Here is a 72,089-nt window from a genome sequence, read left to right on the forward strand (position 1 = left end):
GTTCAGGTTCGGTGGGGCCCTCTGGTGTTGAGGTTGCAAGTACTGGATTCAGTGCTGACACGGGGTCTGGTGTTGGTTGTTCGGCTGGTTCCGGTTCTGGGACTGGTTCCGTCTGGGTCTCTGGGACTGGATCCACTACTGCTGTTGCAGACATTGGCCTGGGGTCCGGGTCCATCACCTCTGACTGGGTCCTGATAGAAGTTTCCGGAACAGAGCTAGGCCTCACGGCTTGTTTAGCCTGGCTGCGGGTGACCATTCCCACCCTCTTGGCCTGCTTCACATGATTGGCCAAGTCTTCCCCCAACAGCATGGGGATGGGATAATCATCATAGACTGCAAAAGTCCACATTCTGACCAGCCCTTGTACTGGACAGGCAACTTGGCTGTAGGCAAATTGAAAGAGTTGGACTTGAAGGGTTGAATCGTCACTTGGACCTCTGGGTTGATTAAATTGGGGTCCACTAAGGAAGCATGGATAGCTGACACTTGTGCTCCGGTGTCCCGCCACGCGGTGACCTTCTTCCCGCCCACACTCACAGTTTCCCTCCGCTCCAAGGGTATCTGGGAGGTATCTGGGCCTGTGGACCTCTGGTGTGATTCCGGTGCAATGAACTGTAATCTGTTGGGGTTCTTGGGGCAGTTGGCCTTTACATGCCCCAGCTCGTTACATTTAAAACATCGTCCAGCTGACGGGTCACTGGGGCGAGGAGGGTTGCTGGAGAACGGGGTGGCAGGAAGATAAGGGGTCTGGAGGGTTCTTTGGGAGGTAGGTGGGGCCTTGGGCGGCCCCTGGTAATAGGGTGTGGTCTGGGGTGGTCCCTTCTGGTCTCCGCTCCAACTGCGACCAGTTTTCTTCTTCTCTGCCACCTCCACCCATCTGGCTCCAATCTCTCCTGCCTCGATTACAGTTTTGGGTTTCCCATCTAGGATGTATCTTTCTATTTCCTCAGGAACACCCTCTAAGAATTGTTCCATTTGCATTAGGAAGGGCAAATTTACTGGAGATTCAACACTTGCTCCTGATATCCAGGCATCCCAATGTTTCACAATGTGGTAGGCATGTCGGGTAAATGACATGTCTGGTTTCCACCTTAGGGCTCTGAACCTCCGACGAGACTGCTCGGGTGTTATCCCCATTCTGACTCTCGCCTTGGATTTAAACAGTTCATACTTGTTCATGTGTTCTTTAGGCATTTCAGCTGCCACCTCAGCTAAGGGTCCACTGAGCTGCGGCCTCAGCTCTACCATGTATTGGTCAGTAGAGATGTTGTACCCAAGGCAGGCCCTTTCGAAGTTTTCTAAGAAGGCCTCAGTATCATCACCTGCCTTGTAGGTGGGGAACTTTCTGGGATGGGAAGTGGTACCTGGAGAAGGATTGCTAGGGTTTGTTGGTATATTCTGCTGGGCCTTTATCCTCTCCACCTCCTCCACATGCTTCCTCTCTTTTTCCTTCTCCTCCTCCACATGCTTCCTCTCTTTTTCCTTCTCCTCCTCCACGTGCTTCCTTGCCTCCATTTCCCTCTTGTGGGCAGCCTCCTGTACCTCCTTCTCCAGCCGCATGAGTTCTATCTGTCTTTCATGTTCCCTTTGTTTTTCCTCAGCCTGAAATTTGGCTAATTCCAGCTGTAGTCGAGCTGAGGATTTGGTCATTCTAACCTCTCTGTTTTTAACTAACTTTACACCCGAGGTTTAGAAATAAACAAACAAAACTTGGCTGTAAAATTTTGCTGTGCTGGAATAGAATACCTATTCTCTGATAGTGATTGTCAGCCTACAGAAAAAGACAATTCCCTTGTCTCTGCTCTGGGCCCAAATTAAAGCAAAAAACCTCCAACTACTTGGAAACCTGCTTACCCAGCCCAAAGAAAAAGCAAATGGGTAGAACACACACCCCCTATTTACTTTTAGGAAGAAAAGAAAAAAAAACCTCTGGGTTGGAAGACTGTGAATTTCCCTGCAGGAGTTAAGTACCCTGCCTCCAGGCAAAGAAAACCTGCAATTCACAAGATAATCCCCTTTTGTCTCGAAAGTAGCTTCATGAGCAAAGGTAGTCTGGCATTACTGGTAGTCTGGCTGCAGTGACAAGTGTTTTATGGACAGGGGGCGTATTTTCACATGTGATTTAATTGGGGTATGGACCTGAGACTAACTGAAGAGGGACCTTAAAAGATGTGCGATATTATGGGTTGTTTCTCCAGGACCAATGATAACTAATAATAGACCTTCAAGTGTATGGGCTGAAAAAAGACCATTCGACTCTCTGACACACTAAAGCAAATATACAGCTGAGAGCAGAAAAATTTAAAAGTTTATTAAACATTAAGAACAACAGACAAAAAAATTTGGGCTGAACAGCATACAGGATGCAATCCAATGCATGACATACATTTAATTTGATCTTATATGTTAAACTTGTATTTAAACAGATGCTGTCTTGTGGTGTTGCCCAAAATACAATGGTTGATCACCTGTAATTTTTAAATATTTTTTTCCAAGTTTTAAAAAACAAAAAATAAACCACCCTTCTCTCGCCAATAAACCACACACAGAAATCATTTTTAGAGTGACATTAATGACTGACAAACCCACAAAGGCAAGATGATCATTCAATCCTCACTCCATTTTGCAGAGACTTCAATCCAGTGCCTGTGATGTTATGTAGCATATTGACACTGCAATAGATAGGCACAGCAGAATGAGTTAAGTGTGAAATGTGAATGTTTTCCTTTAGCTCTGAATTCCTTGCTTTTGTGGATTTAAGTCAGCACTTTCATTCCATGATGCTGGTTATTTTAGTGCCAACAGCATCAGAAGACCCCCCTAATTCCTAAGGCAATAAAACCTATATGACTAGAATTGAAATTGAAAATGATTTATTTTTTAAACAGTGGGTTTTTTTTAAAAAAAGTTGAAATAATTGATTTAAGGGCTAGCGTAATGCAAACATTTCGCCAATGCTTATTGTTTACTTATTAGATTTCAGTGGATTATCGTGCAAATACATTGTCAGATCCTTTTTAAATGCCATATAATTTGACAGACCTAAGAACTCCTTTAGAGACAATAAGGCCCATCAGAATCTTGAGTATCCCTGATACAGTGCCCTTATAAGTTGAATACAAGGTAAAAAAAATGTTTTAAAAATTGTTATTCTTTTGGGGAAGTGTCCTAGGCTGAGAATTTATATTTCAAGGTTTATCCCAGATGTTTTTTTTTTCTTAAACAGTGAGGTACCCAAATCCCGCTGTAAGAGAGTGGAGTCCCTGACGCCTTTAGGTGCCTCAGACAATCCTAGCCTAAATGCCCTAGTTATAAACCCCTAAAAATGATGGTGTCAATGGTGGTTTTTATGGAAATGTTGACACAACTCTAGATAGCAGCGCTCCTGGGCGTTACTTTATTATTATTATTAGCTACTGGACTTCCACAGCCCTTCTTGATTATTCTGAGTCTCTCCAAGTCAAACAACATGGTTTCGTTTTGTTGTGCAGGATGCATTTGTCAAATGTTCATACCATGAAAACAGTATGCATGACCTATAGATATAAGGCACCTGAACAGACTCAGAAATGTTTGTGATGGTGGATGAGGTAGCTGCGAGAAACCTCTGCTGGCACACGGTGGAAAGCCTACCTTGTTCCTCCTCCCCAACCCACCCCCAATAAATAAGTCTGAGACAGCCACCCTACAAAAACAAGTATGTCTACCCACCCCTTTGCCCCACTAAAAAAATGACAAAAGTGCTCATTTATAAAGTTTCTCAGCTGCCTGTGTATGTTTGGATGAACGATTGTGACAACAATGCAAACTACCAATAATTTCTAGCTGATTTCACAACCACCATTTCTGTTCTTTCAGACTTCAGTTGCAGTATGTCACAAAAGATGGCATGCCAGCAGTGTTGCAAATTTGCCACTTTGCTGCTGTGTGCCCACATTACTGGCATCTTCTAGAACCCTGCCACTACCAAAAAGCTTTTTTTTTTTAAAAAAAAAAATCAGTTTGTTTTCTGGTCAGTGGCTATATTAACTTGTATCCAACACTTTCAGGCCAAATACATATTCCTCACAGCCCATCTGATTTAGACTGGCCAATAATTGACTTTCTATGCTCTGACCCTTCCTGAAGCTCACAGACATGCAATCCACAGAATTAATGATTCACAGGAAACTACTGAGTATTAAGGGACCCTGTGGATTTTGAGGGGAAAAAAATTGAAAAATCTCATTGATGAAAAGATGTGTTTGATGTAGAATAAATGTTTAGTCCTTTGTAACAACTTCCTTAAGCAAAAATATGATTTACTGGAATGAATAACCTTTTTATTTAAAATAAAAAGAAAAAAAAGTGACAAAACCCTAGAAAACTGTGAAAGCCAGATATGGAGCACCGTATTTTACTCACATGTAAATAAATGTATGCAATACATATACGTGTATAAATGGCCAAGGCTATTTATTAAGAATTTCAGATGGAAACAAATTCTAGCAGCAGCGGATTTGAAATGAGCGTGAGATTTTTTTTGTAGTCTACATTATTTTTCTGCCTCTACAAAATATTGCATTGTCTAATACATATTTGACTAAACTCCATGTTGTGCTTTGTCTGTGTCAAACAGATTCTTTATATGTTTCTGATGGAAAATTATAAAGCCTCTTAATATTTTAGTAATATGAAGCACCCTGTCAAGCCACATTACCTTCAGAAAATTTTAATTTAAAGCACAACACATGTTGATGTGTCCGTGGTAGGTTTAAAATATTAAAGATCTCAAAAAACCTAAAGCACTTCCTCTCTGTACAATATTGGTGAATATATATCTTTGCTATATATTTTAAACATGGAATAACTTTTTCTTTTTCTTTGCTATATATAATACGTCTTTCAAAATACACTGTCAGTATTTGTGTTTGAAAAATACTGTACAAAACACCCCATACTATAATTATTCTGTATAAACTTTATACATTTTATAATATCTATTCTTTTGGTCTATAGTAAACATATAAATTGATTGGATTAACCACAGTATATGACAACACCATTGCCTTCTGAAATTCACCAGTGTTTCTTACATTTGTTTTCAGAAGTCCACTTTGTAACAGAACATATGTTCAAAAGCAGATAGAGAAAAAACAGAATAAAGTTCAGATCAGTTCAAGACATGCTCAAAATAACATCACTAGGAAAAGTGGGATTTGCAAAACAGTGACTCTTCTAACTGAATAAAAATTATTTTAAAACAGCAAGATATAATCCTCAGAAAATATATTACAAAAAGTGGAAAAATGAATAGTTAATTAAATCACAAAATGGGACGCCGAGCAATGCAAAATTAAATGAAAACTAAAACAAAAACTCCTCTAATTTCAACATCAAATCTGATACTTTTAAATTTTGTTCTTGTATCAACTAATTGTCCTCTCTCTTTCATACACACATTCTGTTCCAGGGATGCTTTCAGCATGCTTATATCAATAGGTCTTTTATTTCTGAGACATTATTAGGTAGGGAAGTCATCCTACGTCCACTAGGAACACCCAGGCAGCATGCGCTAGTGTACAATAGGATTATTGATTTAGGTACAGACAGTGCAAAATACACACTCTGTATTCTATTAATAGTACTCCTATCTATCTGGCGTTTGTGGAAATAAAAGGAAACTTAGTAGATATAGGTAAGTCATATTGGGATCTATACCGAGCAGAGCTAACTCAGTCTAACAGCACTTTAAATCTGAAGACAGCGATCACCAAAACTTAAAATACAACAAAAGCCATCTATAAATTAATATTTCTGTAGTGTTGTACTGAATTATTGTTTGTGCACTTCATTAGCATGTTAACTTTTCAGATTAGACAAAATTAAACAATAGCTTGTTACTCTTGAAAACTGAGATCTACCTTTTTTTATTGTTATGGTTTATTTTTACTGGGATCTTTGCAAGTAAATGGTGAGGATGAAACTGTTTAGAACAACATAAAAATCCTAATCAGAAGCAGCATTGACCAAAAAAAAATGTAAAAGCTTACTATGGCAGTTCTTAATAGTCCAGGTAAAAATGTGTCACCCTTTGAAGAGGGTTTCATTAAAAAGGGAAGTGCTGAGCTGTGCACACACACGCATACACAAATGAAAAATAATGTAAGTCAGTTTTGTTTCTGCTTCTGGTAAAGTGCTGATGACAGACAGGTTGGTTTGGGTGTGGTACTATCAAAAAGGAAACACATTGTCCAGCTATTAAAATGCCAACCCACAACAAAAAAGAAGAGGGGGGGGGAATAGCCATTTACAGGGGCCCGTGACGAGCTTCATACTTCGCCAGCACGTTCTTGCATTTGCCCAGCTCTTTCCGTAAGTCAGCCACCTCTTGGCGGAGGGCTGAGTTCTCTTTCTCCAGGAAAGAGGCGCGGATGGCAATCTGGTTTTCCTTCAGCCTCCGGGCGTCTCTCGATCGCTTGGCAGCCATATTGTTCTTTCTACGTCTTGCCCAGTATTTGTCATCCTGCTCATTAAGTACATAAAGAAAGAGACAAGATGTTAGATTTCAGTAAACTAAGAACTCCTTAAGGCACAAGGTTTCACTGTTAACCACACTGCAGTCTCTCAGCTCCAAAGTGACTTTAACTTTGATATTTCACTGGCCGTTGCTGCTTTCATTTGCACATCCCACTGAACAGTGGCAATATCAGTAATTCTTGGGGCAAAAACTAAATCTATGCCTGACTATTTAGCTAAGTGTCTGCACGAAGCTCACCATCATGGTATCTTGGTTCTGAAGACGTCCAAAGAATAATTAACAAGCAGCTGGAGCCTCGCTGGCAGCAGGATACCACTCATCCTGATTACCCCAGTGAGGAGCACAAACAATCTGAAATGGGGATGGTGTATAGGAGTCATTGTCAAGTCAAGGGATTAAGGGCCCCAACTCACTTCCACTGAAGCAACTGGGGATTCCACTGGAGCTGAAACAGACCCCCTAAGGGACAAAACCTGATCCAATGAATGCAAAGACCAAATCTCCATTGACTTCAATGGAGGAAGATCAGGTCCTAAAACATATATAAATGTGTGAAGCACATGTCCTGGCTTGGAATGCCCCATCATGGCTGGGCGTGCTCTCCCCTGTGCTGATTGGCTGCCTGAGCCACAGTCTCTTCTACTCAGCCTCACTTCACTTGCTCTCCACCCTTCCCTCCCTACCCCTATCCACCTTGCCACTTCTCCCTTCCTTTGCCTTTTGTTTAGCTTATTACCCCCCTCCTTTAAAAAAAAAAAAAAAAGAAGTCCTGGAAACTTGGCACTCACATCCGGTTTGCCATCAAATTGTTTGCTCTGCTGGTATGATGCATCTCCTTCCCCTACCATTTGTCTACCTTGTCTATTCAGACTGTAAGCTCTATAGGGCAGTGACTATCTTTTACTCTGTATATACAGTGCCGAGCACAATGAGGCCCGGTTATCCGTCACTGGCACAAGGCACAATTAAAATACAAGTAATAATAATAGGCCCCTGGAACAGATGTCCTTGGAGAGGCCACTGTGCTGGGTTTGAGACGGGGGCGGGAAGGGGGGGGGAGAGAAATAGGGGTGGACTGCTTTTGCCTCACAGCTGCACATACGCTTTCAGTCAAGTGCCTATGTGGCGTGCCCACTGAGGTTTGTCCCAAAGTGCCTCAGTATGTTTCCTAGGTTAAGATGTACGAAAAGTATTAGTCATAAAACTCGTGTTGCCTTCCGGAGTTCAGCCTTGTTGGGCACCAAAGGAGACAAATGACCCATTCATTGTACCTGATTTTGCCCCTCACTTAAGAATTAAACAGACTTCAGTGAAATAAGCATTCAGTAGTTTCAGTGTTACTTTGATCTTCCCAAATTGGAAGCACACCTCTGGGTGACTGGCCACATGCTGACAGGGTCGTGCACGTTCCAAAAAGTGAACTTCATCCATCTGCAGCACAAGGTCTGTACACTAATTAAGCCCCACTCAGAATACGTCCTGGCATGAACAGTTTAGATCAAAATTCTCCCTCAGATTCATACAGCCCATCTCAGCTCCCATGTTCTGCCTCCCTTCTAAGGGTGGATTTCCCACTGCACACAAATTGGGAGCAGAATAGTGTATCAGTCCTGAGATTTACGCAGAGAGGAGAATTCTGTCCTTAGGCGGCATTGAACTTTTCAGGTACCCCTTATGAAACATTTTCTCCCAAATGCCAATGGTTGGAAACAGAGAAGGCAAATATTTTAAACACTGCAACTGCCCTCAGCCATCAGTCAGCACACTAGGCCCGCTGTACTGCTGTTTTGTTCCTTGCATCACATTTACAATAGAGCAAAGCAAGAGGAAAACACTTCCTGTTTTGCTTTGGTAACATTTTCTATCCCCATTGCATTCAATTTGCACTGGTGCAAGTGACTATACCCAGTGCAGGGCAAGGGTGAATTGGACCCAGTGTATCAAAATCTCCGTTCACTTGTTCTTAGATGGGACCCCCAAAAAGCCCCTTAAAAAAAAAAGCAAAAAGCCATGACCCTAAATCTTGGTTTACAATTTCCCATCTCATTCCTCTCCACAAAAAATCAGCTTTAAGCAATTTATTATTGTGCCATCTAGACCTCATGCATCTTTATTTTAACAAACTGCAATGGCAAATCCCTTAATCCAGCCTGAGAGAGACCAGACTGGCATTTCAGAATCACATGCAATCCAGAGACAGTTGATTGGACAAATCTGTTTACCCTTCCCTTCCCATCCCAACAGCCAATCCTCACACCAGGACAGAGAGTGCGTGGGTCAAGCACTCAGTTAACAGCCAAGGGCAACCAAATGTGATTATCTTAGACGGGAACCAGGACCCTGAGTCCCCATTCAATCACACACTGAAAACACAAAGCCTCCATGCATGAAGGATACTACGTTTTCAGTTGTTGATATGAAATACTCCAAGAGCATCCTGGCTGACAATTTTCTTTTCTTCCTCCATATACTGTAAATATAACCTAGCATATAACGATTCTTTGGAGAGAACACAATAATGATTGACACTCTGGGTCAAATTCCCACTTTCCTTACACCTGGTAACCCTTCTGATTTTGAGCACCTTTTACCTCAGCCCAAATATGAGTGATCTCAGTGGAGCTTTAAGGGTGTTACCACAAGCAGAATCTGGCAGAGTAATCATACGCTATCAGTACATATGTACAAAGGAAGGCTGGGGATAATATGGAGAAAGACAGTAACAAATCATTTGGTTACCACTTGACATGTGATTTATTTATTTTTTTACCCTTTAACTATGATAACGCCTGCTCCTGACAACACTTTCCTGAGGGATAAAAATAGCAAATGTTGACAGACTTGTTCTCCACTGCCATCAGCCTACTGTAAACACATACCAGTTCTCTCTCTACATGATCCAAAGCCCACTGCAATCATTGGAAAGATTCCCATTAACGTCAGTTGGCTAAGGATCTGTCTCTTGGGAAACAGCGGCAGATCAATGCCATGCAATACTACACGGCGCTATGTCCTTACAGAAGCTGCATTATACAAATAGCGTTTTCCATTATTTAAAAGACAGTGTGCCCAGGTCTTCAGTAAAGCATGTCACCTGATCATGCTACTGGGGTCCCTTCTTTCTGGTAATGTGTTTGTGGCTCAGAGATGGGAGGAAGGTGGTGGTGTATGTTTTTTTTCCAAAGTTATCTTTCTCTACATAGAACTACATTTAAAATTCACACTTTTGAAACACTGACAATACGGTTCGTTAATGTGATTATCCTCACCACAGATACTCAATCAGGTTGCATTGCACCATTCCAATCACACACACGAGACCGTTTTCTGTTTTTAAGAGAACTGTTGTCAAGTCCTTTTTAAAGTTAGTTTTTAATTTGCTCTGTGATAGTCTGAAACGCTTGAAAACGCTTTTTTCCCTGCTGATTTTGGCCTGTGACTTGTGGCAACGTTCACAAAAAAGAGATGAAATTATCATGCCTTGTCTGTGTGCTAGTGTCTTCATCACACGGACAATAAGTACACAAATACTATGTTAGTGTAGGTCCTACCTAAATAGCCAATTCTAAATAAAAAACCTCAAGCCCCTGAAGGGTATTATATATTTTAAACTATACATTTAAGTGTGTGTGTGTGTATAAAAATCTATATAGCAGCAACAGTGTCCTTAGGCACATTACAGACAACTTCAAGGAGGTCAAATTATGGGCCTGAACTATTTGATTTAGAATCACTGTACTACATTTTACTAGACTTAGTTTAGCCCCTTCCGCCTACATTTGTTTGTCCTTTGACTGTCGTAGACAGAATTAAGGTAGCCTCAAGACTGGTGCACAGCAGAGAGAGCTTCACTCATCATTTATCAGCCACAGCTGCTCAGTATTGATTCATTTAGGGTGAATTTCATCCAGGGGCAGGTAGCTTTATGCCTCACTTAAGGCATTAATGGGGAATATGTTGTGCCTCTGTCCTGGGATCAATTCCCCCTTATGGGAATAAAGAATAAAGGAGATCCCAACTGAGATCAGGGACCTCACTGGACTAGACACTGTACAGACTTATAGTAAGAGATGGTTTGTGCCTCAGAGCGTTTACAATCTCAGTAGACAAGACAGACAGACGGAGGGAGAAAGGAAATACCATTAGCTCATTTTATACATGGGAAAATGAGGCTTGGAGAGTGAAAGTGACTTGTCCAAGGCCACATAGGAAGTTTCTGGCAGATCTGCGGAAAGGTATCCTGATCTCCTAAATTTCAGCCTGGGGCCATAACCATAAAGACTTCCTTCCCCTCAGACCTGATCGGATCCCAATCTCACACCAATTTTTTCATTTGCATATTTCCACTGGCTTCAGAGGAGTCATTCCTGATTTACGTCAGTGTATGAGAATAGATTTAGACTCCAAATCTTGAGAAAATAGCTTCTACATTTTGTTCCCTAACCGCCTGGTCACCAGTTCCAATTTACCTTCAGATCTTCCGGAATGAAGACTTTACGGGCTTTCTTAATCATCGGCTGTGGTTTGAGCTCTTCCTCAGAGAACTTGCGTTTACGAGGGTCGAACATCTCCTGGCCAGGAATGCTGGAGAGAGCAAGATCTGCAGGGTCAGGTTCATAACCCACGGGAACTTGGATTGTCTCAGGGTCAATGGGACTTGGAGTGTTACGATTTGTTGGCAAGATCTGACCTATAGCAATAGAAGACGGGTTCAAGATGTGTTATAAAATAAGCAAATAGGCTCTTTGCATTTGGATTTTAGAGGGTCTCAAAATACATTACAAGCAATAATTCATTAAGCATCCAAACACACCTGAGAGGAACTCTGTCTATTAAGCATAAGAATATCCATTTTATATAGTGTTTATTGACACAGAGAGGCATCTCAAGTTGGGGACATAAAATGTCTGGACATTGAACATGTTGGCCTATATTACTTAGCCAAGGTCATAGAATTAGGAATAGATCCATAGGCTCTGACTCCCAGTCCCGTGCTCTATGCACTTGACTAAACAGTCTTCCCCTCTCGTCTCATAAACACATTTGTTTACGTGGAATCAAATCAGCATATCATGTTTCCAGCAGCACATACAATGGCTGGTGTAAAAGCTATTGAGCTTTGTTAAAATATCTCATCCATGAGCGTGAAATATGGCTGTACAATTCTACTTCCACCATGAAATTCTATTAGTGATATTCTGAAAGGCACTGCAAGTAACTAGAACTATGGCGACCACTTAAAAATAACCTGCAAAGGGGAAAGAACATGGGTGTATGCCCTTTTTACTGTTTTATAATGTATGAAAAGTGCCTGTTCCCAAAAGAGGTGTTAACTTCTTGTTTTTATCTTAGTAATAGTGACTCTCATCTTCCCTTTTTTTGATGGCTTCTGTGAGAACCAGATAACTGCTTCTTTGCAGAGGTGGGGGGAATGCCTGAATCTTTAACAGAAAGAGGGTTTTCCTTCCAAGTGTTTTTATGGCGTTTAATAGGTATAAAAAACATAGAGTTTTAAACAATCTGACTGAAAAACCTTTTCCCATTTCCACTGCTCAGGTTTCATTCTCTTCAGTCCTATTTACATTAGGGAAATTTGCAGCAGTGTAGCCTCACCCATGGAACTATACAGGTGTAAACTGCTAATGTGATGCATTTTCATAGAATTATAGAACTGGAAGGGACCTTGAGACTCGTGGCAGGACTACGCATTATCTAGACCATACCTGACAGCTGTTTGTCTAACCTGTTCTTAAAAATCTACAGTGATGGAGATTCCACAACCTCCCTAGGCAATTTATTCCAGTGCTTAACTACCCTGACAGTTAGGAATTTTTTCCTAATGTCCAACCTAAACCGCCCTTGCTGCAATTTAAGCCCATTGCTTCTTGTCCTATCCTCACAGGTTAACGAGAACAATTTTTCTCCCTTCTCCTTGTAACAACCTTTTATGTACTTGAAAGCTGTTATATCCCCTCTCAGTTTTCTCTTCTCCAGATTAAACAAACACAGTTTTTCAATCTTCCCTTATAGGTCATGTTTCCTAGACCTTTAATCATTTTTGTTGCTCTTCTCTGGACTTTCTCCAATTTGTCCACATCTTTTACTAATATGAAAACTATTACACATGCAAAAAGAAATGTTATGGACTTCCGTTCATCCTGGGCCAATCTTGCAGTCACCATCTGGGCAGTATTCCTGTTGAAATCTATTTTAGTAACATAAGCCAATGTTTCCAAAAATATTTAGGTGCTTAAGGGTAAGATTTTTCACAAGCATCTCAGTGACTTAGGAATGCAAGTCATATTGACTTCAGGCTTAGAGGCCTAACTTGAGGGGCGTCTATTTTTGAAAATGTTGGCCAGCATTATTACACTTACTATGTCAGTGAGGTCATTACGACTTTAGAGATAGATGGCTTTCATAATAACTTTACTAACATACTGTTACTTTTCATAACATCTTCATATTTCTATCCACAACTGTAATATTTACTGTGCAAATTAAATACCTAAAATCATCACTGTATTAAAGGTCGTTTGTAACAGCAACTCAAGGGAATTATCTGCAGCATCATTTTTTATTATTCTATATAAAGAACAACAACATTGCGGGAAAACTGCATTAGACAAGGTTTTGGTCTCAGAAATCATGGTTTCAGTAACAGCCATTTTAAAATAGCACCAATAACATCAGATTCTAGGAAAGGCTGGGACGGACACAGGAGAAGAAAAAGGTGGATCAAAGTAATTTTTCCCCCAGAAAAAGAAAGCGGAGACAATTCAGTTACTCGTGTTGTACCAACAATGGAGTGTTTCTTTCTCTCTCTCTAAGGATGTGGCACTCTGCTGCCAAGATCCCATTGTTAAAAATTGGACATTTCCTGTTGTGGTTCATTAACAAAACCAGAAAAAAAAATTATCCTAGCACGTAATCACATGGGGACAGCAACCCCGCTGACAAATCTACCGGTAATAACTGTAGCTACAGTGTGAAAATCATGAAAGGGCGCCCAGAGCATGCATGCTGCTATGGAGAAGTTACCTATTCTGTACTGAAGCAAAGTAGTTGACTTTCCACTGTGACACATGATTAGTAGATCTCTTTATCCTTTACGTAGCAATGAAAACTCAAGTCAGATGTATTTTAGCAAGTGAAGCGAAATGAAGTTGAAAGCTTAATGGAAGAAACATGGCACATTAGTTTTTTGTCTGCTTGAAAGAATTTCATGAAAAAAGATGGTCCGTTCCCCTGGATACACAGGACGTAGTTTGAAACAGCTTTGATTAAATCATTTTTGCCTAACACATTTTATGTCTTTTTTTAAAGTGTGTGTGTGTGGGGGGGGGGGGGGAATCCAGCTTATTAACTCAATAAACCAAAGGCACTTGTTTATAGTTTTATTGTAAATGGATGGCTAATCTCATTTCAGATATACGGGGTGGGGGCAGAAACAGGCCTATTTAAATGATTAAATGCAGGCACCTTCCTTTGATGTTAGTACATTTGTGTCTGTCAGAACAGAGCAGCCAGATATAGATCTTGCAAATTTTATATTAAGGGTAGAAACGAACCAAAACCATAGCTGTGAATATTTTTACATATTTATTTTTGGTGGGGAAGAGGGGTGTTCAAAGAACAGAGTGGATTTTGAAAATGGCCTCTCGCTTTCTAATGGATCTGAACCAAAAACCTGGTTCTAAATAATTCTGAACTCTGAAATGATCAATATCTGGATTAAAGATTGATATCTATCTATGGTGCTTGTATGGATTCCATTACCATAGCATCTAAGCATCTCCCAGTCTTAAACTCACAGCACTCCAATGCTATTTGTCCCCATTTTACACATATGGAACGGAGGCACAGAGATTAAATTACCTGACCAAGGTCACACAGGAATCTGTGGCAAAGCAGAGACCTGAAGCTGAATATCCAGAGTCCCAGGTTAGCATCTGAATCACTGGACCTTCCTTAAACAAATCCCTCAGATACAAAATGTGTTTTTCTATGTTTATAATGCATATATTTTGAAATAACACACAATTCTAGCAGAGATTTGTGTAAATAAAAAAATTAAATTCTTTAGGAGTTATTGTGACACACAAGTAATTGTTCCCATCAAAATTGTTTTTCAGCATGAATTTGCGGTTTTGACAACATGAAATATTTTGCAAAATAATGTCTGGGTTTCCCAGAAAAATTAGCTTTTTCATCAAAATATTGTGACCAAAAAGTTTGGTTTTCATTCAACGTTTTCAGGTGAAAACTTCATGGGATAAAAAACTTTTGGACCAGCTTGAGTTAAGCTACTGCCTCTCTGCCTACACACAAAGACACACACACAGTCACTTAAATTGATCCATAGGATCCAAACACCAAGGCCCTGATCCTGCAACTCCACACATGTGTTGATGCACAGCTCATTCATAAAGCTGTCAGATGCCCTGAGATGTGCATAAACCATCTAGGAGACCACGGGCCACTTGCTTTTGAGCTGTTTACCGCTACATAGGGCCCTGTTCTGCACTCCCTTACCTTTGGTGTAAATTAGTCAATGGAATTCACAGGAACGTGCAAGAGGGAGGAAAATCTATTCTTCTATGTCCAATATTAGGTCACTCCTGGCGCTCTGCATCTATGTATTTATTCTATCTGCTGTTGCCAATAACATTAGCCAGAAACCTGTCTTTGTTAGTTGCCTGGCTAATGGCCACTGCATCTACGCAGTGCTGGAACTTGTTGTAACTGAACACGACCGCGTGGGCTGCTTTGGATCCAGTGCAGATATTACTGTAAAATGTACAGTATATAGGCTCATATTACCTACTTTTCTCTGTTTGTACGGCACTTGGGACTCAGCTCCTTCTGCAGAGTTTGTGCAGGGTGTTATTTTTATGCACTAAATTCCTCCCAATCAGGGGCAGGTCAATAGAGAACAGCGATCGAAAGGTCATGTGCCTAGCAGCCGACTAATCCCCGCATCAGCGAGTGCTGCAGCTGTCACAACATCCAGTGAAAGAGTTGGTCAACTGACCAGAGAGAGGCTGTAGTGCACGAAGGAAGCCCAGGGTACCAGTTCCAAAGGCCAGGCAAATGTAAGGCATCTCATTGCTGGACATGAGGTGCCAGAGTCTTTTTTTAAGCACTCAGCACTGGCAACTGGGGCCAAATTTCCAAAAGAACACCAGCTTCCGTTTAGGCAGCTCAGTAAAGTGGCCAAGTTCTCAGACACGCCCAGCCTTTGCTGTCAGTGGGAGCTGATGGGCGGGGGGGAGGGGGAGACTGAGTGTTTTGGAAAATCAAGCAGCTTCATTTAGGTGTCTTAAATGGGAGCTGATGAGCACTGAATTCTTGGAAATCCAGCCCTAAAGGACTAGGTCTATGATGGAAGGAAGCTGGGTACAGGAAGCCCTTATGCAGCCCAAGCGATGTGCCTCAACCCAGACTTAAAAGGAAAAGAATTATGTCAACTTTCTTTGGAAAGCTTTCCCACTCGTACAGAGCCAGACTGAACGTGCTAGTGTAGACAGGTCTCTGGGTGGCTCCTTGCATTTTGCTCTCAAGCAAGTCCACACATGACGTGTACCTATAGTGGCCACCAATCCCTTGTCTTCATTAATGCTTCTGCTGTTGCTACTCCAGGCGTTAGCAATGGTAGGACATTTTTCAGGGTAGTATGCTTAGGAGCAGGTGAACAGATCAGCATTGATGAGCTGGTTGGCCCTTAGCCTCTCTGCTACGGTTGCCAATGGGAAAGCAAATGTGGTGGCAATGCGGATACTTGTACACTGAGAACTGGACTGAGGCCAGCAACTTATCTCACCTAGGTCACTAAACAGGTATTAGAAAGCAACAACTTTTGTCACTGCCACATTAATTAAGCTTCACAAACCCGTCAGAGAGGAGAGTATTTTTATACCTGCATTTTAGAGAGTGGGAAAATAAGGCCCAAAATGATCATGTGCAATGCTCATGGTCACAATGTGACTCAGTAGCAAGTGTCCTGAAACCCAGGCCCCTTGTCTAACCACTAGGAAACACTTACTACCAACATTATACACCAGAGGTACAAGTGAAAAGAACATTTTCAGAGGTGTCTTTTGGTGATGGGTTGGTTTTTTTTAAATTATTTGTATTGGAGTAGAGCCCCGAGGTCCCAAGCAGGACCAGGATGCTGAATTATGTTGGTACAGCTGGTCAGAAAATTTTATATCAAAAATAAATCCACTCGGTTTCCTGGAAATTCTCTCTCCCCAGCCCCATTTTTCACCCCGGTCTAAAGCTGATTGGAAAATGTATACAAATATGACAGGGAGGGGAGAGGAGAACATTGTCTTGAAATATTTGTTGTTGTTGATGATCTAGTAGTTTTTGCACATTTGTACACGGGGTTGGATGCAATTGTTAGGAGCCCAGCAGAAACAGATTACATACTTTCAGTTAATGGACTTTCTTATGCAAACTAAAATGTACTTTGGGTTTGTCAATTATAACACAGTCTGGACTGACTGACACACTTAAACTGACACAAAATCTTCTCCCAGAGTTGCCCTAGAGAACAACACTGCAGTGTCAATAAGTTTTCCACGTCTTTCCCTTTGGCAGCTGTCTAGCCATTGGGGGTAGTTCTCTGACCCCGAAACACAGACAGTCCCAGCCTAATCTGTGATCTACTTTTACATTAACTCTTTCATCCCATAGATAAGCACATCTGCACACAGATCTACAGCACAGCAGTCAGGACAGAGCTTGTAGACTGGCAGAATGTAGCGGGGGAGAGTGAAAGGAGCACTTAGGAGCTTGGTAATTATTTAAGGGCAATCTCCCACTAACGAATGTAACTGCTAGCTACAAACGTGATCATGTTAACAGAAACTAAACTTTATCTTCACATTTACATTATTAGCACTAATAGTGCTTTACTGAAATAGTGACAATTATATGGAGAATAAGAACATAGCCTATGCTTACACTAAATAGAATAAAAATACACAGTGTACGAGACATCAGCATTTATACTTCAGGACAATATCAAACACTAGCTGCCTGGGGTTAGGAAGAAACTTCACCCTTGGGTGTGTTATTGCAAATAATTATGATTGGGATTTTATAGTTTCCTCTGGAGTATCTGATGCTAGCAACTGTCAGTGACAGGAGACCAGTGTAGCGGGCGAGGGATAGCTCAGTGGTTTGAGCATTGGCCTGCTAAACGCAGGGTTGTGAGCTCAATCCTTGAGGGGGCCATTTAAGGATCTGGGCCAAAAATTGGGGACTGATCCTGCTTTGAGCAAGGGGTTGGACTAGATGACCTCCTGAGGTCCCTTCCAACTCTCATATTCTATGATTCTGTTTATCTGGACCATTAGCCTGATCCTGTGTGGCTGTTCCTATATTCCAGTCCTATACAAACTGGATTCTATAATATGCATTTGTGGGCTGACAAGTAAAATTTTCTGAAGGACGAATATCTTTGAATGACCAATGCAACCGCTCTGGCAGATTAATGGCTCCTAAAACATTATGATGAAAGTCTCGTGAGTTTTAAAAAAAACAACAACCAAAAAACCCCTTTAAGACAAAAGTGTTGTTTATAAATTGCATCGGAGTTCTAAAAGAATCACCATACAGTATGTTTCATCTCTAGGCATTGTGTGTATTCCTGCTTGGGACCTGTATGAAAATATTGTACAATAACGGATAAGCGCAAGGTTTTGGGGGGCTGAATTAAGGCTGCACAGTGTAACCTTCATTTGTGTGTTACCAATTAATAGTTGAAGTATAAGGAATAGACAAATTGAATTCTTTAAGGGTTGAGCCTCCAGAGCACTTACAGATCATGTAACTGAGGGGAGGACTGTAAATGACATGCATGATAGAATTAAAGACTATTTGAAATAAAACATAAAATAAAATATTAGTTAAAACAAACAGACATTATGCCACACACTGCATTTGTACTCACATTCCCAGATGAAATGGTGTATTCAGAGGTGATCACTTTCTGGATGAGAAGAATGGGTATATAATCCTCTCTCTAATGGTACCTTGATGGTGAGTGACACGCTTACCTAAAATTGGCATACTACCCTTTTTATAATCACTTATAATAATACCCTTAATTACTTAAATTTACCTTTTTCCATATCTGTATTTCTGCTACCATATCTAATCTTCTGGACCCCAAAACCCAAATATCTTTTATTGGCTATTAATATCAAACATTATTTTAATTATCATTTGCATCAATACAAATTCTGTGATTTTCCAATATTCCAAAACATCCAAAAGTTCCCCTACAATACCTGCTAACACCAGTGAAAACACAAACATCTTTAATATGTGACCCGAGATGATGCTTTGCTTCACTTCTATTAATACCTCATTCACTCATGCTAACAAACTTAGCTTTAGCTAATACAAAGCTTAAACATTAGGCCTAAAGGCCTACTCCCTACTTGCAGTTCAGCACATTTTCAATTAGCATAAGCAAACACTACTCTATAGGCTGCAACAGGCAACATAACTTTTGAGTGCTTGACTTTGTAACCTTAATAGTGTTGTTTTAACAGTTTGTGTGTAATAGATATACTGTGCCTATACTATACTCCACTGCTTTGCAAAAGAAAATCCCAGGCATATGCACAAGCCATCATTTCATATAGACTGTAAGCTTTTGGGGACTGAGACTAGCTAAAATTCTTGAAAATGCCAAGGTGACTTAGCAGCCTAAGCCCCACTGGCTTTCACTTAGACCAGGACTCCTAATTCGCTTTTGAAAAAGGGGATTAGGCACTTTTGAAAATCTTTCACTGTCTTTTTTATTATGTGCATATACGGTACTTGGCTGAATGAGGCCCTGTGCATTGACTGAGACCTCAATGTGTATGTTTACACTGCAAAGAAAAACCTGCAGTGAGGAGTTTCAGGGTATGTCTAAACTGCAGTTAGACACCCGTGGCTCGCCTGTGCCAGTTGATTCGAGCTCACGGGACCTGAGCTGCGGCCAGGGCTGTTTAATTGTGGTGTAGATCTTCCAGCTTGGGCTGCAGCCCCAGCTCTGGGACCCTCCAACCTCGCAGGGTTCTAGAACCCGGGCTCCAGCCCGAGCCTGAACGTCTACATGGCAATTAAACAGCCCCACAGCCCAAGCCCCAGGGGCCCAGGTCAGCTGGCACAAGCCAGCCACGGGTTTTTAATTGCCTGGGTCAGTTGACATGGACACAGAGATTTGGTGCCAAGAGTTTTTCTTTGCAGTACATACCTTTAGTGCTACCATAATAAATAATAATACGTTCTAAGGACCCAATCAGAAAATAAGCCAAACTTCTCTCTTCCAAAATAAGTGACTGGGAGCAAAAATGCAGCAAGATGCCTAAGCCTCGCTGTTCCATCTCGTATGTCTCCCCTGGTCTTTCACACGAACTAGCTGACTTATGCTGTGCCATCTGAAGAAACTGTGGGGTTTTCTCTGCTGTCTGGTGGACACTGCCCAGGGTTCTGCTCTTCTTTTAAAATGAGACTTAAACATTCTAACTCCCAGGTTTTTTCCCTGCTGCTTCTCTGGAGTAAAATGATTTCTCCATAGGTATCTGGGATCCACTCAGATTCTCCATGCAGCATCTGAACAGTGTTGGTCTGCTTAAGCCTCTTTGAGCCAATGACAATGCTGGCGTTCTTACTGCTTCCTTCAACGCACCCTATCATGAGCCTTGCTTGGGTTATCCTTAATCAGGAAATCTCCCACCATTGCACCACTCCACCATGGTGAAAAAGAACTACCTGTGCTCTGCCTGCACAAGTTGCTCCCTCTAGTAGGACTGCAATGGTTGGAGATTCCACAGAAAAGGCCCGTGTAGACACAGCTTGAGTGTGATCACACCTGATTTACGACTCAATAGGCCATTGAGGCTCATGGGCCAGTGCATTAAAAACAAAGCATGTGGGAGCTGATGGAATATTTAGCTGCATGCCAGATGAGCCAACAGTGATGTTCAGTGGAGGATAGGGCAGAAAGGGGGAGAGGATATATGGATGGTTTTGCATATAATTATTTCATTTTGGTTTACATTTGACTTGGGTGTTTCCCTTTGAGTCGTGGGATGTTCTCTGACCACTTGAACGCTGTACAGTTTGTTGTTGTTGTTGCAAATACTAGTATGCTAGGCAACCTTCAAGTGCAAAAGGGGCAATTTTTCTTTCCTCCCCTTAAGGGAAAGGGCTGGGGCAGCATATGTAGTTTCACTTTGGGGCATCAGAAAGGGTAAAATCCACTCTAAGGAAGTCCTAAAGTCTGCTTTCCATTCCTTCAGAAGCTCTCTCTCCAACTTTAATCAACATAACCCACAAACAACAGACTTTACCTGATCCTTTCTCCTATGATAACAACCTCATGAGGTATACGTAAGAATCCCTTAACAGGCACTATGAAATTGAAATCAAAGATACCACCAGGACTCATGTGGCATTCATGTTACTGACAAAGTGTCCTGTGCTTAGAACCAAGAGTGCTCTGAGACTCCAGCCTCTGTTCACGTTCCCCTAGTGTTGTTCCTTTTATTTAGTCTCCTCATGAACACTAGTGACTGGCATTAACATCCAGGACAGGTGTCTCGCACTGAGCAACACATCTCATGCAAAGCCAGCATAAGCTGCCCCTGCCTCATGTATCTATTCCTTAATTATGGTACCCAAGCCCATCTTGTCAACTCACTGGCTGCGTGTTCTCAAAAGTCTGCAGAGTAAGATGTCCAGTGGCATGGAAAAACCCTGCACTGTCACTATGGTAAACCCAACAAAATGAGTGCATTTTCCACCCCCTTCCCAGAGCCAGTAGTTAGTCGTAATTCTTTAAATCACTGACAGTTGCTAAGAGATGCTGTACAGGAGAGTCCTTTAGCAAGGGGGAACCACTGTAGAGAGAGTTACAGATCTCTGCAGACCTTTTCCTTCCCTTTCTGGATCTGCACATCTACCGATTAGAAACTCTTCTGGCTTTAGTTTAAGGATTGTTATTCATTAAAACATAGCGTGTTTGTTACAGTGCCAAAAACAAATAGATACTTTACACAGGATTATTTGTAAGAAATGATTATCAAATTACAAAAAGGAGTAAATAGTGGTGTTCACATATCTTCCAAATAATGAATAATTTGTGGCTCAGTAAATTTCGTTTCCTCCTATTTAAATTAAGGGCTGCTCATGCAAAGACAAAAAAAATTATATCTGTAATGGGCCAAATTCTGCCACCAATTACATCCCACGGGATACCTGGAGAAGCAGAATTTGTCCCTATATTCTTATTTTGCACTTTGTAAGCAAAGCATGAGAGAGTGTATATATCTAGTGTCTCTCTGTCTTTGCCCACAATTTACATAAGTGCATTGATAGCACAGTAGGCTGAGAGGGGTTGAGATTAGCTAGAACAACTTATAATGATGTTTAGGGCAAATTCCAAAAGAACAGACTGTTCCAGAAAGAAATTATTCCGCACATGGCTCGCCAATTACCCATCGGATGACGCTGCTTAATGTGGACCTTGATGGTACATCAAATGCAGAAGAAAATGGGCAACCATACACAGGAAGTCTAAGCAAAAGGAACTACTGTGTCACTGAATATTGGACAAGACATTTCCTCTTTCTCCCACTGGGAGAGCCATCTAGCATCAAAAGTGTGAAGAAATACCATGTTTTGGATTAACGGCTTTCAAGAAACAGTAACAAGGGCCAGTGATTTCTGCTGCACTTAAAAATCATGTTTAGCAGAGCAACAAAAATTCTAATTAAAATTTATAATGCAGATAAAGGCACTCATGTTGAAATGTTGTGTTCGTCTCAATTTGAGGCTGTCATAAATATAAAGGGAAGGGTAATCACCTTTAAAATCCCTCCTGGCCAGAGGAAAAATCCTTTCATCTGTAAAGGGTTAAGAAGCTAAAGGTAACCTCGCTGGCACCTGACCAAAATGACCAATGAGGAGACAAGATACTTTCAAAAGCAGGGAGGAGGGAGAAAAACAAAGGGTCTGTGTCTGTCTGTATGATGCTTTTGCCGGGGACAGAACAGGAATGGAGTCTTAGAACTTAGTAAGTAATCTAGCTAGGTATGTGTTAGATTATGATTTCTTTAAATGGCTGAGAAAATAGCTGTGCTGAATAGAATGAATATTCCTGTCTGTGTGTCTTTTTTTTGTAACTTAAGGTTTTGCCTAGAGGGATTCTCTATGTTTTGAATCTAATTACCCTGTAAGGTATTTACAATCCTGATCTAACAGAGGTGATTCTTTTTTACTTCTATTAAAAGTCTTCTTGTAAGAAAACTGAATGTTTTTTCATTGTTCTAAGATCCAAGAGTTTGGGTCTGTGGTCACCTATGCAAATTGGTGAGGATTTTTACCAAACCTTCCCCAGGAAGTGGGGTGCAAGGGTTGGGAGGATTCTGGGGGGAAAGACGTTTCCAAACAACGTTTTCTCAGGAACCCAGATAAAGTTTGACAGTGGCAGTGGAAGTCCAAGGGCAAAGGGTAAAATAGTTTGTACCTTGGGGAAGTTTTAACCTAAGCTGGTAAAAGTAAGCTTAGGAGGTTTTCATGCAGGTCCCCACATCTATACCCTAGCGTTCAGAGTGGGGAAGGAACCTTGACAGAGGCATCATTAAAAACGTAGAAAAATAGAAAAATCCACATGCTTGTGGAGTTATTTCTTGAGCAAATCCCACTATTCATGTTCATTCTCAACCTTTTCCACATTGCGACCTCATAATATACCACAAGAAAGTTGTGGGACCCTCTTTGTGTCTAACTGAAGAAAAGGAAGATAGTTCCAATTCTCTGAAACCTGTTCACAACCCCATGTTGAGAACCCATGTGTTATATTACACATCCATGTTATATAACATACATTATTGAATGTTGAGATTAAGACGTCTACTCAGTATGTAACTTGCCTTCTGTCTATTAGTAAAAGTTGGCTTATCATGATGCCCTCAGGAAGTGTCTCAGCAGATGGGAATTGCTTATGATTATCATTAAACCTTGCTTTCTTTAAAAAGTTTTTTTTTTTTAATGTAAAAGTAAGTGAGTGGAGGCTGCACAATTCATTATCAAGGACACCTCAAATCTTGCCCCCCTCCCTCCCTCCCTCCCACAGCTGCCAAAAACAGATGAACAAACTGAATACAGTAGAACCTCAGCGTTACGAACACCTCTGAAAGGTTTGCAACTCTGAACGAAAGGTTATGGTTGTTCTTTCAAAAGTTTACAACTGAGCATTGACTTAATACAGCTTTGAAACTTTACTATGCAGAAGAAGAATGCTGCTTTCCCTTTTTTTTATTAGTTTAAGTTTAAACACAATACTGTACTGTGTTTGCTTTTTTTTTGGGTCTCTGCTGCTGCCTGATTGCATACTTCTGGTTCCAAATGAGGTGTGTGGTTGACTGGTTAGTTTGTAACTCTGGTGTTCCTAACTCTGAGGTTCTACTGTACCATAATGATTATCAGGCCAGCTGTAATTAGCAAATGTCTATATCCATTCATTGAGCTTAGGCACTTTTAAACACACATGCCTGCATCGTACAGACGTACACATGAACGTTTGACTTTGTTCATTGAGAAATAAGGACAATGTCGGTCACCATCTGGAGGTGTACTTTAAAGTTACTTTTCTCCAAACAATCTGAGCTGGGGATCTCAAAATTAATCACCCAGCCAGATGTTTGAAATGATTTTCAAACAAGGCCTTGCTCCTGAAACAGCATGCTAACAGACACCCACATTGAACATATACCATGCATCACCTTTCGGAGCAAAGTTCAATATATCTACCATACCAATTTAAAACGATCAAAATGTTCTGTGTGGCGTATTTTACTCTTTACTTTCCAACATCCAAAACAAGCTAAATGTTGCTCAGATTAGAAAACAATATATTTCCCTAGCCTTGGTTAACAGTACAGTTAATCATTGCTATGCAACACCACTGCTTTGGGATCATTAATGAGGCCGAAAAGTGACAATGTATTTTTCTTTAACAATTTTATCAATTTCTACTATACAATGATCACCCTCAAACATTTGATCACCCTCAAGCTCATATTTTCTTAGTATGAGCCTGCTCCAAAATCAATGGGAGTCTTTTAATTGACTGGATTGGGCCCTAGTTGCACCAGTCCTTATATATTCTGTAGGGGACACTGTAAATACAGAGATAATGGTATTTAGCTACCTAAGGCAATTGACAAGTTTTTAAGGATGACCACAGCAAATTAAGGCTCTTTGCCTCCTTGTGCACCTGGCTACTGTTCATCTTGGGTTGAACAGGTTCAGCCCCTTTCAGTGCAGGAGTTGTGTATGCTTTTAATCAGATATTTGATCCTATAAGTGTGGACTCTTATAGACAGGCTTTCCCAGAGTGACGACTCCATATTTGACCCTGAGGAAACAGCTAAGTGCACTCCCCAAACAGGAGAAGAAACATCTGACGGTTTGGAAAGCCCTGCAGTTGAGGGCAGTGAAAATTCATGTGCTTGGAAAATTATGTGGGTTTTACCTTTTACACTCCTATTCACTGCAATTTTCATGAAGTAGGTGGTGTTGCCACAGCAACTGTCATATCAGATCACTTCTGCAGTCTGACATTAAGATAATTTTTTTTTTTTTTTGGTAAATTCAAGCACATAGATTTTCATGTTTTTAAATGTCCTCTGCATTTTGGATATAAGAAAATATGTGGGTAACGAAGAGGCTTAATTTAAAACGGTGTTTATTTTTTAATGGCTAGGCTTATGCCACATTTTTTCTTAATTTTCATTTTACAAATGAATAAGGAACAATGACACCTGCATTGAACAGACTTAAGGAATTACAGTGTAATGAGATCTATTAGGAGTCTGTCTCACAATGAGGAAGGTATTCTGTGCCACTGTTTATTTGGGCTTTCCAAAGAATACAATTCAGTGTTCTGGTACACCTTAATCATCTATTTAGTGGTGAAAAAAAGTATGCTTCCTCATACCCAGATCTATTTAAGTGCATGCACTCCACCTAGACAATATTGCACGTTCAACGTTCACTTTGTTTGTCTGACCTAACTTGCATTCTAAAAATAATTATATTGAAATAAGAGACAATATCTTCACACCTATTTCAAGGGTGTTTGTTCTAATGGCTCGAAATGAGGACAGCTAATCTTGGCTTTGCTGCTTACTTGCTGTGTGACCCTGGCAAGTTGGTTTAACTCTCTGTGCCTCAGCTTTGTGATCTGTAAAATGGGTATAATACTCCTGCTAAAGTCTCATTAAATTGCTGTTTGTAAAACACGGCGATATCTATGAATGAAAGAAAGAAAGTGTGGTTGTTGTTAACACACATCGTACAGCTCAGGAGAAAAGAGCAGCACTGACTACCCTACAATCCGGTTCTTGCACTTAGCCTTTTCCTTGTTCTTTATTTCTTTTTACACACTCTCTCTCTAGTTAGCAAATACACCGCTACCCTTATATAATGCAACCTGCTATAACACGAATTCGGATATAACGCAGTAAAGCAGGGCTCTGGGGGGCGGGGCTGCGCACTCCTGTGGATCAGCGTGTCTGGCTCTGACACGCTGCTCTGAGCGGCATATTAAGGGGGCCGGGCAGGGGCCGAGGGGTTGGATAAGGGGCAGAGGGTCTCAGGGGGGCAGTCAAAGGCAGGGCCTCCCCCCGCCAGGGTCTGGAAGGCAGGAGCTCTGCGGGGGCACTTTTGGGGGCCCCGCAGGCCCAGAGTGGCCTGAGTGATTAGCAGGGGGCCAGGAGCAGCCGGCTCCGGTTCCCTCGCCCCGGCCCCAGCCGTGTCGCTTGGGGAATGGGGCTTGGGGGAAGGGATTTCCCCCCCACACCCCCGCCGCACTCACTGGCAGCGGCGGAAGTGGAGCAGCCCGGCCCCAGCCCGCTCCACTCCACCAGCTCCCAGCCGCGACGCTCCGCTTCCTGCTGCCAGTGAGCGTGGGACCTTTCCCTGACACCCCACCCCAGCGACATGGCTGGGGCTGGGGCAAGGAAAGCGGAAAAAGGAAAAAAACTTTGCACAGTACAAAAAATTAGCTGAGGAGCAGGATGAAACTTGTAGGCAAGCCAAGGATGCGAGAACTCAAGCGATATACCTGTGATCCTGCATGCCCTTACTCATGTCACTAGTCTTTACACATGAGTGGTCGCATGGTACCAATTAATAAGTTCGTAAGAGCAACACCTTTCTTACCATCCTCAAGTCCCATTGCTGTTTTGTCAATGCGGGCAAATGTACACAATTCCTGAAGGCTGGGGAGGAAGGAGTTAAATTATGCAAAGGAAAAACTCATCTCAGGAGACACACCATTACTCTTTCTGCTTAGCTGGCTAATTGCTTAACAAGAACTTGTCTGGTGAGTTTCAGCAGCTCCAGATCACCATCTGAGGGCACTTTTGAGAAGGGCTGAAGCTCCTAAGTGTCACTGGGCCCACAGCTCTCTAAGATTACTGTTTACGGCTGAGATTTCTCAAAAGGCAACTAAGGAAGTAAGGTGCCTAGATCCTCTTAAAATTCAGTGTGCACCTAATTCCTTAAGAAATCTCAACCTGAATCTTTAAAGTCCTTAAGCACGCGTGTGTGTGCGCACGCGTGTTTTAAAATCAAAATCACAGTACATAGCCCAGTTTTAATAGGAGTTGTTCCATGTACTTATAATCAGATCAAATGTGATTATTGCCCACCCCATAATGAAGCAGTTTAGGGGCCAAATCCAGCCCAGACCCTTGCGCAAGCATGCAAGACCTGAAAAAGCAACTGAATCCTTGAGGGCTTTTTGGGACCAAATTCTCCTCTAGTTTCTATCTGTAGGAACTCCACCAAAGTGAACGTAATTAAGTGAAATTTATCATTGGTAGGAACGGGAACACAGTGTAGCCCTTGCAGTGCAAGGAGCGGGTTGTAAAGACACTGAGAAGGAGTGCAGCGAATCAGGCTAGGCTACAGAGTGTATCCAGTGGGACTCTGACCACAGATCCTCTGAACAAAACCCTCCCACAGAGGATAACTTGCTGTCTGGAGACTACAGTGGGTGCTGTGCAGCTGCTCTGCATACTGTCTCAAGGATGGGAATTCCAACTGCCCCAACCCATGCTCCAAAAACTGTTTTACTTGGGCTTGGTGGACAAGAAACAGACACTTATCAACACACAGGATTGAATAGGAAGCGTTATAAGAAGGGAGTGACCCTTTGAAAGTTAATTCTTTAAATTTAAAATTCAGTGAAATTTGACGAGTTTAGAAAGGGCCCAGCCTGACCCTGTCCATCACTCCATCAAGGGCCTGATGAAGTCAGTGGGAGGCTTTCTATTGATTTTTGTGGATCAGGCTGTGAAACCCTGATTTTTAAGTAAACACACCCTGAATGCTTCTAATGACAGTGAATTTGAGGCTTCAAGGCTTTCCCACCATACACTAAACAAACTATAAATCACTAGAAGACCTGGAGACACTACACATATTTTAAGTGTCCTGTAACAACAGAGCTTGACACAGTATTTTAACTGAAGTCTGACTTTATGAAGGTGGCACATTTTCTGAGATCTCTCGTGTCCCTTTCACTTTGTAATCAGGAGCTTTAGAGATAATGGTCCTGCTATTCCCTTAGCATATATCAGCATAGTTCCACTGACTTTGATGCAGTTTTGCTGATTTACATCAGCTGAGGATCTGGCCCACTATTTCCTTTTTTCTACACATTTGTGAACTTAGAAGAGTCCAGCAGAGGTGATGGTTGCTATATATTCTCAAGACCCCTCTGTATAGATTTTAGAAAGGCTGCTAAATACCTACTGTGGGACTAGCTATTTCAGTCTGTTGATCTGTTCAGACACAGCCTGTAGTTTCACATTAAGCAATCAGAAAAGTTGTCTAGGAAAACTATTTTTTAGGTATTAAAAAAAACCAAAACCACATCACAAGAAATAGTCCCTTATAAAATACTACAGTGTTTTCTCATAGCAGCCCCAAATGCCAGAGCTGTGCTACTAACCCGTGTTTTGGATGGCTGTGGTATTTTTTAGAAGGGCATCATCAGAAATGATGGGGTTTTGACCACAATGCCAACTTTCCAAAACATACACTGGATTTTGAAAAGTCAATTTTTGATTCACTGAGAAATAAACGAGTTTGCATCATAAAGCCTCTATCCCCCAAGAATCCCAAAGCCTCCTAGACAGCTAAAATCAAATCCAGCTTTATTTTCATGGGTGAGTCAGATTGCATGCAAACAGTTTCAGAGGAAGGCAAGTTGGGGGCAGGAGAGAGAGAGACCTTAAGAGAAACACGCGTCCATCTCCAGAATTCTAATTGCACCCTCCTATTTTCCCCAAGACATTTACTAATATTTTCACTGACAAGCTGTAGTTTCCACTTACAGCTGGGGACAAAAACAATAAACTTAAAAAAAAAAAAGTATAAAAGATTCGAGACAAGGACAGACTATAGTAGTTTAACAATTCTTGCTATTTTCAGAGCTCCAGCAAAGCTACTTCCTTCCATATTTGGCCTTCAATCCATCCTGGAGAAGCTTTTGATCTCTCAAAGAGTAAGAGCATAACTGTGTCATTGGCACCCTGGCAGTGGGGAGGGTGGGGGCAGAGTTAAGAAGTTTGGTTTTCAAGCTGTAGAATTATAGCCTCATCCTAAATGCATCCCATGTCATGGCTGTAATATGTTCTGAACATGTATGCAGAGTGTGAACATTGAACTGGGACTTGAGTCTACTGGATAAACACTAATGGTGGTGTTGTATGACCAGCATGGATGGAAAGAAAGAAGGAAAGAAGGGAAGAAGGAAAGAAAGATTGATTACTATCCAAATATATCCTAGTGTGGATGTCCTGCCAAACTGCATATGTGTGATTGTGTGCTCCAAACTGAAATAAAAGCTTGGCCAAGCGCCCAGCACTTTGCTGTATTTTGCTCAGCTAGCCACAATCTGGCAGAACAGACTGAACACATTCTAATCCACGTGACGGTGAAGCCGATTTCCTTGTGTTGGTTAAATGTGATCTTCAGACTGTACACAGCAGTGGCTCTGGGAAAACGTGAGAAAGTGGGAAAGAACAAGCCAGAGGCTATGAACTGGCGTGCAGCAGAAAAAGGAGAAGCAACTTCAGAAATTATTTAGGGGTTTGCTTAACTGTTAGTGTTGGCAACGCTGTAAATTAAACTAGGGTCCCAGTCCTGTGAAGTGTGCCAAGCACCATTCACTCTCATGGATTTAAATGGGAGTCACAGACGATCAGCACCTCTCGGGCTTGGGACCGTCACTCCAGCACACAGGCTCCAACCCTGAAAGGGACTGAGAACTGCCAACGGAGGAGGATTCTGAGCACCTCACAGGAGTGGACTGAAAATGGACTCAAATCTTGCAAAGTGCTGAGTGCCCTCAAATCCCAAAGTCAACGGGAGCTAAAAGTGCCCATCACCTCTCAGGAGCTGTCCCAGTATAAGAATGATAAAAGTACATATCTGATGACGGGCCACATGCTCACGGTTCCAATACCTTTACTTAAAGTAGTCCCCAAGTAGTCCCAATGAAATATATGAGACTACTCACAAAGTAAGGGGGGCACAATTTAACCCAAAGTAACATTTTGGGTGCCCCTGGGATAAACGATGCTACAGATGTAAGATATTATTGTTATGATGATATTAATCGCAGAAATGCATTTAACTAATGGACCTAAGTAACGACAAGGGGCAGCCATTGCCAGTAGCAGTGTCAGCATGTGGCTGATTCACTCTCTTATACCTGAGAGCATGTTACAGGTATAAACAAAACAGAAAAACCTCCAGCAACAGACCGCAGGAAATATATCCTTGCTGCAGAGTAGAATGACGAAGGATGAAACAGAAGCAGGGGTACAGAATGAAAATATATCTGTTTACTTACTACAGAAATGAGATGATAATCAAGACACGTGCAGAAGCTCCTGAAATCACAGAAAGACACATACAAGCTGTGGGGAGGGATAGCTCAGTGTTTGAGCATTAGCCTGCTAAACCCAGAGTTGTGAGTTCAATCCCTGAGGGGGCCATTTAGGGATCTGGGGCAAAAATTGGGGATTGGTCCTGCATTGAGCAGGGGGTTAGACTAGATGACCTCCTGAGGTCCCTTCCAACCCTGATATTCTAAGTTCTCTCCTTTTATCTGACCGATGATTCCTTTTCACATGTTTGATTTTCTCTCACTAGTTAACCAAGTGCACAAAACTTTTGGTTTTCTTGTCTCCTTAGACACAGTGCAAGAAATTAAGCCACGATAAGGGGAATCTATCAGCTTTTTCTAACTCATAAAACTTTACTATAAAAAGATATTTACAGTGTGATTGCTGATTTTTAGATCAGAAAACAAAATGCATTGAGCAACCACGGAACCACTGCCAAATTTAGCCACATGTGAGTCATCTAATGCAAAATCAGATGCATTTAGACAAGTAGGCATATAACTGCCTGTTAAAAACACTGCTGAAGATGGGACTTTTTTTTTTTAAAAAAAAGGAGGAATCTTTCCATATCAGTGATCCATTTGCACATTTAATTTTTTTTATGATTTCATACATTAAACTACATCGATGACTTGATTTTGCAAACCTTACTCAAGCAAACTTCCACTGGGATTTGAGAGAGTACGGAGTATGTGTTTCATCTCTCTGTGCTGTTTTGTGTAGACTACTCAATTTTTTAATGTCCTTCTAAGAATCAGATTAAATATTCTGGAACTGAAAGTCCACAAAACCTGTTATTAAAGCCCCATCTAACCAGCAGTTTTCCCTCTTGGGAAACCTTTTTTTTTTAACAGGGTTTCTGCTAACACAGTTTTCCCAACCAGTGTTATGGGTCATAAGTTTGTTTAAAAACAAAACAAAACTTTTTTGAGACTAGATACCTCCTAGGGTCTATCCTGGAAAACTAGCATGACTTTCTACAATGGGTATTGAAAGTGTCTTGGCTCAGTCTGTTTAGCAAGCAGACAATTTACTACCCTAAGTGATGAGTGGGTGCAGGACCCAAGGATGACATGAGTGCCAGAGTCTACTAGTCTTGAGAATGGTTTTTAACAATGATTTTTAACAACCTTGTGGCTGACACAACTGAGTGACCAGACAGTTTTCCAAAGTTTCCTAACACAGCAAAAACTGCAGTAGAGGCCCAATACAATAGAAAGGTCCGCTTTTTCAAAAGTGACCAATGATTTCTAGATGCCCAAATTTGGGGGGTCCCTTAGTTGTGACACCTGTGGTCTGGTTTTCAGATGGGCCAAACAACTCCAATTGGAGCCAAGGCCTGAGGTGTTTCAAGCTGGCACCCAAAATACAGGCACCCAACATCAGTGGCTACTTTTGCAAGTTTTCAACTAAACCTTTTCAGAATGCAGGTGCTTGGATTATCTTTAAATGGACTCAATTCTGAGTTCTCTCATTTTAACCTATGGGTTATATAGGTACAAACAGAATGCCCGTTATCATACACTGAATCTGCATTGTCCTCAAAGAGAGAACAAATTAAGGAACAACTAAAAAAAAAAGTCACATCCTAGCACTTCTTCAGAAAATGTATCATCCAAAGAGCTAGTTCAATATTTCATTGCGTGGCTGATTAGAGTCAGGAACTATAGCAACAGGGAGCTAAGAAACATGACCTTTTCCTTCCAACTGGCCTAAACCAGAATTGATTATTCCACCTGGATAGGTCTCCTACTCCCTCTTCCCTCTCCATAATGGAGTGCTGCTCTTTCTTTAAGGGTCTGAATAATATTAAATGTGATGATGAACAAGGATATTTAGTCAACCCTTTATTTACATAGAAACATGAATTTCCCTGAATACAAATTCTTCCAAATGTGGAGCTGCTGCAGGGAAGGGTGAATGATTGAGTGCCTTTCTTAAAGAGACAGTGCACTGTTTCTGAGATTTCCCCAGCAGCCAGCTCGCAGAGTCTCTCTCTCTCTCTCTCCCCCCTTGAGACCCATCTCTGCAGAGCAGGAGAAGGGAGACAACAGGGCTCAGGACAGAGCAGGAGAGCTTTCAGTGAGTGTCTTAAGGAGACAGCGCGGGGTGTCTCAGAATCTTTCCCAGCAGCCAGCACACACACACAGTCACTGTGTCACACAGTCTCTGTGTCTTACTCTGTGGCCTTATGAATGCTTATGGTGCTTTAGTGATTAGAACTGGTCTACATTTTTGGACAAAATGTGCTCCATGAACTCTTTGCTACTGAGCTTTCTAGAGATGGTCAGTAGCCAATATAAACTGTGAGTTGAGTCCCCAGCCCAAGTTTGCTCTTCAGTTGCCTGCGATGTAACACTGAGCATATATTTGTTGACTAAATAACTAGAAGTAAAGGGTCAATACTAGCTACATTACTATTAGACAAAGGGGGCTTGGGGTTTTCCTGCAGTGCGCCCCGCTCCTATTCTTCATTCATTGTATTGCAGTTTAAATAAATTACCAAAATAATTGAAACCAGCGGTGTTATACTGCATTATTTTAACAAATAAAATATGCAGAATTTTAAAATACTGTGCACAGAATTTTTAATTTTTTGGTGCAAAATTCCCCTGGGAATAGGCAACATCTTAAGACACAATTATAAAATAAAAAACATTCACAACATTTCCCAGTAAACTGTATCTTTGTGTCCAGGGAACAGTCCCGACTCTCTTTCAAAGCATTACTTTTTATATACCAGTCCTTCCTCACTTCACATGCCCTTTTATGATGCCATTACTAGATCCAAAGATTTTTTGGTATGTCAGAAGTTGGTCTTCAAGTGACTTGATTGTATGTTGGAAACATAATACAGAGTAGATTAAAAAGCAAGAGGAAAAAAGGAAAATCTGCCCAGTACCATACTGATGTACTACATTATGCTGCAAGGCTGTTGTGTCATTAAAGCTTTCTACCGACACACCCATATTTACAGCACACAATGTACTGTACAGTGCACCATGCCAAGAAACTCAACATATCTAATCTGGCAGAAAAACAGAAAGTCATATCAGGTTAATCCAATTCTTCAATTACACAATTTTTTAAAACCCACAAGAAAACAAATCTCTCTCTCCTTTATCCCGCTAACGACCTAGCTTTCCTCAGTCCCTGTTTCTAGCCCACTTCCACCATGTTTCTTATTGATTCCTAACTGACCCCCTCCATGCCCCAGCCTATGAGTGGAAATTTACACTGATTAAAACATGCTGCATAAGGTGGAAAGGGCTGGTAGATGTATATATGTCTTGCCATCCAATCTCCAAAATATACAAGGTCACTCGGACACCTCCCCACAAACATTTTCCCACTACTGATATTTCAGCAGCTGTGATAAGATGAGGTGCTCAAGATCACAGGCACCAAACTGAAATGGGACATGGCTGAGAACAGAGACATTTCAGCAAGCTGCCCTCAACTACAGAACTGGGGTGGTTCTGCTTCACAAAGTGGGAAACAGGATGCTAAAAGCCTGTGAGGACAGTCTAAAGCTATCCTCTGTAATGGTTCCCACTGCCCAAGTACAGAGGGGAGACAGGACAAGCTGAGGCAGCTGAATTTTACAATACACAGACAATATTACCACACCAAAGCATTATAAACTGTGAGTCAGGCCTCAAGAAGTCATGCAGTTGGCTTAAAAAAATGACTTTTAAAAATGAGTATTGGGATCTCTTTACCTTTTAGAATTCAGTGTTTTGAAGATTTTCTCTACAGCCACGAGGACTAGAAATTGACATTTTAAAAAGGAAGCCAAGATTCGCATATCATCACAAGACTCCAGGAGGGAAAAAAAAAAACCCATATACTGAGAAACTTGTGATAAGATTGCAAGAGTTAGCAACACTGTGTACATCAAATGCCCCCCTTGCATTGAGGTACAGCTGCTGTAAAGACGAGACTCCTTGAGACCTCAGTAACAGCTGAAAGACGGAATATTCCCTTTGCCTGATCTCTGAAGAGTCCCTGGAACTAAGCCAGTTAGCATCCCAGCTTTAAAAAGGAACAGGATTTAGCCCTTAGGACGTGCCTAGCTCATATGTAGCAAGAGTTAGAATTTAATCGCTTGATATTATCATTGTACTTCTCGATGATGCACCTCATTTCAGACCCAAATTTACCTCTGTCATACTTCAACCTGGCGTTACCCTTTTGCACATTGTTAGACGTGAGATCTTGAAATTGCAAGTTGCAGAATTTAAGATCACGCTATTTCATGATTCCTCCTCTTTTCCTTTTTTGACTGACTCTCTGTATTAAACATTTTGAAGGCCAGTGCGACATTCTGCTCTTGGAGGATTGAGCACTATGACTTTGGTAACTTCATCGGCTACTCCTTCAAATGAGCTACGCAGGAGTGCTGTGTTTAGAATCTGTTTCACATCATGTTTGTTTCCTCCGTTTGGAAAAAAAAGAAAAAGAAAAAAAAAAAAGAGTTACAGTCTCTTTTCCCGCTTAGAAAATAAAACCATGAAAGCAATCATTACTTAGATTCTGTTTAGACAGCACTTGGTGTTTGGTTTTAATGTTTTCATCTGTACTGCAATTACAGAGTGACCAGGCTATTTGAAATGTAGTCATTTTCATGCGCAGGTACTGAGCCAGTAGGGGAGCCTGTAAGCACTTGAGAAAGAGTGTGGTCCAATGCTTGCCATACGAAGTAATGGATTTGCTATGAATTAAGAGACATGTTTATCCATTTGTTTATTAAATTCAGGAGCACCAACCAGTTTTGCAATGAACTACTTAATCTTTGACCTATTGTTCCCAGCCGTGTTCCAGAGTAAAGAGTTTATAGCAGACTGAGATACCTATGTCTAATTGGAAAAGAAGTCATTGCCATCCCTACCACCAAACAATATATTTGTGCCTGTCCATTTATGCATGTACATTTTTTAGGAGGACACTTTGTCACAGATGATTTACTGCTGTAGCTCATTCTGGCATCTGTTTATGACAAATGTACACTAATTGACCTAATTGAAGGAACATGCTGATTTGTAGGCACCTGGTACATTTTGTTTCAGTAATTATCTGTGTTTCATCTCCAATTAAGCACTGAAGAACTAAGAGAGTTTTCCCTGGCCCCAATAAGATTGGGGTTTTACCATCTTAAATGGGGGGGGGGGAGAGCAAATGCTACCGCTCTGGCATGCTTGTGAATAATAAATGAAATTTCATCCAAACAGAAGAACATTACCATATTTAAAAGCAAAAGATTAAGACATGGCTACAAACGGAAACCTGAGGCAATGGAGTAGGGCTCAGTGTCAAAGCAGCTAAAAAATGGGTTCATATGTGATGTAAATCCGTGCAGAATTTGGCCCTTCAAATGTTTGGCTCAAATGCAGCCCAGAGTAACAGGTGCAACTCCTGTGATGGCTCTGGGCCAGTAACAGCAGTGATGTAAACCAGGGTGTACATTTGGCAGAACGCAGGAGTAAGTGGCAAAATATGTAATTTGCACCAATCTGGAATTCAATGGGCATATTGAAAATTCCATGCCAAGGAGGGGGCTACAGTAGGAAAAACAACCAAGAGAAGTAAATTAAAGTGTAATTTACTCCACTAAACACCACTGAATCTGATGCACTGAATATTTTTCCATTTGTGGTTTTCTAGCTCTTGCACTATCCAGAACATTTTATATGCTAAAGATCATAGCATGTGTGTCTCTGGGTACTGGTTGGCTAAGATACTGCTTTTCTATCCATCCCAGGCTTTTCTGGAACTTGTCTGGAATTCATAACCTTTTAACCACTGAGGAAAGTGAGACTGTTTTAATGAAATGCTTATTTTTTAAAAACATCATTTTTAGTTACTAATATGCCTGTTAAATAAATCCCTGGCAATGCACCACCAGCCAATGAGAGCTTCTGATTATACAGTGCTCCAAAGCACTCTTAACTGATCATGAGAGTGTCTTTTCACACTGTTCTTAGAACATACAGAAACGACCATTAGCTATCACCTCTCACAGAAAATCCAGAAAGACAGGAGAACGCTTCCGGTCTCCCACGCCCCTTAGAGTTGATCGGGGACAAACAAAGTGCTCGTTTGCGCAACCCCTTTCTCCTGCTGAGCAGCACCTCAGGCCTGATCTACACTGAAAACTTAGATTGCAATAGCGACAACACTCAAAGTTATGAAAAATCCACCCCCATACGTGCCATAGTCATGCTGAACTCACCCACAGTGTGGACACAGCTAGGTCGGTGGAAGAATGTTTCTGTCGCCCACTGCTCAGTGAGGTGGTGTTCCTACAGTGATGGAAAATACCCCTTCTGTCACTGTAGGCTACACCTACCCTATGAGGTTATGCCAGCACAGATACAGTGCCATGGCTATGTCACTATACATGGCCTCATCAAAATCAATAGGAATACTTGAGGAGTAAACTCATCATCAGTGTGATTAACTGGGCAGAATCTGGCCATAGCCATCTCCCACTTTGCCAGTCTACTGCCAAATAAATAAACATTGAACAATTTAATGTTTACTCTGAGCTACTTCTAATCAGATGTCTAATCCATGTCTTCTTCGCATATACCTGATGATGTCCCCTCTCCTAACCATATCATGAAACAATATGTGAAGCCTTCAGGATACCCTGGCTTCTTAAAAAGTCAAATAACTGAACTAGTCAAACACTGCACCACATTTAGAGATGTGAAACAAGGCTCTTAGAAATTCACCTTACTCTGATGATCATGACACATACAGGTTGCTCTCAGACACCCCTGAAACGTCTCTCTAGAAATAAATCACGCTTGTCGCCCCCATTGGGCAATCCTTACTTACCTTGAGTTGCACTTACTCAAACAAGTAGTCTCATTCATTTGGTGAAAGCTACTCCATGTGAGGTTTGCAAACTCAGGCCCTGTATATTTCCAAATTATCGCACAAAAAGGAGAACATCCGTCTTGTTTACTTTTTAACCCCTAAATATGTTAAATTTCTTGATCAAATAAAAAAGAATCTATTAAACAATCATTACAATTTAACAGCAAATATTACACAAAGTGCTTGCTTCCAGCATTAGCTCGGCTTGTGCATTCAGAATTTTTTTTTCTTGTAATGCAAGAGAGTCTATTTTTATACTGGCCAAAATGTACTCTGTATCTTTTTTCTTTGATCCCAAACCGTTTGTTGAGGATCTTCTGCCTATTACATTTCCCTGGCACAGGAGGCCCATGCAGTTAAACCTTTCCATTTCGCTGTCATTTCACTATCAGCTGATCATGGCAGGAACAAACAGCCTAACCTGGGCTTGCTGCTGTTCTAGCAAAAGTCATGCTGAGCAGGCTACACAGGGCAGTGCCACGTGCCTAAAACACAGGGTCATGCAGGCAACAGCCACTCAGAGGAGCCTTCATGGGAGAGTCAATGGGAAGAAGCAGCACTTAGTATGGGGCTTGCTTGATGGCTCTGCTGGTCACTTCCACGTGCTGTCCAAGGTTCAAGAAATTCACAGGGAGGTGGTGTCCTCAGCCTCTCAGTAAGGGGGCTCATGGCATGGACCATGCACCTAGTCATTGCATTACATCTTAGGAGGAGGTTGAGTGCATATCTGTCTGCTGGGACTATGTAAATCCTTGAATTGTGAAAATTTGTTCTGGAAGAGGAGGGAATATTAAGCTATATGGGAGGGAAAAGGCAAACCAGAATTAAGGGGTGTTAAAACACACCCCTCCTTGGACTAGGCCACTGATTAAGTCACTCTGTATATGGTGTTGAGAGGCTAGATGGATCAAGTGAAAGACCATGCCTATTTTTGCCTGGTGTCCCTAGTACTGGAACCGGACAGTTAAGAGGAAGAACTGGAAACTTCCCAACGGTAACTCATTTTTGTCATTTCGGTTCAGTATTTATCTGGCAAATAAAGGGGAAGAACTATGTCATGGATTGTGCATGACAGCACTCCATTCCTGCTGTATTCATACACCGAATAAGCAAAAATGTAAGGAAATTCTTCCTACTCCAGCTTCAACTGAGCCCCCTGTGGCCTTACCCACTCTCTACAGACCGCTCATGACAGCTGCACTATCCATTTAAATTACAAAGATGACATATAAAAAGCCAGATGTTAAACAGATGCCTGTGATCACCTACTAGGTATCACCTGATGACAGCAAAGTATTACATTCAACATTCTTCACACAAAAACAGCAAAGTGCAGTTAAACATTCTTTAAACAGCTCCATAGCCAAATCCAGGTCTGTGTTCCTACTACAGAACAGACAAAGACAACACAAGATCTGTAAAGATGGAAAACACATAATATGGAGTATCAACAAAATGCGTTCATAGTGAACAAGTTAATTTAAAAAACTAACTTTGTAGAAACATTTTCCTTAAGATGACCATTGATTTAAACCAACTAATCAGAGGTAAGTGCTCCTTATAGCAAAGAGAAAATATTTCCAAGTCCATCTACACATTAGCGAAGAATGTAACATTGCACTGGTGAGTTGAACAGTCACTATGCCTCATTATTAAACAAAATCACAACCAGAATCTAATCTTGCAGCACTCGCTGTATTGGATAGCTCTTGATCCAAATAAAAACTATATCCTTTATATCCAGCCTCCACTTACTCTACTGGGTTGTATTATTATTTTATTCATTCTTCACTCAGAGAGCACATGATAAATTGATGAACCTATCTTTTTATCAACCATAATGTAAAGATACACAGTCCACTATAAGAAAAGGAGCATTTTTTTCCTAAGGAAAACTAATCTGTTATAATTCTGTACTGTCATATTTACAGTTAAGGTCAGATTAGCTTTGCTGAGCTCAACTAAGTTCCCTGGCAAATATCACTGCACGTTTCTGAATCATTTCCAGTAGTGGTAAAATACATTAGTACTTAGGAGCTAATTGTGTCATTCAAACAATGGTTAAATTTCAGTACACATACATGTGATATGTACTATCATAATTTCAACAATGCATTTTATGTTGCTTATATATGAACGTTGTATGCATACACATCTCTCAGCCTCTGCCCCACCGTACAAACATGTATATATCCACACACACACACACACGTATGCATGTACATATTTTAGCACCAACGTATATGGGCCAAATTCTGCTTGTCTTACTCATGGGAGCAGACCCATTTAAACCAATAGCCCATCTGGTGGGAGGTGAGCAAGATTTGGCCCTATATATATATTACCTGCCACACTGCAAGACAGGCAGCACTAAAAACATTACGCAAGATGAAACCCAGACAATGCATGCTGAACACAAAAGAATATAAACATTTTATTATAATTGCGGTAGAGTTATCACCCTGGCATCTTAGTTTTGCCAACACCAATAAGATCATATGAATTGCATTTGTATTGGTTTTGTAATACTTTTTTGAATTCTAATTGGTCCAGCGCCTTGTCATAATAAAATAAATCATGACAACCAAGCAGAAGTCCTTTTGGTAACTAAAAAAAGGAAGCCCACAACTATCAAACTAAGACTTCTTTCTCAAGGCACAATTTTAAAAACAGACTATAAAATCCACATGTAATGTGTAAATGGCAAGCCTCCATTCTAATGCTTTTTTACATTATGAATAATAATTTAGCTGCAGCTCATGTGTTCTATATTTCAGAACAGAACATTTGTTTAAGTCTTTTCATAGCAGTTTTAATTGCTATTTTTAAATATTAAAGAGTTTTATATTTTAAAAATATATTTGTAGTCTGATTTTAAAAGTAGATCAAATACTCAAGTCCATGTTGGAATTCTGATGTTTCCTCAAAACAGAGTTTGTGAAAATAGAGATGTTTATAAAATGACATATGTTAAAATCTATTGACGCAGTGAATTTGCATGGTCTTTAAGAAAGTCACTGCTTAAAAATTTACTTGGTTTTACTCTGCATCCAGTTATAGCACTGAAAAAATATTGTGACTTACAAACATGAACTCAGCTCCTCATCTAGAGAAAAATAAACTACATGATTGTTCGGCAATAGAAGGTGCCATGAAATTTTAAAAACTGCAATCTCAGCTATTTCCCCCCAATCCACCCACCCATCTGCCCGAGATCTGGATTTCTTTTACAACAGTATATAAAAAAAAAAAGTATCTAGAACTGCATTTGTGAAAAAAGTTTATGAGCCCCAAGAATGTTGCAAACAGCTTGGGGAAAAAACACTAAAGATCAATGCGCTGCAAGAACCATGCAAACAGCTGACCCAGAACTCCAATTACAAATACAATCTGACAGGTGATCATTAAAAGGCTGGCTCACTTTCAGGGGCTTCTGAAAAAAGAATGGCAAGGCATAATCACTTCTTAATTTTGTGTGTGCGCACGTGTGAGATAGAGAGAGAGAAAACACACGTTGTGGGCAAAATGGCTTGTTACAAATATCTCAAGAAAAGTAGGGGTGTTTTTTCTTCTTGCCAACTCTAAGTGTTATTTACTCTGGGAGAGTGGTATCAATTACTGTTAACTCTAAACTCTGAGGCCCCTTAAAACTGAGGGAAGAAACCAGTTTCACAAGAACTAGCCAGTGTCAAGGTGAGTAAATGAAAATCACAGAATAACTTCCCAGCTTGGGCCCAAAACACTGTTCACAGCTTTATATTTTTTTAAATAAGAAATAAATTTTGCCAATTCATGTGATTTTTGTACATTTATTTTTCCTCCCAAACTATTGTCATTCTATTTATTTATTTTGCTTCTTTAACAGATGGTTCTAACAAAGGCACTGCATGCTGCGCATGGCAAGTGGTCAACCAGAGGGGAGAGGAGCAGTTTCCTGCTCCCAGCAGCAAAGTTTACTTTCTCAGATGTTGTATGAGTGTAAGGTCACAATCAAAGTTTAGTAAGAATATGCCACTTTATTTGAAAACATAAGGCTTCTTACTGCTCCATTTCCACCAAACTGTTGATATTTTGCACCAGGTTTCCATCTCTAACACTGGTATAACTCCTTTAGAGATACTAAGGGTCTGCAGTGAAAAATTCCCATTGACATCAAATGGTTTTGAATTAGGCTCTATGATCAAAATCCAGCCTTAAGATGTTTCCTTCTCTGCCTATTGCTTAGAGCAGAATTAGATAAGTTCATGGAGGATAGGTCCATCAATGACTATTAGCCAGGATGGGCAGGGATGCAACACTGCTCTGAGTGTCCCTAGTCTCTTTTTGCCAGAAGCTGGGAGTGGATGACAGGGGATGGATCACTTGGTGATTACCTGTTCTGTTCATTCCCTCTGAAGCACCTGGCATTGGCCAGGGTCAGAAGAAAGGATACTGGGAAGACAGGATTCTGTAGGTTTGTCTCATGTAACTCAACTGAAGTCAATAATTACACTCTGGATTTACACTAGTGTAACAGATCAGAACCTGATGTAAATGTTTGTGATTTATGTCTTGCCTGATGTTTAACTATTACTTCTCCATATTTTATTGTGTGTGCTTTTTGCCTGGCATATTACAGGAGTATAGGACATACAATGATATGCCAACATTACAAACAAGAACCTTCCTCCCTAATATTACCACTGAAATGACAGCTGAATTTTCTTCTGTCTTAATGAATATGGTCCTGTTTACTGTACGAATTCTCTTGCGCTCTTTCTCCCTTTTTCTTCCCCTGTTCATTTTACATTGTGGCATCTGTGTATTACTATTTTTATTTCTGTTTGTATTTTTAGCCTGTTAATAGCTAGGTTACCAGTAGGAAACAGATGACAGGCAATTTTCCATGGAATTCCCACAGATTCTTGACAAAATTTAAGCAAAAATTTCTGCACAGCTGGTTAGCATTTCTCGAGATTATTATTAGGGCTGTCGATTAATCACAGTTAACTCACACGATTAACTAAAAAAATTAATCGCGATTAAAATAATTAATTGCAATTACTCACAATTTTAATTGCACGGTTAAACAAAATAGAATACCAATTGAAATTTATTACATATTTTGGATGTTTTTCTACATTTTCATATATATTGTATTCTGTGTTGTAATTGATATCAAAGTGTATATTACTTTTGATTACAAATATTTGCACTGTAAAAATGATAAACAAAAGAAATAGTGTTTTTCAATTCACCTCATACAAGCACTGTAGTGCAATCTCTATCATGAAAGTGTAACTTACAAATATAGATTTTTTTGTTACATAACTGCACTCATAAACTAAACAATGTAAAACTTCAGCACCTACAAGTCCACTCAGTCCTACTTCTTGTGCAGCCAATCGCTAAGACAAACAAGTTTGTTTACATTTACAGGAGATAATGCTGCCTTCTTCTTATTTACAATGTCAACAGAAAGTGAGAACAGGCATTTGCATGGCACTTTTGTAGCTGGCATTGCAAGGTATTTACTTGCCAGATATGCAAAACATGCGCATGCCCCTTAATCCTTCGGCCACCATTCCAGAGGACATGCTTCCATGCTAATGATGCTCGTTAAAAAAATATTGTGTCAATTACATTTGTGACTGAACTCCTTGGGGGAGAATTGTATATCCCCTGCTCTATTTTACCTGCATTCTGCCATATATTTCATTTTATAGCAGTCTCGGATGATGACCCAGCACATGTTGTTCATTTTAAGAACACTTTCACTGCAGATGTGACAAAATGCAAAGAAGGTACCAATGTGAGATTTCTAAAGACAGCTACAGCACTCGACCCAAAGTTTAAGAATCTGAAGTGCCTTCCAAAATCTGAGAGGGACGAGGTGTGGAGCATGTTTTCCGAAGTCTTAAAAGAGCAACTTTTTTCCGCAAGATGCGGAAACTACAGAACCCAAACCATGAATAAAGAAAAATCAACCTTCTGCTGGTGGCATTTGACTCAGATAATGAAAATGAACATCCGTCGGTCCGCACTGCTTTGGATTGTTATTGAGCAGAACCCGTCATCAGCATGGACGCACGTCCCCTGGACTGGTGGTTGAAGCAAAAAGGGACATATGGATCTTTAGCACATCTGGCACCTAAATATCTTGCGATGCCGGCTACAACAGTGCCATGAGAACACCTGTTCTCACTTTCGGGTGACATTGTAAACAAGAAGCAGGCAGCATTATCTCCTGCAAATGTAAACAAACTTGTTTGAATGATTGGCTGAACAAGAAGTAGGACTGAGTGGACTTGCAGGCTCTAAAATTGTACATTGTTTTATTTGTGAATGCAGATTTGTTTGTTTATACATAGTTCTACATTTGTAAGTTCAACTTTCATCATAAAGAGATTGTACTACAGTACTTGAATTAGGTGAATTGAAAAATATGATTTCTTTTGTTTTTTTACAGTGCAAATACTTGTAATAAAAAATATAAAGTGAGCACTGTACACTTTGTATTCTGTGTTGTAATTGAAATAAAAATATTTGAAAATGTAGAAAACATCCAAAAATATTTAAATGGTATTCTATTTTTGTTTAGCAGTGCGATTAATCACGTGAATAATCTTTTTAATCGTGCAATTAATCATGATTAATTTTTGTAATCGCTTGACAGCCCTCATTATTATTATTATTGCCCCTGCCAACGACTTGCTTCATGCTGGACTTCTCTATGTTGCCAGTGTCAATCATGTGGTCAGAAATAATTATTTACTTTTTTCATTTGTTTGCCTGGCTCATTTAAGAGCCCCTAGGGAAGGTCTTACGGCTGATTACCTGGTCTGACTGGGCTCTGCATGCAATTTTGAGACACCATGCCCGGATGGACTGATGTAGATGCCCTGCTGCTGAGGTCCATGACAGAGGGTGCTGCTGAGGTAGCTTGCTGGAGATTTGGCTGGTGTGGACTGTGGTCATGTTGGGCTGGACTGGGTGGAATTCCATTTTCCGAGAGGAATTCTTCCAGGTCCATGTATTCCAACTGGAAAGTGTCTCCATCGTATGGCAGGGTCTTGTCCCATAACGTTGGCCCCAAGAAAGCTGACTGTGGGACTGAGGCGCTGGTGCTGTCATCATCTAGCTTCTTTTCTTTGTCTTTTTCTTTACCAAATGCTTATAAAAAACACAATAAAGATGTAAGTGCTGAGTAGTTAATTATTATTTTCAAGAAGATATTTTCCACTGTCTCCTGTTTTAAGAACCTAACATCTCATCACATACACAAGTCCTTTGATTCTTTTCATCTTGCACAGAATTAAAAGGTCGAACCAAATGACCATGAACTGAATGTAGGCATATTTTCATCAGTTCGGTCTATTTTTAGTTAACAATTCAGCAGCATTCAGTGTGAGCTTTAAATAAATGCTCACAGATTTCTTGAGAGTGTCTGTACTAATCCACAAAGCAAGTTATAGGGCAGATGTTGCCAGGTATTTTATTGTGTTTGAAAGGAACAGTTTTCATCTAAAACCCCCAAATATCTTAACATTATTAAATAAAAGGGCCCAATCCTGCAGTCCTTAAACAACAAATCAGCCATTGAGCTGGAGTTGTTTTGCTTGCTTTGAGGTTGCAGAATCGGGCCCATAATAAGTAATAACACAATATATCTATCGTCTGTAGAATTCAAAATAATGTTAAGCTACTTCATTTTCTGCTGTATATGTTCACAATAATGATTAAAATATGTTGGGATAAATACACTCGAGAGATGTAAAAACAGGTAAATAAATTAAGAAAAATCCTAGACTGAAATATTAAGAATCCACTAATTGTAAAACAACATAACAAAGTGCCCTTATTCACTCTTACTTTGGAAAATGCTTTAAACTCCTACTAAAAATTAACAAGACGCTATTATACCATACATTTTAAGAAGAAGATTTAGCCCCTTGATTTGCTAGAGTCTAAATTATTATAGTTTTTTTTCCTATTTATATTCCCTTTAGGAACAGAATCCATAGATGCTGCAGGAAGTATGTACGTTTTCTAAGTAACACACACTTTTGTAATAAAAACACACTTGATAAAATCCTATTATGTTTGCATTATTTTATCATCCCCCAAAAGTGTAAGTTGCAACTTTTCAGCTTTAAAATTCTTATTAGTTACTATTCACCCAAATACGTTTTACACACGTTCATTAAAAAGAGGGTGCAAAGTCAGGAAATAAAATGGTCACAAACCCCCTCCCCCCCCCAAAAGGCTCAAACGTCAGTCACCCAGAATATATACTCATTTCTGGAAGGAAATTTTGAAGATGTGCTGTCTGCTCCTTCCTAATAAGTCCGTCTTCATTCAGTACAGATGGAATTTATTTTATTTATTTTCTGAAGACATACAATTTAGTGCCCGTCACCTAGCTAGAAAGAGATTGCTATGTATTGATTCAAAAGAAAGACAGTTGTCTTTCATTACTTATTGGTCATGCTTATTATTCGTATCATACTATCTTTATCTAAAGAATATAAGTATTCGAATCTCCTTGCAAAACCTAATTTTTCCTGGGATTTACAGCTGAACGGTAGGCAGGTTTCTTCCTATTTATATCTGCTTTTCTAACTCTGCAGAACTCTCAAGAGGAAATTTATTGAACAGATGAAACAGTGGAATTCGGCACTGGAAACGCAGACGCTTGGCACCATCATCCTGACCTGCATGCACTTGGGACTAACGAGTTACAATATTACGTTGCATTTAACATTCCTGTGACTCGCCCCCCCCTAAAAAAAATTTATACACAAGCAACTTTCTGCGCCTCACCGTCTTCGTGATTCAGCGGCAGCTTGAGCGGGTTCTCCAGCAGGGATTTCAGCACCCCATAAGTCGGAGGTAGGAAAGTTGGGTTCAAAGGGAGAGGTCGAGACATTTTCTCTGTCGCCTTTCAAATAAAAGAAGACTAAAAATCTCCAGAAGCTGTAGCTCACGAAAGCTTATGCTCAAATAGAGTTGTTCGTCTCTAAGGTGCCACAAGTCCTCCTTTTCTTTTTGCGGATACAGACTGACACGGCTGCTACTCTGACATAGAAATCCTCAGTGTCGCTGGAGCCGGGGGGAGAAGTTACAGCTTGTTCGAGCAGGCCTGGCCAGAGCTACCCCAACCTCTTCTGCTCTTGCCCCCTTTCTCACACACCAACCCAACAACAACAACAACACAGGCAGCTGCTTCCTCCGCCCAGGCACACACCGCTCAGATCATTCGCCCAGCCATGTGCAGACAGACACTGCCAAGAATGACGTCAAAGCCCAGCACCGCTCCAGGGATAGCTGGCAGCTCCTCCCCCCGCTGGTCTAAGTCCCCACGGATACAGTTACAATGCAATTGCGTTTCCTGTCACCACCTTAATGCATTTTCCACGTGTGTGTGCGTGCGCTGTGATTTACTTTTTTTTAGGTTTCAGAGTAGCAGCCGTGTTAGTCTGTATCCGCAAAAAGAAAAGGAGGACTTAGAGACTAACAAATTTATTTCAGCATAAGCTTTCGTGAGCTACCGCTCACTTCATTGGATGCATGCAGTGGAAAATACAGCAAGGGGATTTTATATACACAGAGAACATGAAACAATGGGTGTTACCATACACACTGTAACGAGAGTGATCAGGTAAGGTGAGCTATTACCAGCAGGAGAGAAAAAAACCCTTTTGTAGTGATAATCAAGGTGGGCCATTTCCAGCAGCTGACAAGAACGTGTGAGGAACGGGGGGGGGGGGGGAGATAAACATGGGGAAAGAGACTGCTGACTTGGAATTAATTTGCAAACTGGACACCATTAAATTAGGCTTGAATAAAGACTGGGAATGGATGTGTCATTACACAAAGTAAAACTATTTCCCCATGTTTATTTTTCCCCCTACTGTTCCTCACACGTTCTTGTCAACTGCTGGAAATGGCCCACCTTGATTATTACTACAAAAGGTTTTTTTTTTTTCTCTCCTGCTGGTAATAGCACAGCTTACCTGATCACTCTCATTACAGTGTGTATGGTAACACCCATTGTTTCATGTTCTCTGTATATTGTGACAGGTTCGGGCCAGATGGCTATAGGAGAGTAATAGAAGGCAGATATATAAGCCCCAGGCTAAGTAGGTCCCTTTTCCCTGGATAAGGTAAAGGGAAGGTTCCAGAACAATCAGGAACCTTCTGGAGACAATTAAGACAGGCTGATTAGAACACCTGCAGCCAATCAAGAAGCTGCTAGAATCAATTAAGGCAGGCTAATCAGGGCACCTGGGTTTTAAAAAGGAGCTCACTTCAGTTTGTGGTGTGCGTGTGAGGAGCTGGGAGCAAGAGGCACTAGGAGCTGAGAGTGAGAACACGGACTGTTGGAGGACTGAGGAGTACAAGCATTATCAGACACCAGGAGGAAGGTCCTATGGTGAGGATAAAGAAGGTGTTGGGAGGAGGCCATGGGGAAGTAGCCCAGGGAGTTGTAGCTGTTGCACAGCTGTTCCAGGAAGCACTCTAGACAGCTGCATTCCACAGGGCCCTGGGCTGGAACCTGGAGTAGAGGGCGGGCCCGGGTTCCCCCCAAATCCTCTCAACTCCTGGTCAGACACAGGAGGAGATGACCTGGACTGTGAATTCAGAAAAACGGCCAAGCTGAGGGCTGCCGTGAAACTCCAAGGCGAGCAAATCCGCCAATAAGCGCAAGACCCACCAAGGTAGAGCAGGAACTTTGTCACAGTATATAAAATCCCCCTACTGTATTTTCCACTGCATGCATCCGTTAAAGTGAGCTGTAGCTCACGAAAGCTTATGCTCAAATAAATTTGTTAGTCTCTAAGGTGTCACAAGTCCTCCTTTACTTTTTTTTAGGAGTCATCGAGCCCAATTCTGCCCTCAGTTATCCTAGTGGAATCAATTCCCCACTTGCTATTTCTGCAGAAGGGAGCGCACCCTTGGGCAGCAATAATGTTGCCTACATACCACCATCCATTTATTACTTTGTGACTCTCTATCTCTCTCCCCATTGATCCCCGGCTTGCATTGGAGGATTCCAAGCAGTGTTCAATTAGCTTCCACAGTAACCAGGAGGAATGTGAATGAGTTTGAATGTTTGACCTATCCTGATGCATCAGAGCAGGAGAACATGCCCAGAGCATACCTGGAACAAAAAAAACTTTCACACACGCACAGCAGCTTAAATGCAAATATCAACATTGCAGTGGGACTCATCAGACAAGGGTGAGAGGATTACTTAGGTGCCTATCCGATGAGGTGTTGACACCCGCCTTCCCCAAGCTTCCACTGCATTTGAAGAGGAAAATATATACTGTAGTATTGTCAACCCCAAGCACGCAAAAATCATGGGTCAGCCCACCAAAAATACCCAAACAAAAACAGTTGGCTTAACGTTTATGAGCTTAAAAAATACATTTTGGATTCTCTTTATTTGTCTTTAGATTTTTGAGCCTTTAGGGTCCATTTTTTTCCAGCTCTTCTCTGTAACACTAAAGGAAAAACAGCAAATACTGCAGGACTCAGGAGACAACTGAAAGAGCTGGAAACACTGAAAAGATAAGTGAAAGCGGCTGGAGCAGTTGCAAATGAGATCAGCTCATAGCTAGGACAGAACAGAATGCTGCTGATTTGGAAGCAGGTGATTCCTTTTGTCGTTAATTTTTCCTACCTGGGAACATTCCTGTACCTGTTGGTTCACACTCCAACCAGGGCTTCACTCCCTGTTGTGGAATTTGAAGGACCAAGTATATCTAGCTCTTGGCAGTTGCCAATAGAATAGCGCTTTCAAACTCTGCAGCTAAGCGGGTCCCTCCCTCCACCCCAAAGTCAGTAACAAACATAAAAATTCTTGTTTGTAACAAAGTTTAGTTCAATGGACTGAGAGACATTTTTACAGTGAACACCCAAAAAAAAAACCCCAATAGTTTTTACACTGCGGTCTCATTTTGTTGGCACATGAGAATGCTAGATGAGGTGTGGGTGAAGTGACATTATATTTATCTAAAAAAGAAAAGGAGTACTTGTGGCACCTTAGAGACTAACCAATTTATTTGAGCATAAGCTTTCGTGAGCTAGAGCTCACTTCATCGGATGCATCTGTAGCTCACAAAAGCTCATGCTCAAATAAATTGGTTAGTCTCTAAGGTGCCACAAGTACTCCTTTTCTTTTTGCGAATACAGACTAACACGGCTGTTACTCTGAAACCTATATTTATCTAGTCTATTTATGAAGCACCCAAATCATTCTGGTATCTAGGTACTAACCATGGTATCTAGCTTCACAATTTCACACAACAGCTTTTTTATTTTGTAGCTTTCATGTATTTAGAGATGAAAGAGCCCTAACTGATCTTTTAGTTCATCTTGCTTCCAGTAAAGGATTGCTCCTTCCAGCACACACTGTGGAAGACTATTCTACAGATTTCACCATTAGGAAGGTTTCTTGATATCCTATCTATATTTTCCTGAGGGGCTTTTCCATCTTTAATTTCTGTGACCCTACTCTCAGTTACAGCCCCCTTTTTTTTTGTCCACATAGGTTTTCACCCCTCATCACTGGATCAGAGCACTTACTATGTTTGCCATTTTTAAACAGTTCCACTCTACCCTTGGTGTTTATACTCTTCAAATACCTGTAATCGCTTATCTTTTACTTCTCCTCCTGGTCGGTTATCACTTAGCCAAGTTGTTCTTTCCCTTATTTCGGCCTATTAAACTTTCCTCAGACTCAGTTGCTTAATTATTTCACATTTGTTACATACCTAAAAAAAGAAAAATTATATTCTCCCTGATCTATTCATTTCTTTACAAAGATTTACACATTACATTTTCATAACCTCTTTGCTTTTGAATGGTCATTATTGAAAAAACATATTAAAAGGGTGTCTGTCTATTATCTAGACACTTTGATGGGTATTTATACAAACAGTCCCGCTAAAATTAGCAATAACCCACAAGCGCTCAATAAATCTCAACCTTGAACCAAGAGAGTATGAGAGTGTTGGCCTAGACAAAATCTAGGGATTTAAAGTGATCATCTGGTGTTTCAGAGAAAGTGTAGCATTAACATAATTAAGGAAAACAATTAAAAAGAGGATATGAAAGAACCATGACATGGCACAGAGCCACGGTTTGAGATTAGAGATGTTTTAAGGAGTAACATGATAATAGCATCACAGCATATTACAAGCCACCCAACGAGAAAGAATGACTGGATTATTAAATGATTGCACACATGGCAATAGTGCGTAAAATGGCCAAATTGCTAGTTACTGGAGACTTTAATTACATAAGTACAGAGTAAACGACATTAAGAGGAGGAAAATGATTGGCAGTGTTGCTTACATATCTGGTACAGGAATGATTTTCTATTCAATATGTGCATAAATAAGAAAGGGAACCTTTATGAGATTTGGTATTAAGCAACTATGAGGATGAACAGAAATATAAGATGCAAAGGTAATGGAGAATCTGGGAACCACCAATAACAAACAATATTCATTTGGAATTAGGATATAAAAGCTCAAGAAGGACGAGAAAAACTATTGAACTTTATTACGGTTATTATCCACCTAATGCAAAATATACTCAGTAAAATCTGATGAAATAGGATATTGAATTAACTATAATAAGACCCAAGCTTGTCTCTTTCATTATTTGACACCATGAAGCGTGAAAAACGCCTAGGAACAAATTGTGTCTAGACCTGCATAAGTGTAGGACAGAAAGTAGCAACAAAACAGTCTAGGGGCCATGTATAATCCCAGTCTTTGAGTTCCCAGCATGCAGGGACTGGAAATTAACTCGAAGGGAAAAGTCATTCCCTCCCATCTATGGACCAGCCAGCAGAGCTGGGCCAGCATCCAGGGAAAACATGCTGCACAAGTATGTAGTACTTAGTTCTGTGCTTCCAGATACATAATCTTCTCCCCCTTCTTGGGATATGTCTACACTCCAAGCAAGGGGTGCGATTCCGAGCTCACACAGATATACTTGTGCTAGCTCTCACCTGAGCTAGCAGGCCATAAATAGGAGTGAAGCCACAGTACCCGGGCAGCAGCGGCACGGGCGAGCCGCTCCAAATATACACCCATGCGGTTCAGGTGGGTTTGTGCTGGGGGTGGCTAACCCCTGGTGCCGGTGCTACTGCAGCTATGCTACTATTTGTAGTGTGCGAGCTCAGACGAGAGCTAGTGAGAATATGGCCACATGAGCCGGGAATCACAGCCCTCGCTCATAGTGTAGATGGAGCCTAACAAAGGTAATCAGCTGAAGCAACAGTTCTGCCACACAGGTTATTTATATCACACAGACAGCCCCCTGACAGGGGCAAATCACTGAGATGCTTTTCAGAATTATCCAGTACGGGTCATCGGTACTCATGCTTACTGGCTATAGTTCATCTCTAGTCAGACCACATCCTATTTCCAACAGTGGTTGTTGACAGATGCTGCATAGGAAGCTCTAAAACTAATTATGCAATAATCTACTGGATTCTACATACAGTTCCACATACAGTCAAAAGGCAGTTTGTTTTGAATATTTATTCCTACTAGATTCACCAAGAGAAAAAACTTAATTGTATAGAATGACAGAAGACCAGAGCAGATCACTATTTTTCCATAAAGAAAACTTTTTGTTTGCTTCCCAGGTAAAAATTAAGTCAGTTAGTGAATGTTTATGTTCCTTTTCCAGGTGTTTTCAATCACAAAACCTTGGGTCAGCATAAAAAGTGTCCAAGGATGCTATTTTTCAAACTGAGTTCAGCCAAGTTAGTATAAATCCATATTTTTTTGAGGCCCTGCTTTCTGATAACTCTTTCCCTTCTCTAGGTGATTCCCTTCATCTAGGTGATTTGAAAAATTAAACACATGAAGCTTTCCACTTCTTCCAAAGAGCCCATCTATACTACAAGTCTAACCATCCCAGTTCACACCTAAGACACGGCCTTTTAACCTAAGGTTTTCTTTTGCATTTAGGTGGGACAACATAGCTATAGAACTGTGTTGAGGACTAATGACCTAAATTATAACACAGTCCTATAACTCCCAATCACAATACCAACATATTAGAACACAGATTATTTTATCTGTGTTAGACAAGGCCCTGCACAAGTGTTAGTGTAAATGGGCTCTAATAAATCTGTAGCCGTTTTAAAATCTTGCAAACCACATTATCCACTTTACATGGACTAAAGGCTGCAGTATGAACAGGATTTTACATGTAGATATTTCCAGTTCCACAGTTTCTGGTCCAAAGTTTGATTCCATTCACCTTTCTCCCCATATTCCTCATGATGGAAATGCCCTCTGTTATTTCCTCTTCCTGCCGTATCTGTCTGCTGCCTTTGTCACCATTAATTCATGGTAAGAACAGGAGCAATCAGAAACAGGCGTTAGTCTCTTCAGCTTCTACTATGTGGGATATAGCTGTGGTGCAAAGAACAGCGTATGTGAAGATATTACTGAAGCATTGAGCACAGGGTTATGAGTTCAGTCCTTGAGGGGGCCATTCAGGGATCTGGGGAAAAAATTGGGTTTTGGTCCTGCTTTGAGCAGGGGGTTGGACTAGATGACCTCCTGAGGTCCCTTCCAACCCTGATATTCCATGAAGTAATTTACTATTATGCTCGACCATATTAGGACTGGTAATGGGCCTTACTTTTATTATCATCAGAGACAAATCCTAAAGGGATGTAGCCTCTTTGCAGGTCAAATGCCACCCGGATCATCTTATGCCTGTCATTGCCGGTCTTATTGTGCCACCAACATTTTTCATGACGACGTGCTCGCTGGCCATTGAGCAGTATTCCTTTGTCAATGCACTTTGAGATTTGTTAGTCTTCCGTATCAATAACATATCCATTCTCTGAGAGCTGCCAAGCCTGGAGGCAGTTGTTGGGGTCAGCTAAGAAAATCCTCATTGCTGATCTTGTCCTGCCACTTAATACAGAGTTTTGCATAATGACAGGTTTCAGAGTAACAGCCATGTTAGTCTGTATTCGCAAAAAGAAAAGGACAAGTACTCCTTTTCTTTTTGTTAATACAGAGTTGTTGACAGAGACAAGGAGAATTGAAAATGTCAATATGCGGCTCATCAGCCTGTCTCAGTCCCCGTGTTTCACTGCCATACAATGAATATGAGACAATCGCTATGGTTCTGCTCGGCTGGTATTTGTTTTCCTTCCTGACAAACTGTCCAACGATGCTGAACAATGTCTTCGTGTCATTCTATGCTGCTGAGGTCTGTGCATCCGTTGCCATTTTGTCTATACATTTTCATTTATCTTTCCGAGCACTTTGGGGGGCCTCTTTGTTCTTTACAGCATTTTCCCTCCTGGAGTCAGTGTGTCTGTGTTCTTGTTCTTGCTTGATTTACTTTCAGTTTAATTTTGCATCTTTCATCTATTTTCTGCCATGTACCCTCAGATAACCCATTCCTTATGGTGTTTCTTCCTGAATCCCAGCAAGTTTCAGTGAGAGCTTCCTTTACCTGTTTCCATTTGCCTTCACTGTTCCATCATTTTAATCTTTAGTGCTTGATATCTATTTGCTTGCGCAATTCTAAACTCTTGTCATACTGTCATCTGTTTTAGCTTGGTGATGTTATAAGATCTGATGTTCAGATTTCTTTTTTGTTCTTATTTTTATTCTCAATTTCGTTCTCACTAGTGTGGTCCATTCCCATATCTGCCCTGTTCCTGTTACGTATATCGCCTAACGTTCTTCTACATTTGTGCCGAATTGTAATGTGATCAATTTGGTTCTCAGTTCTGTGATCGGATCACCTCCAAGTTATCTTATAATTAGTATGTTGAGGGAAGATATCTCCTCCAATGCCCATATCATTCCACAAAAATCAGCGACCACTGCACCATTTTTGTTAATTTCACCACGGCCTTGTTTCCCCATAATTACTTCCTTGCCAGTGTAGTAGCTCCTAACTTTAGCATTCATGCCTTCAGTTACTAGGAGGACTTCTATGAGCAGCTACAGAGTACAGTAGATGACATCCTGAAGAAAAGAGAAGTTTTCTTTTCCCTTTTGGCTAGCGTGATTTGTTTGAGCATAACATTGAATAATGCATACTTTCTGGAAGAAAAACAAATACCAAATGACCAGTCCAAGACAAGAAGGGCAACTTCACAACAAAGACATTAGAACAATTAAATGTATGGAGGGAGTATTTTAGTCAACTATTGAGTGGCGACCCAGCAGTCAATCCCCCAGACACAGAAGGAGGAGAAGATCTGGATGTCAGCCTAAGATTTATCCCCAGAGTAGAAGTAGAGAGGGCAGTGGAAAGGCACAAGGTCCAGATAACATCCCAGTGGAGGTTCTCAAGGCAGACTTGAAGAACACAATAGATAGTTTGATAGGCCTCTTACAAAAGATATGAGAAAACAAAAGAAAATATCAAATGAGTGGGAAAAGGGTCATATAGTGAATCTGCCAAAGAAAGGAGACCTCAGTCAGTGAAAAAACTGCAGGGGTATTCTAATGATGGCAGTCCTAAGTAAAGTTTGCATTATTCTTGACAGAATAAAGAAAGCAGTAGATTCAAGGTTAGACAAGAATAGATGAGGGTTTAGACAGGATAAATCATGTATAGGTCACATAGTAACCCTATGCATCAACACAGAACTGTTGATTGAATGGCAGTCACCACTTTACACAAATAGTATAGATTTCAGAAAAGCTTTTCATAGAGTGGAACTTGCTACACCACTTTGGAATTCCCCAGAAATTTGTGATCATTCAGAACTTCTATGAAAATATGACATTCCAAATAATACATAAACGTGAACTAAGTAAGCCATTCAAGATTACTACTGGCATGAGATAAGGATGTCTTATGTCACTCATGATCTTTTTACTGGTAATAAATTGAATAATGAGAAAGATCACAGAACAACACAGGGGCATACAATAGAGTTTCATGCAGAAGTTGGAAGACCTTGACTTTGCAGATGACATCAGCTTGCTATCCAGTCCCATACCTATAGAGACATGCAGACCAGACCAAATGATCTTCAGGCCTAGGCACAATTAATAGGGTTGAAAGTCAATACCGAGAAAACTAAAACCATGAGAATCAACACACTACAGGAAACACCAATAACACTTTCTGGGACTGACACAGAAGAGGTCTGATATTTCACATGTCTTGGCAGTATTGTAAGTAAAACGGTGGAACAGATGAAGGCACAAAAGCCAGATATGCCTTCACAACTGTAAAGCTGCTCTGGAGAAACACAAAATTTGCCCTGCAAAACTAAACTTTGAATATATAACACCATTGTAAAGTCTGTCTTATTATATAGGGCTGAAACTTGGAGACTTATTAAGACCTTACTATCTAAACAACCAGTTTTCATAAACAGCTCCCCATAGACAAATCCTAAATATTAGATGGCCAGAAGAAAATCACAAACAAAGGACTCTGGAGGAGGATAAAACTGAAACCGATAGGACAGAAAATTATGGAATGAAAATGGAGATGGCTAGAACACAGAAGGAGGAAAAACCTGAATAACATAACAAGACAGGCACTGGACTGGAATCTCCCAGGCAAGAGGTGATAGGGTAGACCAAGGTTAACAAGGAAATGCAAAATAGCAGTGGAACTGAAAGCTACCAAAATTACATAGGAAGAAGCTAAGACTGCAGTGAGAACCTGCAAAGATGGAAGGCAGTGGTGAAAGGCCCTATGTTCTGCCTGGAATGAAGAGGCATAAATCAGTAAATTGTTCTATAGATCCACAGCTTTGTAGTAAACATAATGTCAGGTCATCTCCACAGAGGCCCAGACCACAGCAGCAGCTGCTGCTATACAAGTGTCCACATAATTTGAGCATTCTCAACACTGGCTATGACACTTCTCAAGTATTTGACAGTGACCATCTGGACAGATTAATACTGAGCTGGTTGTAATCTAGAGTTGGCAGTTGATTGATGGTAATAGCCAGGGATTTACTTTTATCTGGATTAATAACCAGACTAATGCAGGCTGTTTCTTGCCTGAACAAATTGGCCCTCGGCTGCAGTGATTTACCAGACTGAGCCAACAAGACAATATCATTGGCATATTCAAGGTCTTGAAGCAATATGGTGCTCATCTCAATACCAACAGATGCCTCCTCAAGCTTATCCATCAACCAACCAATGCCAATATTGAATGATGGTGACAAGATGCAATCTTGCCAAATTCCCCTGGAAATAGAAAACCATGCCTTCTATCTACCATTAACTCAAAACACAGGTTTTCCATTCCATTACTGTATAGAGCTGATCTATCAATAACACTAGCTTCCCAGGGATGCCAGGTTGCCTTATCAGATCCTAGGAGCTGGCTCGATGCACTGAATCAAAGGCCTGACAGACCTCTATAAAAAGTGTAGTGTATGGCTTATTGAATACAGCCATCTTCTCCAGAAGATGTCTGAAGGTGAAAGGTCTGCTTGCTACTGGACTAATCAGGTCTAAGGCTGCACTTACTAGCCTGGCTTTTCTCTATTTCAAGATACGAACAGGGAAGAGAAGAGTATCAGAGGGGCAGGGACTGAAAGGAGCATAATACCTCTGTAGTTGCTATATTTGGCCTTTTTGAACAGAAATAGAATTACACCCTCCTGTCATAACAGATTACACTAATGCACCTGATGGTCTGGAAGAGCACATGCAGCTGCCATATAACAATACTTTCCCTTGACTTCAGCAACTCAGGGGTCCTTTCCCAGGCTTCAGCTCACAGACTGCAATCCGGGTCTCTTCTTGGTTGAAGGAAAGTGGCTCTGCTGGAATTTCTTGCCAGAAGAGGGATAGTTGGCAGGAGACAATCAAGGAGTGTCTTGAAATGAGCTTCCCATTGATAGAACTGCTCTTGCAGCTGCCGGCTGACGTCCTGAGTCTTTGCTGGACAAGCTGTTGCCGTCTTCCACCATAGTCACCACAAAGCTGAAGAGATGCTGTGGAGATGGTGCTGGGCAACAGCCAGGTCTGAACAGATGGCCTGAGTTGACCACCGGGATTCCTTATCTTCTGCAATAACTAGACGACATTCCAGAGTCAAACCCATTCGGCCTTTGCTTTCGCGCTCACTCGACGTGTCTTTCAACAGCTCAGGTTATACAAATACCACATTACTCATTTCCAAATGCAGATGTGCCTAATTCTACATAGCAGACCTGTCGCTAATAATTCAGTAAATGCTGGGTCCTGGTTGTCTCTTGAAAAAGTAACTAGGTTGCAGGCGCCCATCACCATACTGTCAAAGTGGAAGTGGGCACACTTGAGAAGCAAACCTTCGTCTCTTGTAAAACAAGTGCAATGTCTTTGGTGGCCATAGAATTAGACTGGCTGATGTTTCTTTACCTACCCCGCTAAGCCCCTAGATAATTCGAAGTGAAATCACTATCTCATGCTCCCATGGAGGAAGGGAGACCCCTGAGCGTTGAGGGGGTTCCAGGGGGAGGGGTCCCCGCGGGCTGGTGGAGGCAGGATTCCTACAGGACCAGGAAGTTAGCCTTCCCACCAGGCTGCTCAGAAGCTGCCCGACCGAATCATGTTGGACCTGCTCAGGAAGACGCGAACCTGAGAGTCGCGCTCTGGGTGCGAGCCGCGCGGGCGCCCCCGTCACATGGGAGCCCCGCCTGCGTCCAGGCGGCGGGCGCTCGGCAGGGATCACGTGGGAGCGCGGAGTGACCTACTTTGGGCCAATGGCGAGGGGCCCAGTCGGGGCTTCGCTCGTCGGCGTCTGGGGGCCCCGCTGGGGGAAGCTGGCGCGCGGCGCGGTCGGGGGTTCCAGCCAGGGAGGGGACAGTAGGGGGGTTCCAGGGGGCAGCGGGGGACGGTGGGGGAGAGCAGGGGGTGATGTTTGGGGTGCGCGGAGGGGGTGGGTGTTTGGGGGACAGGGGACAGCGGGGGATGATGTTTGGGGAGCGGGGAGGGGACAGTGTGGGGTGGGTGTTTGGGGAAGAGGGGGCAGGGGAGAGCAGGGGATGAAGTTGGGGAACGGGGACGGGATGGTGTTTGGGGAGTTGGGGGGCAGCAGGGGTTGGTGTTTGGGGGGCAGGGGACAGCGGGGGATGATGTTTGGAGAACGGGGGACGGTGTTTGGGAAACGGGGTGATTGGGGAGCAGCGAACAGCAGGGGATGATTGGGGAATGGGGGTAGTAGACGGTGTTTGGGGAGTTGGGGGGCAGCAGGGGTTGGTGTTTGGAGAGGACAGTGGGGGATGATTGGGGAATGGGGACAGGGGATGGTGTTTGGGAAACGGGGTGATAGGGGAGCAGGGAACAGCAGGGGATGATTGGGGAATGGGGGTAGTAGACGGTGTTTGGGGAGTTGGGGGGCAGCAGGGGTTGGTGTTTGGAGAGGACAGTGGGGGATGATTGGGGAATGGGGACAGGGGATGGTGTTTGGGGAGGGGGGATGGTGTTTGGGAAACGGGGTGATAGGGGAGCAGGGAACAGCAGGGGATGATTGGGGAATGGGGGTAGTAGACGGTGTTTGGGGAGTTGGGGGGCAGCAGGGGTTGGTGTTTGGAGAGGACAGTGGGGGATGATTGGGGAATGGGGACAGGGGATGGTGTTTGGGGAGGGGGGATGGTGTTTGGGAAACGGGGTGATAGGGGAGCAGGGAACAGCAGGGGATGATTGGGGAACGGGGGTAGTAGATGGTGTTTGGGGAGTTGGGGGGCAGCAGGGGTTGGTGTTTGGGGAGGAGAGGACAGTGGGGGATGATTTGGGAACGGGGGCAGGGGATGGTGTTTGGGGAGGGGGGATGGTGTTTGGGAAACGGGGTGATAGGGGAGCAGGGAACAGCAGGGGATGATTGGGGAACGGGGGTAGTAGACGGTGTTTGGGGAGTTGGGGGGCAGCAGGGGTTGGTGTTTGGGGAGGAGAGGACAGTGGGGGATGATTGGGGAACGGGGGCAGGGGATGGTGTTTGGGGAGGGGGGATGGTGTTTGGGAAACGGGGTGATAGGGGAGCAGGGAACAGCAGGGGATGATTGGGGAAGGGGGGTAGTAGATGGTGTTTGGGGAGTTGGGGGGGCAGCAGGGGTTGGTGTTTGGGGAGCAGAGGACAGCGGGGGATGGTGTTTAGGGAGTTGGAGCAGCAGGGGTTGGTGTTTGGGGAGCAGAGGATAGCAGGGGATGGTGTTTGCGGAGCGGAGGTAGGAGATGGTGTTTGGGGAGGGTGGCATCTGGGGAGGAAGGGGCAGGCAAAAGTGGAGATGGTGTGTGGGTGCGTGCGTGCGTGCAGGGGGTTGCCCTTTCTTAAGCTCAGAAAAGCATCTAGTCACAACCAGGCCCATTGCAGTAAGAAAGACGTGTTGCCAGGGCATCTGATCCAGAACTCAGGCTGCACTTGTGGCTCTGGGGCAGAGTACCTGTACCTCCTAATAAGAGAAGTGGTTCAAAGCATTAGGTCTTGGCTTCTTCTGTAGCATGTTCTTTCCCCATCCCCACAGCTGATGCTCTGTAACAGGCAGGGCTACATATCCATATTGAAATGGAGCTGGGGTGTTCTGCAATGCTGTACTGACAGCAACACACAATACAGCCCAACCTCCCCCTTTAGCACTGGGACTGGAGGGGGAGATCACTTATTCCTGAGCTCCTTTTATGGCATTATCGACCTGTTGCCTAGCAACTCCCCCCCCCCAATGCATTTCAAGCATTCCCATATATTTGTCACCTGCCCAAAAGTTAAGGGCACATTTGATTGGGGAAAAATATGGAATTCAATTCAAGGAAGGGAAGCAACTTTGCAAAATTGTGATGGCTTTTAAACATTTTTTAATTGGAACTCTATAGGATAAAATAGGAAAAGATAGCAAGTCTAGCCATTGTTTTATGCTAATATTTGCTTCTATCCCACCCCTATATGGTGTTGTATCACTTAATGTACAGTTACAGTATTTACTTGCCTAATTTTTGAAAACTCTGTTCAGGTACTCAGTGATTTTAGGCTTGATAAAATATAATACAAATGTAGATTACTGCATTCCATGTTAGTGAATGAGAAGGAAGCCTCTACAGAATTTGCTTATTTTAAAAGAAGTTACACAGCAACACTGTTTTAAACTTTTTTCACCAGTATTTGTCGTGTCTGCCTACTGTGAGGGGCTCCCCTGAAGTATTATATCTAGTTGGAGAGAGGAGACTAGAATAGATGCAGCAGGGGTCAGTTACTGTACAGCAATTCCTATGATTGGGGATGTTCTCCCCACCCCCATGGTGTTTTGTGTATTTTGGGCATCCCCCCCCCATCTTTGAAAATTAAGCAGCTTATGTTAAATATCTGGGTTTCAAAAAAAAAAAAAAAATTGGCTTAAGGTTCTTTTCCTGTCTTCCAGATAGAGGGGTTCTTAAACTTCATTGCACTGCAACCCTCTTCTGACAACAAAAACTACTATATGACCCCCAGGCAGGGGTAAACTTGAGCCTTGCATTACTGCTTGAGCCCCGCAGCACAGGGCTGAAGACCTCGGGCTTCAGTCCCAGGTGGTGGAGATTGGGCTTTGGCTTCAGCCCTAGGCCCCAACAAGTCTAATGCCAGTCCTGGCAACCCCATTAAAACAGGGTAGTGACCCATTTTGGGGTCCATCCCACAATTTGAGAACCACTGACAGAGGAACGATTTGATTTGCTGTTTACATTTTTTCCTTGTCATAGATCAATTCTGATTACTCTAACTATTTCTAAAGCTCCCCCTATCCATAGGATTATTTTGTAATAACTGTACAGATTTTTCAGTGAAAGTATTTTAAAATATTTAAAAACAGACAGTCCTGCTAGCTCTTTATGGACACTAAAAATCCCTTGGTACTCTTCTCATGAATAGGGTTTTTCTCTGCTGTCTTGACACCGTTTCCCCTCCTGTCACTGATGTGCCCAAGAGGTGATTCTTTCAGTGGTTTTACATTTACTTAGTATTGACTATCTTTGGGACTCTGTGGCATGAAAGATGCTAGGGAAATATAAGGATATCGTTTTTTCTTCCTGTTTTAGAGATCATACACACCTTTCAGGCTGTAAGGGCACATCTACACTGTCAAAATATCTGTCGGGACATGTTCATAACAGTTGGTTCCTGACTGTAGTGAGAACAAGCCTTAGTAAGGTAAAGCAACTAAGCCATGAACAGGATTTAGCACTGTTGGGGTGCTGGTGGAAACATGATGTGGTCCTGTCTAGGCTACGAGATAGTCCTATATTAACCATAACCATTTCATAGCCTGGTTCTCCTAACAGTTATTTTTACAAGACCTAACTGCTAAATTCATTTATCTGACCATGTCATTTTATACCAGGTTCGCACAAGAAAGTAGCTACAACATTGACACTGACAAGTTTTTCATGTTCAGGTGGAGCTCTCCCAATAATCAAATGTGTAGAGATGAGCTCAGATGGGCTGTCCATATCTCACGTGCTCTTTTTTAAAAAGCATTTTTTTCCCCTCACTTGTCTTCCATGCTGTCTTGGGAAAGGATGGTTTGGGTGCAAAGTGGGAAAATGACAAGTCACCAGATGAAAGGAGGGGACGCTTAAGAACCCAGAAGAACTAGCTTTTGAGTCAAAGTGAAGTGCAGGATGGAAAAGCAGATGCTGACTTCCAAACAGGTTAACTTAAATATATATTGGTTTATAGCCTTATCTCCACCCCAGTCTCTCTGCCCTCCATGAACCAAATGTTCACCTCATATGCAGTCTCTGTTCCAGAAGAGGACTAGAAGAGGAGGAAGCTGTGACATAAGTTTCAAATCTGTTCATGATTAATTTTTTACTTCTGATATGATAAGAACCAGTGAGGCTGCCGGGTCAGCCTGGAATGGAGGCAAGTTTGGGACTGTAATAAGTGAGGACCTTACAGCCAGGCATAGTTCAGAGGTGCATTTAAATCTCCAAATGCGAGCCTGCTGGTGGTTTTTCAATAGAGCTCTGCGCATAACATTATTTTCACTTTGATGGAAGTTCCAAAAAAAAAAAAAAAAAGGCAAGCACTTGGTTTGACCCAAACTGAAATATTTTGGTGAGTGAAGAAGCCAGAGGAGTTGTGCTCTTTGTCAAAGTTGTTTCTGCTCAAAAGAAGCTCTACATGGGCAAAGGAGGATGTTCTCTTAATCATTAGCCAAGTGGTTAGAGCACTCGTCTAGGTGTCTTTTGATCTGGAGTAGAATTTGAACTTGGGTCTCCCTATTTTCTGGAAGAGTGCCCTAACCTGCAGGCTTGGGGGTATTCTGAGGTAGGTCTTTCTCAGTCTCTTGTGTTGAAGCTGTTCCACTTTGTTTAAAGTACTTGAATAGTCAGTGGGGCGTGCATGACAGTGACTCTATAGCCAGGGTTAGGGCAGTCATCTGGGTTCCAGTTCCAGCTCCATAGTGGGGATTTGAGTATGGATTTTCCACACCCCAGGTAAATGCTTAAATCACTGGGCTAAAGGTTATAAAAAGCATCTACCATTTTTGTCAATGGTGCCTAAATCTCCTTGTGAATCTATACCCTAGCAGTGCAAAGCCTTGGAAGTGCAGTCAAGAAGCATTGTGCATCGAGGATGGAGTCTCCCCTTGCCTTGGCAGAAATCCTGGAAGTAGCCATAGCTTGGCTTTTGAAGTGAAAGTCCTTACTGACAGCCTTGGATTACTTTTTAATTGATGCTTGTTTTCCCCTTGGCACGCAAGTGAGCAAACTGACACGATTTCTCACAAGAATAAAAATGTTAGCTGAATGAACCATGCCCCGCCCCGCCTATATTTAGGATTAACTGTGTGCAGGAGAGACAGGTTTGGGCCTGCTCCTAGGTGATGGCAGAGGGACTTTTCTTAAGAGATCTGGGCCAGTTCCAAACTGCATTCCAGTTCTCAGAAAAATAGATATTGCTAATCATCGCTTAAATGCCTATGTGTTGAAAGATTAATAGGTTTTCTCTGCCAAAGTTTACAGGCAGCCCTGGACACAACAGTCAAGTGAGTACATGTATTTGCATGGGGGTGGCTGACCTCGTTTGAACTGAGCAATAATGATGCAGAGCAACTAAGTTTTTAAAAACTACTGCCATGCTATTCTTCTGAGGTAGTCCCTTACTGGCACTATGCCTAACCCTGTAAACCAGTAACTGACCTATCAGAGCAACCAAAGTAGAGTAAGGACACTAAATCTTCAGTGTCCTCCACCAGGAATTAGGAGAGTTTTATTTGGATCCAGGAGTAAAACTGGAGTATTGCCAGTGAAGTGGGATGACAAAATGCTAAGTTGACCAGCTTGTTTTATGGGGGCCTTGTAAAGAGACAAAAGACCACTCTCCCCAAACAAACAAACCCCAAATTGTTACAAGAAATCCCCATCCTGGATCAGGGCCATAATAAAGCAGTTACAGATGAGTGAAAGCTTTAGGACCTAACCACATCATCCTCATTCAAGCATAATCCCCATGGAAATTGAAAACCCAAATTCTAACTTCAAAGTGAGGTATTCAGCAAGATTGCACAGCGGGTGGAGGTTAGGATAGAAGTTAGCCCAAAGGGAGGTTTGCCTGCACACGACGCTGCGACTGAGCATTTAAGGTTTGATACTGAACAACTACATTCTCCCTCACAATCAGTCAGACTTCAACACCTTCCAGGTTCAGACTCTTCAAAGGAAGTCTGCTGGTGCTTGGAGTTTATTTATTTAGGTCCTTTTGTCAGTTACATGACATCTAATTAGCTCAAGTTTTGCATTTATCAAATCTCAATCATAGAACGGGAAGGGACCTCAAGAGGTCATCTAGTCCAGTCCCCTGCACTTGTGGCAGGACTAAGTATAATCTACACCGGGGTGGGCAAACTTTTTGGCCTGAGGGCCACATCTGGGATTAGAAACTGTATGGCGGGCCATGAATACTCACAAAATTGGGGTTGGGGTGTGGGAGGGGGTGAGGGCTCTGGTTGGGTGTGTGGGTTCTGGGGTGGGGCTGGGGATGAGTTTGGGGTGTAGGAGAGTGCTCCGGGATGGGACAGAGGGGGATCAGGGCTGGGGCAGGGGGTTGGGGCACCAGGAGAGGCTAAGGTGCAGGCTTCAGCTGTAGGAGCTCCCGGAAGCAGCAGCATGTCCCCAGTCCGGCTCCTACACGTAGGGGCAGCCAGGGGGCTCTGCTCTGCATGCTGCCCCCACCCCAACCGCCGCCCCCGCAGGACCCATTGGCCACGGTTCCGAATAGCAAGCTCCAGACCCCGCTTCCTAATGAGAGCTCAAGGGCCATATTCAGTCCGTAGTTTGCCCACCCCGACCTAGACCATTCCTGACAGGTGTTTGTCTAACCTGTTCTTAAAAATCGGCAATTTATTCCAGTGCTAACAACCCTGACAGGAAGTTCTTCCTAATGTCCAACCTAAAGCTTGCTTGCTGCAATTTTAGGCCATTGCTTCTTGTCCTATCTTCAGAGGTTAAGAAAAACAATTTTTCTTCCTCCTCCTTGTAACAACCTTTTACATACTTGGAACCTTTTATCATGGCCTCTCTCACTCTTTTGTTTTCTAGACTAAACAAACCCAATTTTTCCAATCTTCCCTCATATTTTCTAGACCTCAAATCATTTTTGTCGCTCTTCTCTGGACTCTCTCCAATTTGTCCACATCCTTCCTGAAATGTGGCGCCCAGAACTGGACACAATACTCCAGTTGAGGCCTAATCAGAGCAGAGTAGAACAGAAGAATTACTTCTCATGTCTTGCTTACAAAACTCCTGCTAATACAACCCAGAAGGATGTTCACTTTATTTTTGCAACAGCATTATTCTGTTGACTCATATTTAGCCTGTGGTCCACTATGACCCCCAGATCCCTTTCCACAGTACTCCTTCCTAGGCAGTCATTTCCAATTTTGTATGTGTGCAACTGATTGTTTCTTCCTAAATGGCGTACATTGCATTTGTCCTTATTGAATTTCATCGTATTTACTTCAGACCATTTCTCCAGTTTGTCCAAATCATTTTGAATTTTAATCCTATCCTCTAAAGCACTTGCAACCCCTCTCAGCTTGGTATCATCCACAAACTTTATAAGTGTGCTCTGTATGCCATTATCTAAAATTTAGATTCTAAATCATTGATGAAGATATTGAACAGAACTGGACCCAGAACTGATCCCTGTAGGACCCCACTTATGCCCTTCCAGCATGACTGTGAACCAGTCTCCTCTCTCGGAACGGTTTTGCAACCAGTTTTGCACCCACCTTATAGTAGCTCCATCTAGGTTGGATTTTCCTAGCTTGTTTATGAGAAGGTCATGCGAGACAGTATCAAAAGCTTTAGTAAAGTCAAGATATACGTCTAACACTTCCCTCCACCTCTCATCCATAGGGCTTGTTACCCTATCAAAGAAAACTATCAGGTTGGTTTGACATGATTTGTTTTTGACAAATCCATGCTGACTGTTACTTATCACCGTATTATCAGCTAGATGTTTTCAAATCGATTGTTTAATTATTGGCTTCATCATCTTTCCAGGTACAGAAGTTAAGATGACTGGTCTGTAATTTTTCCCTTTTTATAGATCGGCACTATATTTGCCCTTTCCAGTCTTCTAGGCCTAGGATGTTAAGATCCCTTGGAACTCCACAAGTTAAACAAGAGCACAGCGGGAGAGCCTTAGCTTTCTGCTGGAAAAAACTGGGAAGAATCTCACAAACTTAGCCTATAAAACATAATACATTAGGCCCATTTGTTCACATTTAAAAACTATAGCATGTGGTAGATTAACATTCAGTGTTCATCCATATGCCATAGTTACAAGTTGTGTCATAGGATAGCATTCCTAAGGTCCTGTGGTTAAGTAAGGTTGATTATTCCTGGTATAAGTTGCAAAATCCTTGATGTACCAAATAGTAAGAGCAAATTCTGATCTGTATCATAGCAATGTAAATCCACAGTGTCAGCATTCATTTCTCAGCTTTATATAAAGATATGATCAGAACCTAGCCCAGTAAAGTTAGCATGGAATGTATTTTGTTCTTTTTAAAATTTCCCTTCATAAGTCCCATTTGAAACTATTTAGTGTCTTTTCTTGACTGTGTGTTCTTCAGTAGATGCAATAAAAGTCTGCTAGAGATGCTTTTATTTTTGGTAATTACTTTTTTAGGAAGAGCATTGATGGAACATATAGATCTTTACATTGACTATTGCCTCAGACAAATGCAATCTGATGCCTGTGCAAGTGTCTTCCTAGTGTATTCATTAAAATAGTTTGGATAAAAAGAATCTTTGAGGTGATCTTTCTAATGTAAAGGGACTAAGGCAAGGGCATACCCACCAAATTGGAATGTTTTCAGGTAGTCCTCAGAGTTCTTCCATGCAGACATCTCAAAACTCCGCTCTGGTGAAGTCCATTGGACTTCAGAGAGTGAGTTTGTCTCATTGCTTTCCACATTGTTAAGAAGGAAAAACATATTTCCCTATGACTATGTTTAGGCTTTGTCTTGACGTGGCATGGGTCAGAGCCCTGTCCCAAAAGGTGGCATCCAGCTGCCTGTTAAGTTCCGGAAGGCCACACTGTTGGATGATTTCCACAAAGAAGGTTTTCTTTAAAACAGGCATTAAAAAACTCCCTAAACAGTAACCAGTTCAAACAACATTCAGCTTGTACTCGATATGCTTATTAGACAGAATTGTTTCTGCGTTAAAAATGAAGTACACTAACCAATAATTAAAGAAACAATGATTCTTAATCTCATTTGTAAGCAAAAATGGTTAACAGAACAAAAAATAGACCCCCAAACCCACAAAATACTCTTATACTTACTTACTTTCCTCCTAACCTCTCCTGGAACCCTTTTTGTTCACATTTGCATCTAAACTTTGGCTCTGATCCTGCAGACATTTAGGATATTTCTACATCGCAACTAAACACCTCCAGCTGGCCTGACTCAGCTGATTCTAATTGTGGTTTAGACATTCTGGCTTGGGCTCTGGGACCTTGTTAGCGGAAGGATCCCTGAGCCCAGGCTCCAGCCCGAGCATCTACACTGCAATTAAACAGCCCCATAGCTGAGCCCAACGAGCCGGAGTCAGCTGACACAGGCCAGTCAAGGGTGTTTAATAGCAGTGTAGATTTACCTATAGGGTGGGACTTAAATGGAGAACTTAGCCACTTTAAAGGGGGTGGGGGTGAAGAGAGAGACTCTAGCCCAGAGATGAGGGCAGTCCCATGTGAGACTCACATTCCAGTCCTACTGCTCCAATGAATAGTTAATTAGTTTACACCATGAAATAGCCTCAGCAGGAGAGATTGTGGGAGCCCTGTCCCAAAACATCCTATAACCTGGTGGATAAGGAATGCCCGTGGGAGAGGGGAGACCAAAGTTCAAATCCCTGCTGTGCAGCCAGTGGAGTGGGGGGATTTGAACCTGAGTCTCCCACATACACATCTTGGGTGAGTGCTTTATCTAGTGAGCTAAAGGTTAGGGGTCATGGTGTGCTCTGAGCGTGCCTACTGGTTTGGACCCTGAATGCAAGATAAATGAGATGTTCCCTGCCTGTGAATTCTTCTGGGACTTAGCTGTGGTATGATTTAGACACCGAGCTGGGTAGTGTCAGGACATAAGGGGAGTGTGGGAGCTGCACACATGCTGGAGGGCTTGGATTTAGAGAGTGGAAATTTAGGGACCTACAGAGTTGGGTAGCAGATGAGCAGGCATTTTGTGAATGTCACGTGTGCTGAATTATTTGGCTTCAGCACTGAACGTTGCAGTCAGACACCTAAATGAATACCATCTCTACGCACATACTTAACTGGGTATATGTAAGTAACTTTAATAGGACTACTTATTAAAGGTATTCCTGTGGGTAAGTATTTGCAGGATCTGGAGTTGACTGTTAACTTAGCTGCGTCTATACCTGTAGTGCCATTAATTTCTGACATTTTTATTCTTACTGTAAAACTAGTGAACTGATCCGGAGAATCCAGATTTAAGGGTCTCTTTGGGAACAGAGAACGGTTCTTTTATTTTATAGTCAGCTTTTATTATCAGAGCATAAACACTTGAGCACGTTTGTAGACCTATGAGACAGACAGTCAGTTGTCGTCATTACAAGATGTGTCCTTCTGTATTTTAGCGACTTTAACCTGGAGAATACATTATTTTGATTGGCAAGGGAAAACAGGCTGTGATCTTATTTTTACTATTTGTTATTGCTGTTTCAAACCTTATCAAAGGAAGAAAGAGTCCTTCTCAATAGCTGCTTGCCAACATCACTAATCAGAATTTTAATGAGATTTTTTCTTTTGAGGCCCAATTAACAATATACAAAGCAAACAAACACACTGTCTTTCTTATAAAGAAATTCAAATGCTATATAAGAGGAAATGTTAAAACAAGTTAACATGCTCCTTTTAATAAAAAGAAAAGGAGGACTTGTGGCACCTTAGAGACTAACCAATTTATTTGAGCATGAGCTTTCGTGAGCTACAGCTCACTTCATTGAATGCATTCAGTGGAAAATACAGGGAGGAGATTTATATACACACACACACACACACACACACACACACACACACAACATGAAAAAATGGGTGTTTATCATGCACACTGTAAGGAGAGTGATCACTTAAGATGAGCTTTTACCAGCAGGAGGGGGTGGGGGAGAAAACCCTTTGTAGTGATAATCAAGGTGTGCCATTTCCAGAAGTTAACAAGAACGTCTGAGGAACGGGGGCGGCGGGGGGGGGGCGGAAGAATAAACAAGGGGAAATAGTTTTACTTTGTCTAATGACTCAACCATTCCCAGTCTCTATTCAAGCCTAAGTTAAATTGTATCCAATTTGCAAATTAATTCCAATTCAGCAGTCTCTCCTTGGAGTCTGTTTTTGAAGCTTTTTTTGTTGAAGAATTGCCACTTTTAGGTCAGAAATCGAGTGACCAGAGAGATTGAAGTGTTCTCCGACTGGTTTATGAATGTTATAATTCTTGACATCTGATTTGTGTCCATTTATTCTTTTACGTAGAGACTGTCCAGTTTGACCAATGTACATGGCAGCAGGGCATTGCTGGCACATGATGGCATATATCACATTGGTAGATGTGCAGGTGAACGAGCCTCTGATAGTGTGGCTGATGTGGTTAGGCCCTGTGATGGTGTCCCCTGAATAGATATGTGGACACAGTTGGCAACGGGCTTTGTTGCAAGGATAGGTTCCTGGGTTAGTGGTTCTGTTGTGTGGTGTGTGGTTGCTGGTGACTATTTGCTTCAGGTTGCGGGGCTGTCTGTAGGCAAGGACTGGCCTGTCTCCCAAGATTTGTGAGAGCAATGGGTCGTCCTTCAGGATACGTTGTAGATCCTTGATGATGTGTTGGAGAGGTTTTAGTTGGGGGCTGAAGGTGACGGCTAGTGGCGTTCTGTTATTTTCTTTGTTGGGTCTGTCCTGTAGTAGGTGACTTCTGGTACTCTTCTGGCTTGGTCAATCTGTTTCTTCAATTCAGCAGATGGGTATTGTAGTTGTAAGAATGCTTGATAGAGATCTTGTAGGTGTTTGTCTCTGTCTGAGGGATTGAAGCAAATGTGGCTGTATCTTAGAGCGTGGCTGTAGACAATGGATCGTGTAGTGTGTCCTGGATGGAAGCTGGAGGCATGTAGGTAAGTATAGCGGTCAGTAGGTTTCCGGTATAGGGTGGTGTTGCTGTGACTATCGCTTATTAGCACAGTAGTGTCCAGGAAATGGACCACTTGTGTGGACTGGTCCAGGCTGAGGTTGATGGTGGGATGGAAATTGTTGAAATCATGGTGGAATTTCTCAAGGGCTTCTTTTCCATGGGTCCAGATTATGAAGATGTCATCAATGTAGTGCAAGTAGAGTAGGGGCATTAGGGGACGAGAGCTAAGGAAGGGTTGTTCTAAGTCAGCCATAAAAATGCTGGCATACTGTGGGGCCAAGCAGGTACCTATGGCAGTGCCGCTGACTTGAAGGTATATATTGTCCCCAAATGTGAAATAGTTGTGGGGAGGACAGAAATCACAAAGTTCAGCCACCAGGTTTACCGTGGCATTAATGGGGATACTGTTCCTGACGGCTTGCAGTCCATCTTTGTGTGGAATGTTGGTGTAGAGGGCTTCTACATCCATAGTGGCCAGGCTGGTGTTTTCTGGAAGATCACCGTTGGATTGTAGTTTCCTCAGGAAGTCAGTGGTGTCTCACAGATAGCTAGGAGTGCTGGTAGTGTAGGGCCTGAGGAGAGAGTCCACATAGCCAGACAATCCTGCTGTCAGGGTGCCAATGCCTGAGACGATGGGGCATCCAGGATTTCCAGGTTTATGGATCTTGGGTAGCAGACAGAATACCCCTGGTCAGGGTTCTAGCATGTGTCTGTACAGATCTGTTCCTGTGCTTTTTCAGAGAGTTTCTGGAGCAGATGATGTAGTTTCTTTTGGTAATCCTCAGTGGGATCAGAGGATAATGGCCTGTAGAATGTGGAGTTAGAGAGCCGCCTGGCAGCCTCTTGTTCATATTCCAACTTATTCATGATGATGACAGCACCTCCTTTGTCAGCCTTTTTGATTATGATGTCAGAGTTGTTTCTGAGGCTGTTGATGCATTGTGTTCAGCATGGCTGAGGTTATGGGGCAAGTGACGCTGCTTTTCCACCATTTTAGCCTGTGTATGTCAACAGAAGAAATCTATGTAAAGTCCACTCTGTTGTTTCGACCTTCAGGAGGAGTCCATGCAGAATCCTTCTTTTTGTAGTGTTGGTAGGAAGGATTCTGTGAGTTAGTATGTTGTTCAGAGGTGTGTTGGAAATATTCTTTGAGTTGGAGACGTCGAAAGTAGAATTCTAGGTCACTGCAGAATTGTATCATGTTCGTGGGTCTGGAGGGACAAAAGGAGAGGCTCCGAGATAGGACAGGCTCTTCTGCTGGGCTAAGAGCATAGCTGGAAAGAACAGCAATATTGTTGGGTGGGGTCAGGGAACTACTGTTTTGGCTCCTTGTGGCATGTAGCAGTTTAGTGTCCTTTTTCTTTTGTAGAGAAGCAAAATTTGTGTTGTAAATGGCTTGTCTAGTTTTTGTAAAGTCAATCCATGAGGAAGTTTGTGTGGAAGGTTGGTTTTTTATGAAAGTATCCAGTTTTGAGAGCTCAGTCACAATCTTTCCCTGTTTGGTACAGGATGTTGATCAGGTGGTTTTGCAGTTTCTCTGAAACCGTGTGGCACAGTCTCTCAGCATAGTCTGTGTGATATGTAGATTGTAATGGATTTTTTACCTTCAGTCCTTTTGGTATGATATCCATGAGTTTAAGCACTAAGCATTTGTACCTGTTGAATGGAAACAGGACAGATCTAATCTCTCCTAATTTAAAGAAGGAAAATAAACCAAACACAATTGAAAATGCAATTGAAAAATGTATCACTACAAATCTGACCAGCTGTGGATAGAATTTATGCTAAATAGGAGCAGATGTGGTTAAAGTAGCAGATCAAATAACCTCAGACTTTGAACATTAGACATATTGTAAATATGCTTAAGTGTGTATTTCTTGAAATATGTACATAAATATGTTCTCAGCCATTGTAAACAAAGAGCCAAGTCCCAGGGCTGGTTGAACCAAAATCTTTTGCAACATTCAGGATGATGGTTTGGTTGTTCTATAGTGGAAATATTTGTTTTTTTCAGTTGGAGTCTTGGCAACTTGGAACAGATGTTCAGGTTCATGGC

The 72,089-nt window shown here is 41.8% G+C and overlaps 1 protein-coding gene across 2 annotated transcripts; it reads right to left on the reverse strand.

The window, feature by feature from the left end:
• Positions 1 to 3,994: 3,994 nt before the first annotated feature.
• Positions 3,995 to 46,629, reverse strand: HLF (HLF transcription factor, PAR bZIP family member). 2 transcript variants are annotated; one of them, XM_077833422.1, is made up of 4 exons: positions 46,207 to 46,629; positions 44,221 to 44,556; positions 10,990 to 11,210; positions 3,995 to 6,505 (listed from the first exon to the last, which is right to left on the reverse strand). In XM_077833422.1, exons 1-4 carry the CDS (start codon positions 46,310 to 46,312, stop codon positions 6,290 to 6,292), a joined length of 879 nt encoding a protein of 292 aa, XP_077689548.1. In that variant the 5' UTR covers positions 46,313 to 46,629; the 3' UTR covers positions 3,995 to 6,289. The 2 variants fall into 2 exon arrangements, with proteins under 2 accessions (XP_077689548.1, XP_077689547.1); XM_077833421.1 differs by having other exon boundaries at positions 3,995 to 6,508.
• Positions 46,630 to 72,089: the final 25,460 nt, after the last annotated feature.

The sequence above is a fragment of the Eretmochelys imbricata genome, chromosome 14 (assembly GCF_965152235.1).
Source record: "Eretmochelys imbricata isolate rEreImb1 chromosome 14, rEreImb1.hap1, whole genome shotgun sequence".
NCBI lineage: Eukaryota > Metazoa > Chordata > Testudines > Cheloniidae > Eretmochelys > Eretmochelys imbricata.

Excerpts from the sequence above, each read along its gene's own strand:
- HLF (XM_077833421.1), bottom strand. The coding sequence starts at position 46,312 with ATGTCTCGACCTCTCCCTTTGAACCCAACTTTCCTACCTCCGACTTAT. Across the intron at positions 11,211-44,220 it reads GCAGAGCCCAGTCAGACCAG|GTCAGATCTTGCCAACAAAT; the intron begins GTAATCAGCCGT and ends CTATTGCTATAG. Across the intron at positions 6,509-10,989 it reads TCATTCCGGAAGATCTGAAG|CAGGATGACAAATACTGGGC; the intron begins GTAAATTGGAAC and ends GTACTTAATGAG.